The 72089-nt window shown below is 37.6% G+C and overlaps 1 long non-coding RNA gene across 2 annotated transcripts; it reads left to right on the top strand.

Annotated features, from left to right (window-relative positions):
* The first annotated feature begins 25898 nt into the window (after positions 1-25898).
* On the top strand, positions 25899-62251 carry LOC116420241. 2 transcript variants are annotated; one of them, XR_004230545.1, is made up of 4 exons: positions 25899-25977; positions 29639-29864; positions 34556-34687; positions 62167-62251. It is a non-coding gene; the product is annotated as an uncharacterized LOC116420241 (long non-coding RNA). The 2 variants fall into 2 exon arrangements; XR_004230546.1 differs by lacking the exon at positions 25899-25977 and adding an exon at positions 29177-29264.
* Positions 62252-72089: the final 9838 nt, after the last annotated feature.

Below are 72089 nucleotides of genomic sequence, written 5' to 3'. Positions count from 1 at the left end.
TGGGCTTGCAACTAAAAAAGCTAGAAAAAGAACAAATTAAAACCCCCCAATCAAATACAAAACTTGAAATTCTAAAAATAAAAGGAGAGATTAATAAAACTGAAAGTAAAAAAAAAAAAACTATTGAATTAATAAGTAAAACTAAGAGTTGGTCTTATGAAAAAAAACAACAAAATAGATAAACTTTTAGTTAATTTGATTAGAAAAAGGAAAGAGGAAAATCAAATTGTTAGTCTCAAAAAGGAAAAGGGAAAACTTTCCACCAATGAAGTGGAAATTAGAGCAATAATTAGAAGTTATTTTGCCCAACTTTATGCCAATAAATTTGATAACCTAAGCAAAATGGAGGAATACCTACAAAAATATAGATTGGCCAGATTAATGGAAGAGGAAATAAATTACTTAAGTAGTCCCATTTTAGAAAAAGAAATAGAACAAGCTATTAATCAACTCCCTAAGAAAAAATCCCAATCCTACCAAATATTTAAAGAACAATTAACTCTAATACTATATAAACTATTTGAAAAGATAGGGATTGAAGGAGTCCTACCAAATTCCTTTTATGACACAGACATGGTACCGATATTTAATACCTAAACCTAAATGAAAACAGAGAAAGAAAATTATACACCAACCTCCCTAATGGATATTGATGCAAAAATCTTAAATAAAATATTAGCAAAGAGATTACAGAAAATCATCCCCAGGATAATACACCACAACCAAATAGGATTTATACCAAGAATGCAGGGCTGGTTCAATATTAGGAAAACTAGCAGCATAATTGACTTTATCAATAACCAAAGAACAAAACCCATATGAGTATCTCAATAGATGCAGAAAAGCATTTGATATCCAACACCCATTCCTATTAAAAGACACTTGAGAGTATAGGAACAAATGGGCTTTTCCTTAAAATAGTCAGTAGCATCTACTTAAAACCGTCAGTAAGCACCATATGTAATAGTGATAAACTGGAACCATTCCCAATAAGATCAAGAGTGAAACAAGGTTGCCCACTATCACCATTACTATTCAAAATTGTATTAGAAATGTTAGCTTTGGCAATAAGAGAAGAAAAATAAATTAAAAGAATTAGAGTAGGTAATAAGGAAACCAAATTATTACTCTTTGCAGATGACATGATGATATACTTAGAGAACCCTAGAGAATCAACTAAAAAACTATTAGAAATAACTCACAACTTTAGCAGGTTGCAGGATACAAAATAAATCCACATAAATCATCAGCATTTTTGTACATCACTAACAAAACCCAAGAGCAATAGATACAAAGACAAATTCCATTTAAAATAACCGTCAATAGGATAAAATGTTTGGGAATCTATCTGCCAAGGGAAAGTCAGGAACTATATGAGCAAAACAACAAAACACTTCCCACACAAATAAAGTCAGATCTAAGCCATTGTAAAAATATCAAGTGCTCTTGGATAGGTTGAGCGATTATAATAAAGATGACAATACTATCTAAACTAATCTATTTATTTAGTGCTATACCAATTAGAATTACAAGAAACTATTTTAATGACCCAGAAAGAATAACAACAAAATGCATCTGGAAGAAGAAAAGGTCAACATACACACACATACATATATAAAATATACATGTATACATATATACATATGTGTTTGTATATGCATATACACATGCGTACATGTACATGTGTGTGAATCATATTTATCAGTCCCTTCCAGCACTAAATTTGTAATCATATATTCATTCAACATTTGTCATCCATTCACCCAACAAGCTACTTATAATTCTGTGTCCTGGACTCACATAGACCCAAGTCCATCCTGGGAGGGTCTGACCCCAAACAATTTCAGATTCTCTCTCTTGGGCTCTGTTTCCACCCCTGAGCAATCTCCTAGGGACATTTCCACTGTGAAACTTCATTGTTTCGTGCGTCCCTAAAAAGTGGCTAGCAGAATCCCTTCCTGTGAAAGCACTGGGTATATCATATGGATAGCAGATATAGGACAGCTGTTTATGGCTTTTACCACAGAAACTACATAGAACTTCAGCAATTCACTGGCACGCATGAACAAATAAATAAAAAGTAAAACACTTAAGTTTTATTATTAAGTTAAATAATATATTAATATTTAATATTAATAATATTTTAAATTAAATATTAAATTGATATTAATAATAAAACAATATTAATATTAATGTTTAATAAAATAATAATAATAAACTTAAGTTTAACACTTCAGTTAATTCACTATAGTTCTCCTGGAAGGTAAAGAAGATCTTTTGTGGTCCCACTAAATAGAAATGTTGTATTTGCCTCAAGCCTGCATTGTCCTAACAATTCCCAGAAATTATGGTGAAGCTGTGGCAAGTGTGCCTTTCACAGTGTGCCTCTATTTCATCCTTCAGAGAAAGGCTAATCCTAGGAGTGGTCTTCTTCTCTGAGAAGTGTGCTACTAAGGAAAAATTCCCCCCCCCGCAATGGGTGACAGCCTCTAACTCCAAAACTCAGGAGCTCTTAACTTAGGAGGAAATTAGGAAGTCTAGAAATATCCATTTCTCACTAGTCACTGGCCTGTGGCCATAAATGGAGTCAAGTAAGAGGAAGTGAGATAAGGTTCCAAGGGCCAGTCTTGTTCAAGGGCTCACCTAATGAAACAGGAGGAGTCTCCTTGCCATGTTTCTTCTGAAAGTTACCATTGTGCCCCATTCATGGGATTGGGATGTGGGAATGTGAGGGGAGAGGAAAGGAGAGAAATTCCTTTCTCCTATCCTTGCTGGAAGCCAAATGAAAACATTGGAGAAAAGTCAAAGGAAAACAGGCTTTGAAGAGAGTAGAGCCTTACTTATACGGGCTGCACAGACGGGGTGTCTTTCCTTGAACCAGAGTTCATTTTCCTGAGCCTCAGTTGGTTTCCAATGTAGCCCCAATCGGGTTTTACCTAAAAGATGTATGTGTCCCAGCAAGGGATCATGCATATATCTAGCTCCATATAAGGTGCCTCTTTCTGATCAGAATCTACCCCTTGTAAATAGAGTCAAGTGAATTGAGAAGAGTCATCCAATTGAATAGAGATTCTCCTGCTGTACTGTGTGTGTTTGGTATTTCACAAAAGACAGAATTTCCCAGTGCTACCTTTGGTGCTCAAAAGTAGGAGGGAGCCCCCTTGGAGCGGGCATTAAAGTGTAGCTGAAGGATGGGTCATCAAGGTGGGGCATGAAAATGATTTCAAGATTTAGGGCAGAAAGGGCCAGGGGAAATGAGCTTGTTATGTGGCCTTGACTCGGGATGCCTGAAGGGCATTTGGTCTGGTGAGTCATTCTCTTCTTTTGGAGGAAGGACTCACCCAAACAAGCACAGTTCATGGGCATCTCATTGCAGGCTTCTTCCTTGCACCATATAATAAAAGTTAAAGAGGAGAACAAAAACAACTTTGGGTTCGAGGGAAGTTAATGCTATTTCATTAACAAACTGTAAATAGTAACAGCATAAGCTAGATGGGAAGCTGCTTTCACAGGCCATAAATGCTTAATGTTTATTACCAATAAAAGTCAAAGGAGCATTTAGTAAAGCAGTTTACCAAACAAACATTAAATACTTTAATGCATTAGCTTCAGTGGACAGAATCAGGCTATTTAATTAGCAATGAGTAATCTGTTAGGCTTTGATTCACCACAAATGATCTGCAGCTTTAACACTGGAGGATAGGCAGTCAAGGCAAAAGGGAAGGAAAGTATCAAACTGGAGTTACTGTGTTGGCTTTATTTGGGGGTTAGGGGTTGGAGGGAAGGTATGTGAATCTTGAGAGAATCAGCAAGGGAGGAAAAAACTTTCCTACCTACCAATCATTGCCTCATTCAGAAAGGGCTTAGTCAGGCATCTTCTGAACTGGGCCGTAAGAACCTTTTGGCCTGCCGGGGAGGTAGTAGTACTAAAGTAACCTAAATTGTTATTACTCAATGGAAATTCCAAATTCACCTTACATATATGTATACAGATTTAACAATGCATTTTCTTTTGTTTTTGCAATGAATTTTTCCTTATTTTCACTTCTCATTTTTCTCTCTTATCTCCCCCTTGCTTATCCACTGAGAAGGCAAAAAAAACAACATATTACAAATGTACCTAGCCATACAAACCAAATATCTGTGTTAGCCAAGTTCCAAAGGGTCAAAAAATGAAGAAACAGAAGAAAATACGCTTCATTCTGCCTTCTTGAATTTATCGGTTCTCCATCAGAAGGTGAAAAACCCATTTCACCATGAGTCCACTAGAATTATGGTTAGTCTTTGTGTTTATCAGAGTTACTAAGTCTTTCAGAATTATCTTTGTAGTGTTGCTATTACTGTATCAATTGTTCTGGTTCTGCTCACTTCTCTTTGAACTTCTCGGTTCATGTGAATCTTTTCCAGTATTTTCTGAAACCATCCCCTCCATCATTTCTTATAGCACTACAGTATCCCATCTCATTCACAGGCGTTCCCCACTTGGTGGGTATCCCCTCAGTTTTCAGTTATTCAGCAATACATTTTCAGTAAAACTCTGTTAATGGGAGTTTGCCCAGATGGAAAATCTTAACTGCCAGAATCCAAATAATTAGCTCCAATAATTTGAGGTCTTTGTTTTTGGTCCCTTATAAGTGAAATTGCGTGCCTTCTATGCTGACTCTAAGCTAAGATAATACCCCACACTGCTTTTCTGAAATTGTAAAGAAAGATGCGATTAGATCTATCATGAATTAAATATTATTGAAGGTTAAATTTTCTTCAAAGAAAATCTGCAATCCAGGGGAAGTCTGCAGGCTCACTCTTAGAATATTCAATTTTCCTAAATGCTACATTACCTGACGTAGGAAAGTGAGTGTTAATGGCACCGGCTTCCCTGTGTGGAAGAAACAATTTAGGAAGCAAAGTGCAGGTATTCTTTTCACTGTTGCCTGGGAGTTGCCAGGGAGTCGTTAGCATTGACATTTAAGAGCTCAAGCATCCCTAAATGAGCAGTCCCAATGGGTGATCGCTGAGTGCCTTTTGAACATTGGGAGGTGGACTTGGCGTGACATGGGGTACAGAAGGAAAAGTGAAAGCTGGGTTGTAGCTTTGCTTTATAAACTCAGAGTTTGGGATTTTATTTCATGGACTTCTGTTTTATAGCAGTTTATGATCATAATAATCATGCAGCTAATGTTCTGTAATTCAATTACTGCGCTGTTGTGAGCATTAACAATCGTGTGGCAGATCTAAAGCTCGGTGGGACAAATGGGCAATATTCATATTTCAGTTACTTTCTGCCTGTTGCGTAATTACCAAAGATATGTTGCTGCATACATATACATATATGTGTACATATATAATCTATGTACCAAACGTTAGTAGTGAAATGCAACAATTAATTCCGTGACTAATGTAATCCCTCGTAAAGGGAAGGAGGCACTTAAGCAAATTTACGGAATAGCTGGAGATATATAGCTTGTCAGCAGTTGCTGTGATTCCAAAAATACTTGATTTTGGAACAGATCTAAATAGCATGATTTCTATTGTGTGACTGGGTAGTTAGAGCATTCAGTGTAACATTCTGCATGTGTCTGGGTGGTGTCCCAATAGACACCTGAGGTGCTACAACAGTAATAGCAGCCCATGTTTAGCTCATGTCTCGCTTTTGTTGCCTGCCTGCACACACACATACACACACAGAGAATCGCTTGAATTAAGTATTAGTCAACTAGAATTTATTAAGCACCTACTATGTAGCCAAGCACGGTGCTACTTAACTGACTAAACAACCTGTTGAATAAAGTATATAATTTGGACACCACATAGAGCTATGTGAAAGCCATCAGCCATATCATTTCTTCCCTATGTTCAGTACACCTATGCAAGACCCCCCCAGAAGCTATACCATCTCCACTGTTCTCTGGACCAGTCAGCACACAGACTTTCATCTTACTTTCTGCTCCCATTGTCTCAAGTTTTATAGCTTGTAGCAGCCGGTCTCGATTTAATATTGATCTTGGGGAGGGGAAAGTAAATATGGCTCTAAATTACCAGGAAAGAATAAGAAATTCTCAGTGACTCACCTCTACACTGTATCTGGGAAGCTTCTTTTGTTCTGACTGCCCCTCTTCACGTTACAGACAGGATGCACACCGTGGCTACATTGTTTATAAAAGCACAATTATGTAAAATTACCAAGCCACTGACCAAAGTTTCCCCTCTCTTAAAGTACTTGCCCAAGTAATCTCCCTACCTTTTGATCCCACTTCCTTCAGGCCTGTAGATCATAGAAAATTTAAAGGGAAGAACCTATACATTTGGAACCTACTAGGATCAACTCTATTTACATAATGGAGAAAGCATCAGGAGTTGGGGCTGGTCTTTTCATCCCTAGATCACCAGCTGCTGTATTTTCTTTCTTTTTTGTGAGCCAGTTGGGGTTGAATGACTTGCCAAGGGTGATATAGCCAGTGAGTGTTAAATGTCTTAGGCTGGATTTGAATTCAGGTCCTCCTAATTCCAGGGCTGGTGCTCATCCGCCGTACCATCTAGCTGCTCCCAGCTGCTGCTGCAGTTTCATGGAACCTTGTAGTACATTTCCATTCAGTCTCTGTCTCAGTTCATTGGTTTGTTTTAATACCACCACCTTAGTCTCATTTTTACTCTAAATTGACTTTTGCCATCCCACTTCTCAAGGAGCTTTCCCAGCTCCTCCTCCTTTTCTTCTACCACAGGCCCAGTGGCAATTGCTACCAGATGTGGCCCCTGTCCGGATGTGGCCATGTGACCCATCAACGGCTTTATATTCACCTTTTACTGATCTTAATCAAAGGGCAAGAATGAAGTGGCAGACTGCCAGCCTTTCCCCAAACCAGTAAGCGAATAAAGAAGAACACAATTATATATCTGCACCCCAAAATTTCACTCCTATATCCCAACCACTTTCATGACTTTATCCCCGCCTTGACTTTATGCACTGATACTACTGCTTTTAACAGCTCACTGACTCAATTTCCCTTGTGGAAGTCTTAAAGGAGGACCCTCCAAGCTTCTACACAGATGAGATGAATTGCCAGTATGTGCTGTAATCAAATCTGCACATTGTGTATCTCAGTAGTAGTTAGCATACGTGTGTGATGCACTTTGTCGTGAAACCCAGTGATCAAAATTATAGGCCTGCAAGATCAACTCTTAACACATTGTATGAAAATGAACGAGGCCATTTTTAATTTTGAATGAGCCTAAGATGCAAGCATTACCTATTTAAGGACGTCTGGTTGTGCTGTTAAAACTTGAAATATTTTTAAAACATAAGATTTCACAAATAGTTAGATCTGCATGGGATTGTTTGAAGAAATGGTATATGCTAAATGAACAAAATATTCAAATTTTCTGATCTTTCCCCCCCTCTAACAATGTCTTTTGAAATCCTGCATCCTAATTAGGTACTTTCAGGTAAGTAGTCTTTGGTTTCTGATAAATGATACTTATTTTATTTCCCTCCTTTTTTTGCTGGATACATATTTATTAGAGAGATGTAACCAGTGTGCATCAAACCATTACATTGTCTTAAATATTGCATGCCATTCCTTCCCTAATTACTAGATATATATTTCGATGAACATGGTGAATGGTTCCAAAAGCACTATAACGGCCTTTATCTGAGATAGTACACAGTTTATAACCTTCCATGAAAAATGGTTTGCTCTTGTTAGTTTAGAAGCCAAAGTGCTCCCCGTTGAGTCGTAGTTAAACTTTGGTGTAAAAGAAAATGGGCTACCAGGTACATAGGTACATGGTTTCCTACAACTGCCTCCCCATTACCACATGTTATATATTTTTTAAAAAGGCGTATGAATTTGTGTCCCCCAGAGCACAGGGCTAGGCACCTAGTAAACATGATCACTGAGAAATAAGAATATACGAGTTGCTATTTGTAGCATAGGGACAGATCACATCGGAAAATCATCTTTTTCTAACCTTTAATCTTTATGAGATATGGGGCCGTGGTGTTTTTCCATCGGGCCCCTGATAAATCACAGGAACACATTTCTCATATGACACAGTTTGGAGCCACTTCCTTAATCGTTCCATTAGTGAGCTTGTCTTGGCATTTCCATGGACTGTAAGTTATTACTAATGTTCCCCAAACTGTTTTTGGAAATATAACGTTATCCATTATGTCTCAGGTTTTACCGTCATATCTCATGCTCCAACAATAGGAAAAAGAAACTGAATTCTCTATGCAAACAAACCATCTAGTATCACATCACTGATTAAAAAGAAAACCCAGAAATAAAGAAACAAAACATGCCCCTTCCAAAGCCACCTTGGAGTCCTTACTTGCCTGAATGTCAGGGTAACCGAATGATTGATATGCTGGGCTGCTTATAAAGACGGTTGTCCAATTAACTTTTTAAAATCAATATTTAAGATTAAAATAAGCCAGGCTATTACATAGGGAGTGAGGAAGAATTTGCTGAGATGATAAAATCCCGTAAAGTGCTAAATAAAATCTCAACTGGAATTTTTGTGCAATGCAGTATCTATTTTTTAAGTTATTCAAAGCATCTTTTACTCAAGTCCTTCATAGATCATTCACTGTGACATGGAGGGTGATCTTGAGTTCTCAAAGTCTATGCAAGGAAGCTTTGGCAGGTCTAATGCTGCGGAAGGCTGTAAAGACAGATCTGAAGCTGCATGGTACAATGGCTTTGAAATCCAAGAATTGGGTCCAAAGTCTGTCTTTCTTATTCCTTGCTTGACCTCTGGCAAGTCATTTTACCTCTTCAGTCATCAGTTTTCTTCGTTATAAAATGCAACGGTCAGATAGGATAAGGTGGCTGTTTCTTTTTCAAGACGGTCCTTAACCATCTATTCATTTATGCTTCCTAGGATTTTGTCAGGGATCCAAATCAAATTCCTGGGCCTTCATTTTGTCAATTTACCTCTTTGTTCACATACAGATTTAGAAATACTGCAGTTCAAATAGCACTCTCCACCTTTCCCACAAATAAAGTCAGGTTTAAAAAAAACTGGAGAAACATTAATTGCTCAAGTGGAGGCTGAGCCAATGTAATAAAAATGATAAATCCACCTAAATTAATTTACATATTCAGTGCCATAACAATCAGACTACTAAAAATTATTTTATAGAGCTAGAAAAAATAATGGCATTCATCTGGAAGAACAAAAGGGCAAGAATATCACATAAATCAATGGAAAAATATGAAGGAAGATGGTCTAATCCTATCAGATCTCAAACTGTGTTACAAAGTGATAATCAACAAAACGATCTGGTACTAGCTCTGAAATAGAGTTGTGGAATAGATTAGGTACACAATACACAGTGGCAAATCACCGTAGTCATTTTTAGTGTTTGATAAATTCAAAGATCCTAGCTTTTGGGACAAGAGCTCACTTTGACAAAAGCTTCTGGGAAAACTGGAAAGTAGTTTGGTAGAAACTAGGTATAGCCCCTATCTCACACCATATATGAAAATAAAGTCAGAATGGGCATATGATTTAAACATAAAGGGTGACATTATAAGCAAATTAGGGGAATGTGTAAAATTTTTACCTGTAAGATGTATGAAGGGAAGCATTTATGCTTTATAAGCATATATATATTTATGTATATCTTAATAAGAAAAAGCATTATGTAAGATGGATAATTTTGATTGCATTAAATTAAAAAGCAAAGCAAAATCAGTGTAGCCAAGATTAGAAAGAAACCAGAAAATTGGGGAAATTTTTCACAGGAAGTTTCTCTGATAAAGGAAGGCCTCATTTCACAAATATTTAGAGAATGAATCAAATTTCTGAGACTACAAGCTACTCCCCAGTTGAAAACTGGTCAAATGATATATAAATAGGTGATTTGGGGGAGAAGAAATCAAAGTTATCTATAGTCATGTGAAAAAATGCTCCAAATCATTGGATTGATTAGAGAAGTGCAAACAGAATGACTAATCTGACAGAAAAGGAAAATGGCAAAAATTGAAGGGGATGTGGAAAAAATCGGGACACTAATACATTGTTGGTAGAACTGTGAACTGATACAACTATTCTGGAGAACTATGCCCCAAAGGCTATAAAACTATGCACGCTCTTTGACCTGGCAATACTAGTACTGCACCCCAAAGGATTCAAAGAGAAATGGAAAGCATCGTATGTACAAAAATAGTTATTGTCGCTCTTTAGTGATGGCAAAGAATTGGAAATTGAGCGGATGCCTATCAGTAGAGGAATAGCTGAACAAATTGTGGTGAAATATTATTGTGCTGTAAGATATAATGGTTTCAGCAAAAAAAAAAAAAAACAAAACCTGAGAAGATTTACATTAGCTGATACAAAGTAAAGTGATCGGAACTAGGAGAACATTGTACATTGTAACAGCAATAGTGTAGCAGGATTAACTCAGGTATTCTGATCAATGCGGTGATCCAAGGCAGTTCCAAAGGACTTTCAATGAAAACTATTATCCACCTCTAGAGAAAGAATTAATAGAGTCTGAATGCAGATTGAAGTATACTTTTGTTTTACCTTGGGATTTTGTTTTTTTGGTCTCTTGCAGTGCTGTAAATATGGAGATCTGTTTTGAATGACTGCACATGTATAACCTATCAAATTACTTTCCATCTTAGGAAGGGGTTAAGGGAGGGAAGAAGGTAGAGAATTTGGAATTCAGAATTTTAATAAAATGAATGTAAAAAAAATTTACATGTAAGTAAAAAATATTTAATTAAATAAATAAGAATATATTGGGGGGAAAGCCAAATGATTCTCTCATCAAATCACATTGGTCATTCACACTAAAACTCCAATCTAACAGCATCTTGAACTGGACCTCTCTTCATTCCCTTGTCTGCTCCAGATATCCCCTCTCCCTTCGCGGAAATGGATGTTGCTTTGGCAAGAGTTCCAAAATGAGCAGAAGCTACTGAAATTTCATCTTATTAAGGTCCTCTAGTCCTCAGACCAAGGAGGGCATATTAAATGTCCTTTCCAATGAATATTCAAGTGCTCAGCAGAGTCTCTCTCTTGTTCTGACTATCATAATGTGATTTTGAAGGAAGTGTAATGTTGTAAAGGCTCCATTATTGGCTTTTTACATTTCTTATTCAAGCCTGAATACTAAAAATGAAATGTCTTGACTTTTTGGTATGCTTACCACTACAAAATATCATTGTATATACAAATACTTGAGAACAAAAGGAGAGTCTCTTTGTCTAAGACCTAGTCTTTCCTTACATAGAGACAGTAAAATTTAATTTATTGATGATCTTTCGGTCCAGAAGCTCAGTTGGAAGAGTCTGAATACATCTATAATAAACTGAATTACTTTTCTACTTACTTTTACTTTTTTTTCTTTTTACTGATGCCCTTTTCTTTGTTTATATCACTGCTATTTCTCAACAACTCCCTCCCTCTTCCCACCACAATAAAACCTTCTCTTGGAACAAATAAGAATAGTCAGGCAAACAAGTCAACGTCTCGGCTGTGTCTAAAAATGTAGACCTTTTCCCACGCCTCTAGTCTACCGTCTCTTGGTCAAGAGGTGGCGTTCATATTTTACCAACAGTCCTCTGAAATAATGATTGCTTGGTGTATTCATTAACATTCTAAAATCTTTCAGTGTTGTTTGCCTTATAGTAGTTATAATGTAAAGTCTGTTTCTGGTTCTGCTTATTTTACATCAGGTTATATGAGTCTTCCCAAATTTCTCTGAATTCTTCATATTTGTCTTTTCTTATGGCACAATAATATCCATATGTCAATTTGATTGTCCATTTCCAAATTGATGAATACCTACTTTCCCTCTAGTTCTTTGCTACTACAAAAAGTTCTGATATATATATATATATATATATATATATATATATATATATATATATATATATATATATGTGTGTGTGTGTGTGTGTGTGTGTGTGTAACGTATGGGTCCTTTACTATGTCTTTTACTTTCTTTGGATAGATGGGATAGATGCCCCATTGTGGCATTAACAGATCAAAGAGCACCATTTAGTAATTTTTCTAACATAGTTTTAAATTGATTTCCAGAATGGTTGGATTAATATGCAGCTCTTCCCATAGTGTATTAGTGTGTCTGCTCTCCCACGTCTCCTCCAACAAATACCATTTTCATCATTTGTCAACTTTGCTAATATCCTGGGTATGAGATGAAACCTTAGGTTTGTTTTAACTTGTTTATTTGTGTCTCTTTCAAATGGTTACCGTAGCTTATATTTTTCCTTTGAAGAAATGCTACTTACTAGGGATTCTATTGCTTTTCCTGGGTAAAGTAGATGGTAGGCAACTTTTTTTTTTTCAGATTCCCTTTCCTTATTATTAAGTGGGAGTGTTTGCTGTCAGATGCATTAAAGCCAGCCTTCATCCTCAAGACCTTTGTTTCCATTACTTGACCCATTGCTTTGTCTGGATTAACCGTGTGGGCCTGAGCTCAATTGTAGGGAAGAGATGTCAGACATATGCTCCAGTGCAAGATGAGGTCCACAATACTCCCAAGTGCAGCTGAACCAAATTAAAATGCAACAAAATGTTTAACAAAATAGATTAAAAATATAGTAAGATATAGATAATATTACACTTTAAAATTAAATCAATAAAAACCCCTCCACCCCACCCCTGGGATTCTTATATATGGTTTACTGATCCCCGTTTCTCTTTTACTTTGACACAACGCCTCTGGGGTAAGTGAGGGATAAAAAGGCACATGAGATACACTTTATCCTCAAGGAATTTAAATCTAATTGCAGTCTAAGAAAAGCAAATAATATGACTGAGAATGCAATAAATACATTAATAAAGTTAGAAAAAAGTTCAATGAGAATTCAGAAGAAGGAAGGGATGACTTCTGAGTAGGAAGCTTTATAGAAGGTCACTTCTACCATGATTTGGATTGAATTTAGTTGGAGGTGGGGTGGAAGTCAGTGGAGGAAAGTCAGACTGAGAAAAGAAGAAAAAGTAGGGAAATGTGGGAGATTCTGGTGAATATTCAAAAACTTACTTTGATGACAACCTGTAGTATATGTACAGTGATGAGTCTGGAACTGTAGGTTGAAAGCAGCTCAGAAAGATTCCAAGTCTGACAAATGCTTTTTAATTATTTAAAATTACAGATGCTTAAAGGGTTTTTCAGTGATGGATAGATACGTCATCCAGCAATAAAATCCTTCAAATCTTACTAAATGTATAGAATGAGCATTTTTATCATACCTACTATGTGCCAGGCATGTGTGTTAAGTGCTTTTTCAAGATATTCTCTCATTTGATCCTCAACAATCCTGGGACGTAGGTGCTATTATTATCATCCTCATTTTGAAGTTGAGGAACGCAGAGGTAAATGACTTGCCCAGGATCGCAGGGCTAGTAATTGAGTCTGGATTTGAATTCAGGATTTCCTGACTCTAGGCCCAGTGAGTCACCTGACTGCCTAGATAATTCCAGAAAGTTATTTTAGCCTCCCAATTCATCCCTTGATGGTCTATCTTATGTTGCTGAGCTTCTCTACTCCTAGTCATGCTGGAAAAAATGTATCTCCCTGATGCCATTCTGATGATGAGTCTTCCTTTCAATTTAACTAGGTTGGTCTTCAGATGATAAACATATATTCCATAAATGGGTTTGCTCTCAAAGCCTTTCTGTTTGATGAAGCAACCAGAGCTCACTCTCCAATGGCATAATCTCAAGTCCCCACAACAAGAAAGACTTTACTGTAGAACATTAAAAGGGTACCTAACACTAGGGGTATTGTGGTCTGATTTACTCAGTAGCAGCATGAGAGATTATCTGGTAACAGGAAGTACACAGGTTTGTTTTGTTTTGTTTTGTTTTTGTATTTGACTCATAAATTGGCTTGGGAACGAAGTTATATCAAGGAGTCCCTATCCCTGGCCTAGAATCCTAGGCTAAGGTAATTCGGTAGCTGGCAAATAGCAGATTATCTGAATAATATGAAAAGAGAGGCTTTGGGAATTGAACTCTTCATTTGTGGGGAGTCTTTCAAAACCAACACAAAAGAGAAGGGCTCCCACTTTCTCATCCCATGTGATCCTCATCCGCGTTTGCCTCCGAAATCCTCCATAAGAGCTCCCACCAATACTCAGGAGGCCTTCTTCTTGTTGCTTTAATATCTTAGGGGTACAAATATACTACTCAGGGCTGAATCAGAGTCAGCCACAAATGGATAAAATTGAACTCTGTTGTAGAGTCTCTGCTTGAAAACCAAACACTCGATTGAAGATTTAGAATTCATTTGGAAGCCAGAGTCTGTTTTATATAATACATATTTTCATGTTTTCTTTCTTCAAAGATGCTTTGATTAAAAAAAAAGTCTTTACTTTGGCATGGGCATGCCGTTTGGGGTTTGCAAGTCCACTTGCAACAGAGCTTCAAGTTGGATCTTTTATTTTGAACAAAGCCTTTGAAAATACCATGAGACACTTGACCAGTTGTGTTTCACTGAAGGCTCTTTGAAGTGAAGTTTGAGTCTTGTTTGTACAACGGGCAGTTGGGAAACTTTGCAATTGGCAGTGCAGATCAAAACACCCTCAATTTGTGTTCTCCATGAAGCGGATCTAGCATCTACCACTGAGCGTTCGTTCTCTCCCAGTCGAAGGAAGACGGTGGGTCTTCAGAACTCTGAATTGTTTTCAGTGTTAAAAGTTACTGGGGGTAATGCGGTCTGGGCTCAGCACCTAGCTGCTTATTTAATGTCTTTGTAGAGCTTAGGCTGAACTAATCATTTCCCCATTTCTCTGTAGGAAGGCTCTTAATGAGCTAAACTATTCTACTGGATGTTTTGCTAATGCCGTAGAGAAATAAATGAAGTAAGTGGCTAGGAATTTGGTTAGGCTTCTAACCTTTTTATTTTATTTTTTTTACAAACAATGTGGGTGTATGCTATATAAATGATGTCTTTTTTTTTTTTTTTTTTTTTGTTAAAAGCGAGTCTTTGGTTAACTTGATTTTGATAATGCTTTCTGTAGCAATCTCCTGTCTGAAAAGTTGAAAGTGCTGTATTGTAAAGCTCAGATATAGATTTCTGTAATACTATTACCCTGAAATTATATATAGTGCACTGCAGTCTAAGAGCTCCAGGTGCTTCTGTATCATTGATCCTGGCTATTGGCCGAGACACTGTCTCTTAGCACAGAAAAATTTCAAAGGGCAGGTCTTGGAGAAGAGATATTGGAGGGTCATGTGAAGCTGAGAAGGAAGGTCCCTGGTAAGGACCTCAGCTCCCAGCGTGTGACTTGCACAGTGCTTGGCACAAAGTAAATATTAGCAAATGCTTTTTTATTCGTCATTCTTGGATGTTATACTGGCTAAATGCAGGGGTTCATCCTCAGAGTGGCAACCGTCTGGGCCTGGAATTTTATGGCCACAGAAACTCTCTAGCTGGCCACAGAAACACTGGATGCCTTGTGATCTGCATCTGGAGGGAAATCTGCATGCTAGTGAAACCGTGGCTAGCTGAGAGGCATGGAATAGTCAGATGAGCACTAGATTTGGGGTCAGAGAGTCTGTGTTTCAAACTCTCCTTGACTACTTTGTGATCTTTGTGAGCATAGCTGAGTTACTTAGAACTCAGTCTTTTCATCTGGAAAAGAAAGAGATTGGTCTTCAGCTCCAGATCTTATGGGTGACTTTGAACAAATCACTTCTCCATGGGCCTCAGTTTCCTCCTCTGTAAAATGATGGGATCAGATGACATGGCCTCTCAGGTACCTTACGGCTCCAGTTCAAGTATGTTATGCTCCTTTGTGGCATTGATGTACCTGAAAAGCATCTCTTGGACAGCAGTAAGGTCTAGATTTGAATCCCATTTTCACAGATGGGGAACCAGAAGTACAGAAAGGTTTAGCGACTTTTCGGTCCATGGTTACTTATCAACATATATACGATTAGAATTCTGCATGTTATAATAGATGGAGTACTAGACCTAGAGTCAGGCAGTCTTGGGTTCAAACCTCACCTCCAACACTTAATACTTATAAAACCCTGGGTAAATCACTTGAATTTTGCATGCCTCCATTTGTTCATCTGTAAAATCAGAGGGTTGTATTCATCGCTCTCGAAAATCAGTGATGTCTTTCTAATCTACGATCCTGTGACTGTTGGTGGGACAGCCAGTGGGCTAAGAATCCCTGCTCAGGAGTTCAAATATCCTTGAACTTCATTTTGAAACAGCTTTGTAACAGCCAATTTCCATCCTTTCTGTTTCCATTGTTGAGCTTTGCTTGATTAATGGTCTGATGTACAGACATTTTCATTAGAAATATATTTGCAATGCCTTCTGAGTGACAGATGAAAGCGTCTTTATTTTAATGTGATCCCCTGCCCCTCCTTGGCAATGGGAATCACAGAACATGTCTCTCATCCTTTTTAATAAGCCATGCTCTATATGGAACTGGTGGTGACTGAACATTGGATAAGGATTTTAAAATACGGTTCATTTATGTTGTCACCAGCATCGGTTTGGGAACAAGCTTCCAGTAGAAAAGAGGGAAAGTTCCCTTCTCCCCACTGTACTTCAAAAGGCCCCAGGCACCTGGCACACAGCATGGCACCTTTGTGCCATGTCATTGATGTTTTAAGAGGAAGCCATTCATTCACTGAACAGACATTTTCTGGACACCTCTTGCCTTCAAACATTGGGCTCTGCCTGTTACAGAAGCAGTGCTGGGCTTTGTCCTTGCCCTCCGGAAGCTTATGATCTTCTTGTGCAGGTGATATTGTCACGCTCTAACTGGGAAATAATGAGGAAGATGTTACTTGAGGAAATCATAAGGAATAAAGAGAGGGAGAAGGAAGCAGAGTCCACAAGTAGAGTCTCTTCTTTAACTTATCAGCAGTTTCAGTAAAACAAAGAGCTTTGGGCTTGGAGTGAGATAGTAAAAATGATAGCCGAATGAATGAATGAATGAATGAAAAGTATATAAGAGCTTACTATGTGCCAAGAATTGTGCTAAGTGTTGGAGATACAAATACAAAAAAAAAATATGATCCTTGCCCTTTGTTGTCATTTAATCATATGTGATGTTCTGTCACCTTATTTGGGGTTTTCTTGGCAGAGATCTTGGAGTGGAGATGAGGCAACTGAGGCAAACAGGGTGAGGTGACTTGCCAAAGGTCACACAACTAGGAAGTGTCTGAGTCACTCACATGTGAACACAGGACTTCCGTACTCCAGGCCTAGATCTCTATCCACTACAGCACCGCATGGTTGCCTTTTTAGGAGATTGCATCCTAGTGAGGGGAAACAACACATATTGGGGAGTTGTATCTAGGGCAGGGCTTATAGTCTTTGGACTCCAAGTCCTGTGCTGCATCTGCTGAGCCATGATGACTTTGGGTTCCAAGCTCCTACCAATTTGAAGGAAGGAAGGAAAGGGAGAAGGTGGGAGGGAGGGAGGGAGGGAGGGAAGGAGGGAAGGAGCAAGGGAAGGAAGGAAGGCAGGAAGGAAGGAAGGAAGGAAGGAAGGAAGGAAGGAAGAAAAGGGAAAGAAGGGAAAACAGAGAAGAAAAGAAGGGAGGAAGGAAGAAAGGAAGGAAGGAGGGAGGGAGGAAAAGAAATCCCCATTTTACAATTTAGGAAACTGAGACAGACAGAGGTTAAGTGACTTGCCCTGTATCATACAGCCAGTAAGTTTCTTTCCCCTTTTTTTATTTCAAAGGCAATCATGCTTAAATGACTTGCCCAGGATATACAGGATTATATTACTCAGGATTACTCAGCTAGTAAGTTTCTGAGATAGGATTTGAACTCACATTTTCCTAACTCCATGCCCCACCACACTATCCTCTGTTCCACCTAACTGCCTCATTATTATATGCTGAAATTCAAGACATCTCCTATAAGACATTCTGGGATTATATAGATTTGAGTCCTTTGGGGGGGGGTAAAGTCCCACCATCAGGAAACCCTTACTCGTGAAGGAAACAAGGAATTCCTTGTGTCATTCCAGCAAGGTGCATGTTCCTCAGCAAGTCACTTAACATCTCCCAGGCTCATCTGTAAAATGGGGATAATAGTTGTATTTATCTCACAGTACAGATGAGATAACATACAGTGATTTGCAGACCTTACAGCACTTTATCAATGCTAGCTGTTACATCAAGTCTCATTCCTTTTTCATAAACTCAAGCATTCTTCTGACAGTGTTTCCCACCCAACTTCGGCCAGAATTCTATTTCCCAGTTTTATTGCTGGCTGTTGCTCTCTAATACTGATTAGACTAATTGGTCGCAGATTCTAAGGAAAAGCCATTTTTTTCCACGTGGGATGAGGGAGAGAAGCCTGGAATGGGAGTCAGAGGATTTTGTTTTAATCCCTGGGTATGTAGTATAACATCTGTATGACTATAGCCAAAATGTGTCACCCCTATTGCCCTCAGTTTCCTTTTCTGTGAAATGAATGGTTTTGACAAGATGTCTGAAGTCTCTTCCATCTCCAAATCCATGACCCTCTGTGCGTCACTGGGTAAATTACATTGTCTCACTGGCCTCAGTTTCCTCCTCTGTAGGATGAAGGGGTTGGCTTGACATCTTCAGAGTTCCCTTCTAGCCCTAGCACAATGAACCTATGCTCAGATATCTTGTGCAGTGCGATGTCCCAAGGTCTAAAGTATATCTAGATAACTTTAATATATTGTTGTTTGTTTTTCATTTTTCCAAGAGAACTAATAACAATACAGGGTGATGACTTGTGGGTGAATTGGATTTAAGTGAGACAGAGTTGTCAACATAATTCTTCCATACTCATTTGAGTTCAGCAACAAGACAAAATTCACAACAACTGGAACTGACCCAGATGACCTTGACATCTCTGAAGTTGAGCAAGTTCTGAGCAATCCATAGCATGTATTTCACTTCCTTCATGGATCCTATGTATATTATATATGAAGAGATTATCTGAAAAGGGACCAGCTCTTGCTTGAGTTTTCCATTTGTTCTCAATAATCAATCCATAATATATCAGGGTTAGTTATGGGGCCTGGATCTGATCTCTTGTTTCTTTGGCATAGGGAACTCTTGGTGAGGACCTTCCCTTGCCATTGAAAGTTGACATGTTCTCTGTAACTGATAGTCTTAATGCAGGGGTTTCTAACTTGAGGTCTGTTGATTTGCATTTTAAAAAATATTTGGTAACTATATTTCAGTAGAACTGATTTCCTGGATATTCTAGTGCATTTTGTTTTATGCATTTCAAAACTTTATTCTGAAATGTACCTCATAGGCTTCCCCAGAATGCCAGAGGGAAAAACAATTAACAATCCCCATCTTAGAAAGTTTTCCAGGTTATTGAGAGGTTAAATGACTTGCCCAGAGTCACAGAGCCAGTAAATATCTTGCAAGACTTGAATCCTAGCTTGGAGGCTATTGTTTTCCATTCCGATATGGTATTTTTCTTACTTAATATTTTATTTTTCCTCAATTACATATAAAATAATTTTAACATTATTTTTAAAAGTTTGATTTTCCAAAACCTTTCCCTGTCATTGAGAAGACAGGCAATTTGACATAGATTAGACATGTGTATTCATGCAAAACAATCTCCATGTAAAGCATTTTGTGCAAGAAAACAGACAAAAAACCCCCAAGAAAAATAAAGCAAAAAGAAAAAAGTATCTTTGATCTGCATTCAGGTTGTACCAGTTCTCTCTCTGGAGATGGACAGCACCTTTAATCATAAGTCCCACAGAATTGTCTTAAATAATTGCATTGCTGAGAATAGCTGTTATTCAAAGTTGACCATCATACAATATTGCTGTTACTGGGTGCAATGATCTCTTGGTTCAGCTCATTTCACTTTGCATCAGTTCATGTAAGTTTTTCTAGGATTTTCTGAGAACATTTTGCTTTTCATTTCTTAAAATTCAGTAGTATTCTATCACAGTCATATTCAACTTATTCAGCCATTCCCCAATTGAGGGATATCCCTCAATTTCTAATTCTTTGCCACCACTGAAAGAGCTACTATAAATATTTTTATATAAATAGGTCTTTTTCCTTTTTTGTTTTTATCTCTTTGGGATATAGACCTAGTAGCAGTATTGCTTGATAAAAGGTTATGCTTTGCTTTATAGCTCTTTGGGTATAATTCAAAATTGCTCTCCAGAATAGTTGAATCAGAATAGTCCAGAAGGCCAATGGTACATTAGTGTCCCGATTTACCCACATCCCCTCCAAAGTTTGTCATTTTCTTTTTCTGTCATATTAGTCAATCTGACAGGGTTAGCTCAGAGTTGTTTTAATCTATATTGCTATAGTCATTAGTGATTTAGAGCATTTTTTCATATGATAGCTTTGATTCCTTCATCTGAAAACTGCCTGTTCATATCTTTTGACCATTTATCAATTGAAAAATGGCTCTTACTTATATGAATTTGACTCAGTTTTCTATGTTTGAGAAATGAAGTCTTTGATCATAAAAGGGAAAAAGGACCCACATGTGCAAAAATGTTTGTATTGGCCTTTTTTTGTAGTGGTAAGGAATTGGAAACTGAGTGGATGCTCATCAGTTGGAGAATGGTTGAATAAGTTGTGGTATATGAATGTTATGGAATATTATTATGATGATCAGGCTGATTTCAGAAAAGACTGGAAAGACACGAACTGATGCTGAGTGAAATGAGCAGAACCAGGAGAACATTGTACACAGTAAAAGCAAGATTAGGTGATGATCAACTGTAATGGACTTGGCTCTTCTCAACAATGCTGTGATTCAAGAGAATTTTAATAGATGGAGGTGCCTTCCACATTCAGAGAGAGAATTATGGATACTGAATGTGGATCAATGCAGAGTATTTTCATCTTTTTTTAAAAGTTTATCTTTTTTCCTTTGTTTTTTTCCCCTTTTGATGTGATTTTTCTAGTACAACATGACAAATATGGAAATATGGTGAAAAGGATTACACGTATTTAACCTATATCAGATTGCTTGCTGTCTTGGGGAGGGGGAATATGAGCGGGGGGGAAACAATTTGCAACACAAAGTCTTACAAAAATGGTTGTTGAGAAATCAAGTTTTTATCAGAGGAACTCACCATAAATTTTTTTTCACAGTAATGATTACCAACTATGTATTTCCCTCCATCCGATTTTCCATCTGTTTGTCCCACTCTCTCTCCTTTTACTGTTCATTCTCAAAATTGTTTTGCTTCTGACTTTTACTTCTCCCAAAATGCCCTCCCTTCTATATCACCATTCTCTACCTAATTTTCTGTATAGTAAGACACATTTTTGTGCCCGAATGTGTATATTATTTTTCTGTAAGTCAATTCCCATGAGAGTAAGGTTCATGTGCACCTCTTCCCATTTCTCCCATTTTCTCCAGCACTGTGAAATCCCTTTCAGGCCTCTTTTATGTCAGATAATCTATCCCATTCCACCTCTCCTTTGCCCCTTCTCCAAGTGCATTATTCTTTTTCATTCTTTAATCTTATTTTTAATATGCTTACTATCACATTCAACTCATACTTCTCTACTTTCTGTCTATGTATATGGATTCCTTCTGATTTTCCTAATAATAAAAAAAGGTTTTAGGGATTATAAATATCATTTTCTTTTGTAGGAATAGAAAGTTTAGTCTTAATGAATCTCTTATGATTTCTCTTTCTTGTTTACCTTTTCATGCTTCTTTTGCATCTTGTATTTAACAGTCATATTTTCTGTTCACCTCTGGGTTTTTCATCAGTAATGCTTGCAAGTCTTCTCTTTTTTTTTCCTGAAGGATTATATACTCCATTTTACTGGGTAGGTGATTCTTGGTTGTAATCTCATATCTTTTGTCCTTTGGAATTTATATTCCAAACCCCTCTGATACTTTAATGTAGAAGTTACTAAATCTTATGTTATCTTGACTGGCGCCCCAATATCTGTTTGTTTCTTTTTTTTTTGGCTGCTTGCAGTATTTTCTCCTTGATAGGAGAGGTCTGGAATGTTGGCTGTAATATTCCTGCGAGCTTTTATTTTGGGATCTCTTTCAGGGGGTGATGAGTGGCTTCTTTTCATTTCTATTTTACAGTCTGGTTCTAGAATATCAGTGGGGAGAGAGGTTTCAAAACTGCCATGACCACCACTGATTCAGTCTCACCACATAATATGGTATTTTTCTAGCATTAAATCCAACTTACAACTAAATGAAACTAGAAAAAAAATGAAAAAAAAAACCTGTGTCCTACTTCTCTTTCCCAATGTCTGAGATCCTTGCTGAGCCACAAACGGAAAGTCATTCTACCATTCCTATATTTATATGAAGAGTGAGTGCTGGGGGAGGGGGTGCCATTGATTGATCTACTAATTGGTGGCTACTTTCAAGATTCTGCTATATATGACTTCCCAGGGGGTAGGGAGGGTTCGGGGATAGAGGAGCCCCACTCTAGATGACAGGAGCAATTCCCCTTTGGTGTTACAAGGCTCAGCCCCAATGCTAACACTTGAACATTTCTCTGCTATGTTGCATTTAATGGCCTAACTTGATAAAAAGCCTGCTCGTCTACTTGCTTTCTGCAGTCCTCCTGGATCTTGCAGAAAGATAGGTTAGTTGTAATGTGGATATAAAGCCGGACAACAAAGCCTCATAGAGAATTTCTCTACTTGTGAATTTTTCTAAGGAAGTAGGTCACTCTCTAACAGCAAGACTTTCTTCCTATCAAATAGATATGTTAAATTGGGAAGAATTTTTGAAGGCAATGTTGCACTTTCATTGCTTTAAAAAAACATCATTTTGTCTTATCGTGTTGCTCAGTGGAGGGTTCACCAAAATGTTACTCAGAATCTCCCGGCATCTGAAGAGCAGCATCTTTTCTTCAGTTAGCCTTTGAACGAACAGTATAGCTGATAGGGTGGTACATTTCTTGATTTTGATCGAGTACAAAGTTATAGTTACCTATATAGCATTTCAGCTTGTCTCAGCATAAGTTAAATAAAGAAATATGCAATAATTTACCATTTGTAATATTTTATTTTCCCCAATCACATGTAAAAACAATTTTAATGTTCATTTTTAAAAATTGAGTTCCAAATACTCTCCCTTCCCCCAATGAGAAGATAAGTAATCTGATATGTCATACATGTGTAGTCATACGCAACATATTTTCACATTAGTCATGTTGTGGGAAAAAGAAACAGACCAAAATACCCTGAGGAAAAAAAGTAAAGAAAAAATATGCTTATATCTGCATTCAGATTCTATAAGTTGAAATATACAATATTTTAACACACAGCATACAATCAGTTGACTATGTGAACATAGTCATCCTTGTCATGAGATTTCTCAAATCTTTATATCATACATGTCTATTCTTAAGTCTATTGAACAATGGGATGTTGAACTCCCATGATTGGATTCCTTCCACTTCCCTCCACTTCTAGGATTTGCACCCCATCAGTGACTTAGTAATTTTAAAAATAATAAAAGTAGCTAACTGTCATGTCCGGGATAACTTTCTGGAGGGCCTTGGAACCAGCCTTGGTCTCAGCAGAATAATCACCATGAGAATAGTCAGGAATAAAGTCCAAAGTCTTATTGTCCCCTTCACAGTCTGTGTCTGTCATAGTCTGACCCAGTCTCATCTGCCAGTCCGACTTCTGAGTCTGATTTTGTCCCCAGTTTAAATACCCTATTACAATCACATCAACTGTAGAACTATCACATCACCATGCCAAGTACTAAGTATATGTAAAGTAGGGAACCATTATCTCATCAATTCCACTGAGTTAACACCTTGTTTCAAGTAGACTGCTCCAGAGTTCTGCCCTCTACAGCTAACACTGATAAAGTACTTTAAAGTTTGTAAAAGACCTTACATATGTTTTCTCATATGATCCTTAAAAGGTCCCTCAGAGGTCAGTGCTATTATTATCTCCATTTTATAGCTGAGGAAACTTAGGCTAGGAGAAGTTAAACGACTTGCCTAAGGTAACATAGCTAGTGAGTTAGGATTTGAATCTGAATCTTCCTGATTTATATCCAGTGTCAAGTTCACTAATTCCTAGTAAATGAATTTTGAGATGCAGGTAATTTAATGATTTGCTCAATCCTGCAGGTAATAGGTGTCAGATTCAAGGTTTCAGTCTATATGTGTGTGTACGTGTGTATATATAGACACACACAAATATCATATATGTTCATTATAACTATTATATATTATATGTACATATGTGTATATATGCATCTATGTATGTATATGTATGTCTATCTTCCTGATATTGTTAGCTTCATTATTTTTTTTTTACTCCAAGAGATTTGAAAGAAATAAAAGGCTCACACATGGAGCATACATACTGGGGTATTTCAAAGATCTTTGGGCTACAAGTCAGAAGATCTGAGTTCAGGATCGCCATTGTCAGTTTTCACCATGAGAAAACCTAAATCCCTCTCTATTAAAGGCACTGCTTGTTTTTCTCTATAAGAGATATGTAAGGCAATGTTCTCCTTAACCTCAGATCTGTTCAGAGACAATTTTGCCTAAGAGAGTGAGCGAAAAAGATTTAATGAGCACAGGCAAGCGCATGGACCTTGGGGAAAATTTTGAGCTCAGGAAAAACATATGCAAATTTCTCAGAAATGACTTGTCTAATCTTTGAATATAATCCTGTAAAGAATCAGGTATACGAGCAAAGATAGAACTGACTGACCAGTTGAGACTTATTTTGCTTAATACTTAGCTGGGCTGCCCCTAAAGGTCCAGAAAACCATGGGAACAGAAGATGAAGGCCAGGCAGGAAAGCCCTCTATAAACAATCAGCAGGCATTTATGAGGCGTGTGCTAGTTATGTGCCAGTCTCTGAAGTTGCCATCTCTGCTCTCAAAGGGCTGGTTCTGCTAGGGGGATGCGGTGTGGAGGGAGTATATGAGGTAGTGGGGGCCAGCCTAAGCAGCTTTGGTCTAGGCAAATGAGGGTGTTCTTTTAAGAAACAGTAGCAGCGTTGAGTTGATTATTATTCCCAGAGCAAGAAATGGAAAACAGAAAGGGAGATGGCAAGATGCCCGTGCTAGCTAGCTCCTGGTATCCTGAGGAGATGATAAAAAATATTAGCACTGAATGCTATGCTGTACTCCAGATTTAAAAAAAAAAAAGGAGAAAAGAGGGAATGAGAGAAAGAGCTCAGAGGATCTGGGGGGGTCTTCAAGACCAGCTCACTCCTTGGGCTTGTCCCATTTTCTCACTCCTTGGGGTTGTCAGAGTATATATAAATTTCTTCCTCCATATCACAGTCCAAGTACTCTCTATAACCCTCCCTGAAGGGTTAGTGATAACATCAGGATTAGAAGGAAGAAGACCGGAAATCAAATGTTGCCTTAAATGCTTACTAGTTGTGTGACCCTGCACAAGCCTCCTCAGTTTATTCAGTTCAAAAATGGGTATAACGAAAGCACCCACCAGTCCTCTGCCCTCCCACGGCCCCCTGCATTTGTAAGAATAAAATGTGATATTAGTACAGTGCTCTGTAAACTTTAATGCTGCTGTCATTATTATTTTAAAGCTTTCCAGCTCTGTGCCTTATATGAATTCTGATGGCTACGCCTCTCCTCCTTCCCCCTCCTTCAGCCACATACTCCTAAAAGGACAAATCAGTTCTAAATTTAGAGAGAAAACATGACCTCGGAGAGTGAAAGTATATCGTGAATTTATGGATGTGGGGCGCTGGATCGGGAAGATCTAGGTGAAAATCTTTCTTCATATATTTAGAGGTTATATGACCCTTAGCAAGTCATGTAGTCCTTTCTGCCTCAGTTTCCTAATCTATAAAATGAGGGTTGGTACTTGACGGCCTCTGAGGTCACCCCTGACCCTAAATTTATGGTACTATGATGAAATCAAGGAAGTCCTGTTATGTAAACAGCAACAGTAATTTTTCTTTCTCTCTGTAGATATAGCATCCGGTGAATTTCCCATTTCTATGGCTCACTGGCCTCTGCTCTGCTGAAACGGATTGTTCTTCTCAAAGCTCTAGGTACGAGTGGGGAGGGCCTCATTGTTATGCTGTCTATTCCCAACCCTCATTGGGTAAAAGCATCAATTAATGTTTATGTTGCTGCATCCCCTCCCAAATGGTTATGTAGGTAGTAACAATGAGGCTTCAGTTTCCCCATCCACAAAGTGAGGAGCTCAGACTAGAGCTCCTCCAAGGGCCCTGTCCAGGTCTGATGTTCTGTTATTCTGTGTCTTTCTATACTAACCATAGCTTTGCTTTGTTGTGGGTTTCCTTCGGTATAATAAGCACATTGTTTTCCTTGTGTGATTGTGCGTCTCTTAGGTGTTGCTAGAAAGTCACCTCCCTTTGAAGATTTCTTCAGCAAGCAGAGCATATAGGATGTATTGTTGTTCCCGGCATAGAGTGCCAAAGGGCCCGATAAATTGGAATCTAAAGAAAAAGGAGTCCAACCTCTCTCCGCCCTTTTCAAAGCAGACCTTGAAGTTCATGGCTAGACTTGTAGAGGTTCACTTTTAAATGCGTGATGAAGGGCGGCACTGGGGACAGCGTTGAGTCTGCCGCCGCTGGGACCATAGGCTCCGTAGGCAGCAGTTTCAGTTTGCCTTGACTCTCATAAAAAGAAAAAGGGCATTTATAAATAGCTAACTACCAAACCTTAAATCCCAGAAATACGTCTCAACCAACAATACATTGTTGTCCACTCAGATCCCTCTCCTATGCGAGATTCACCCTATTAAAAGATTATAGTTACTGCCTGGAGATCTCGACAGATACATCATCAAAGTTGAACCTTTTTATAACCCATAACCATTAAGGAATGAAACTGTTAAATAACCCCTGCCAGTCAGTCACAAGGAAAGACTATTAAACCTTTTATGTTGATGTGAACATTCCAGAAGTTAAAACACTTAATTCTATTAAAAGAGATAAATCTCTCTTAGGAACGCAGGCCACTCGGGGTCTACATGAAAGGGTGTTTCCATTGTCACCATTGCCAGACTAGTTAAAGCTTTTGGGTCACAAACCTAAACCCTAGGGTGCTACTGGATCCTATTCCCGACAGCTGCTTATAAGCACTGAGTGTATATTCTCCTAGGGAATCAATTCAAAAACAAGGTTCTGCTCTTTCTCTGCATCCCCCCCCCAATATTTCAACCTCACAGAATCTAATTCTAATTCAACTTCCATAAGAGAGCCTTCAGAAGCCTTCCACAGTTGGCGCAACCAGCCTTCTGAAGATCTGTTAGCTTGATTTCCAGCCCTTGCAATATAACATGGAACACTAGTTGGAATTGTCCAAAAATCTTCTAATCATGGAATTCCATGCTACCAATTAGATTGGACCCCCACTGGCCTGGTTGGTGAGGTGATAATGGAGGCCAGGGACACAAAAGAAGGGGGAACACAGGGGTAGGGGAGGAGCGAGCAGAGGAGCCATCAAAGGCAGATTGTCTGACGGATAACCATTGAGCTAAACCTTTGGGGAGATGATTTTGGGGAAGTAGATTTAGAAACATCCACTGGCAAATGCTAGACAAAACATGTCGTTAAGGAATCTTCAGGGTTAGTACAAATGAATGGTTCCTGATTATCAAAGGTTGCCTAAGAGGGGGAAGACAGGCTGAGGAAATCTAACGAGACAATGAAAGCAAATAAGTATCATTATTACTTTACTTTTATATCTGGCTGGCATGCTGTAATTTAATCTTGTTATGGCTTTGTTTCTTTATTTGTTTATTATAGAGGCTGGAAGTTATTGTTGGGAAGGTCATTTTCAAGTAACATGATAGCAGTGGAAGGTCCTAAAGAATTCTAGCTCCCCCGCTTTTTTTTAAAGCTAGCTTGGCTGGGATATTTAAAACTGTCCTAATCACTGAGTTCAGATAAGCTGATGATTTATATGGCCCTTCTACTTTTGCAATATTATTGTGTTGTGTTTAGAATTCTTATGTATTTTCTATGTCGAGAAGCTAGTCTTCTTAATAATTTATAGAATGAACTCTCTTGGGATTGTTGGGAGCCTGTCACCATTCAGTGATGGTTTTCCAAAGAGTTGACTGACTTTGACAGAAATTGATGTATAGTATGTGTAACGACATCCAGCTACTCCCTAAGTTGGATTCACAGTTCAACTTGCTGGCTGGAAACAAATTTCAGTGACTGATTACCAAATATATAGGTCTTTGGTAATTTTCAATAGATTCAAGTGAAATTGAATATGTTGATAGAAGGACAGGCATATGTGATTATATGAAATGAGATCTAAAATATATAGCCTTTGCAATGGCCTTCCCACATTTCTGGAATACTCTACCTACTCCCTTCTACTTCTTAGAATCCCTGATGTTGTTCAAAATGCAGAGGAAGCTTCACCTTTGGCACAAATCTTTTCACGATTTTCCTGGCCATTAGGGCCATTTGCTGCCAAGGTTACCTAGTATCTACTCTAACTTGTATCTTATATATACCCACAGTATTTATACACATGTTGTCTTACTAAAATGTAGTTCCTTGAGGGCAAGTCTGGTTTTTTGTTTTGTTTTGTTTTGTTTTTGCTTTTTCCTCACTTAACAACCTCTCTAGACTCACTCTCCTAACTTCTACTTGTAGTGGTGGGTTACGGTTAATTCTTCTCAGGGTTATAGGGATAATCTTGTGGGAGTTTAGCTTTTGTTACTGTTATCAATGAGCCCTTATCTGGAGTACTCCTTAATATTGATCCACCAGCTGTCACTGATTACTTTTTACAAAAAGGATATTTACTAAAAAAAAAAATTACATCAAGAGGGGTAGTTAGGTGGTACAGTAGATAGTGCACCAGCCCTGAAGTTAGAAGGACCTGAGTTCCAATCCAGCCTCAGACACTTGATACTTCCTAGCTGTGTGACCTGATTGCTTTGACAACCCCCCCCCAAAATACAACAAAACTTCTTGAAAATTGTATCAAGAGCAGTAGTTACAAGATGATTCTCTAACGCCAAGAGGAACACTCTTTCCTTATATATACACAAAGTTTTGGAAACAATCGGCTCAGTCTTAAAAAACAAAGGCAAGAAGGTCCACATGAGACAAAGACATGAGCTGTGTGTATGTGGAGGGGTGTTACTGTGTGACTTCTGGCCCTGAGAGTTGTTTTCTATCTTTGTGGTGTCCCTTTCAAATTTGGTTAAGGGTAAAAATAACAGTAACGGATGTATTATTTCACTTCCTCAGGTGGAATGGCTACTTGCAAAGGAGTCCATCTTGTCTGATAGGCCAGTTCACTATGGGATTTTTCTTGACTTAACAGTGATACTCACACAAAGGTATTGGACCAGGAGTCAGAAGCTCCCCAAAATAGGAAGGATAATGTCAACTACCCTACCTGACTCAATGTTTCTGTGCAAAGAAAGTAATATCACTGGGGTGAAGGTACATTGCTCAATTTCTTCCAAATCATATTTTGGATCTGCATTTATGTTTGACCTGGGATTCACTAGTATAGAGAATTCCTGGTGAAGAAATTCCCTCCACCAATGCAGATCTGTCCCTTCCTCTGGACATCCAGTCTTGGAGAGTTGCCTGGAGCGCCTAGAGTCTCAAAGTCAGTATTTATCAGAGGCAGGATTTGAATCCACACTTTCATGACTTGGAAGCCTAATTGCTGTCATTGTTGTTGTTCTTCATTCTGTTTTTAAAGAGGACCATTGACACTGCCGAGTGATATCTTCTTCAGAGGTGCACAAAGTCATCGGCTTCACCCTCTCTTCCAGGGTCATCGAAGTCCAGTGGCAAGACAAAGGTGAAGACATTAATGACATCAAAAAGTGTTCCTCATTCTCCCTGCTTCTCCTCAAAACTATGACACCTTTTAAAACAGTGAGACATCCATGACCGTGTCTGTTATCCTCCACCACAACAATTGGGTAAGGGTTTAGAGGTCACAGTTTGGGGTACAAAAAGCTGCAAGGTGTTGGAGGACCACCTAGATAGTCATTCACGCATTTCATCACAAAGAGGTATTTATGGAAATCTAAGGATGATAGATTGGGCAAGAGCTGAGAGCATTTTTGCGGAATGGGCCAAAATGTCATCTACATCATGGTTCCTTAAAAGTTAATGTGCCTGGATGCAAACTAATGCAATTATGGTATTAAATTTTGCTAAAGATCGAAGGTGTTTGAAATTAAGCCAGAGCTGGAGTGCTCTAGCTCCGGAAAGTGAGTGTCCCATCTTTGATAAAGAGAAGACATAAACTAATCCCCATTGTGTTAATGGATGTTGTAACCTACCTTTTCAGCCTTTTACTTTCTTTTTTTCCCTACCTTTTAAAATGTTCTATTGATGATTTTTGTGTTTTATGCTACTATCACTTCCTAGTGTTCCCTCCCCCATTCTACTTTCTGGATTCTCTTCTTGCTCTACTTTCTCCCATCTCTTTGTAGTTGTTCATGCTTCCTATCTCATCACAGTTTGCACAAAATAATTACATTTGGGAAGCTCCTCCCTTCCACATACACATAGGTACTTTTTTCAAAGTCTACCCTCATGTGTCACCTTTCAGGGATTCCCCTAAACAAAATCAACCCCTCGCTTCACAGCTAAAAGCAGCTAAACTGGATAGCATTGTGGACAGAGCACTGAGTCTGGAGTAGGAATAACTCAGTTCAAATCTGATCTCAAGCACTTGCTATCTGTATGACCCTGGAGAAGTTACTTAACTACTGTGTACCTCAGCTGACTCAGCTATCAAATAGGAATAATGGCAGTATCTATCTTCTAGGATTGTTGTGAGGATTGAATGAATTAATTTTTGTAAAGTGCTCATCATGGTGCCTGACACATATAAGATACAATATAAATGCTTCATCCTTCTCTCCTCCCTTCATTTCCTCCCTCCCTCCCTCCCTCCCTTCCTCCCTCCTTCCTTCCTTCCTTCCTTCCTTCCTTCCTTCCTTGCTTCCTTCCTTCCTTCCTCCCTTCCTTCCATCCATCCACAAGTTTCTTCTTTGAAAAAGAATCACGTTCTTCCTTGCCTTGGACTTATTTGAAACCATGTTTTTTTTTTCCCAGCAAGTCACGTTGTAAGCTTCGAAAACAGGGGCTGTTCTATGACTAATCTTGTCTACTCAGTGCCTAGCATAGTTCTGTGTATAAGATTGTAGTGTCAGACTAGGAAGAAGACTTTCATGGTCTTATAACCCTAGATCTATGGCTGATGCAGACTTAAAGGTCATACTCCAACCCCCATTTTACAGATGAGGAAACTGAGGCTCAGAGAACATAGCTGATATTTATTGTTTGTGGAATTGCATTAAACAAGTGGCTGTCACTTTTCAGAATGACTAGGTTTCTTGTCTTAGGTGGAGGGTTACTGGCTGATAGTACGAGAAGACAAATTTCATCCCTTCCACAGTTTTGCCACAGGATGGTCTTATAAGATGGTCCTAATTTATCTTGGTCTAGGTGGTCTGAGTAGGGGAATATACTAGATTGTCTCACAGTTCATTCTGTCAGACTGTGCTAATGTTGTCCAAAAACGCAGCATGAGTATTCTTTATCTTTTTGCTTCTCCATCCCTTTTAGTATTCATTAGTAAGAGAATCCATGTTTAATGTAGTACAGTTTACAGGGGACACATGGATAGTACACAATACATAGGATGCATGATTTGGTTTGGGGCTGCAACTTGCCTTGGGGCAGCTAGGTGGCAGTGCAGTGGATAGAGTGCTGAACTCATCTTCCTAAATTCAAATCTGGTCTCAGACACTGACTAATTATGTGAACCTGCTCAAGTCATTTCATCATCTGCAAAATGAGCTGGAAAAGGAAATGCCAAATCATTCCAGTACTTTCCCCAAGAAAACCCCAAAAGGGGTCATAAAGAATTGGACGTGACTTAAAAATGACACAACAACAACAACAACAACAAATTGCTTTCTCTTTTCAGTACTGTCACTCTCCTCTTCTCTCTGTCTTCTCCCCTATGAGCATGGAAATGAAATTCAGCGGGGAGACAGTCTTCCCTTATAAATATGTTTTTAACTCTCAAATGAATTCATTTTGAATCTGCAGGAGAAAAAAAGGACTTAAAAGTCTAGCTAGGAAAAACAAACAAATGAACAAATAAGCCAATCAAATCCAAGGGCAAAAAGTACCTAAGCACTTCCAGAATCAGGGTGAAAATAACCATGTAGAAGGCCATCTCTCTTTGTTTCCACTGCTGCATTTATCTTGGCTTTGTTTTCCGGGTAAGACAAGCTTTTTTGTGGATGTGTGTGGGATGGGGTTGGTGATTAATAACTGAATCTCTTCCCTTGGCTGGCTGGCTAAAGAAACAAAAGGTCCAGAAGTGACTTTGCAGTGGAGAAAGGTCTAGGTATGGAGGTTTTGGACAGTAATGGATACTTCTCATTGGGAAATCGTGATCATCCCCCAAGCTCTGGGCCTGCTGCTTGGCTTGGTATTTTATCAGTAACAAAGGGCAGAGAAATTGTACCGCTACTGAGAGCAGCTCATCTGTATTCAGGCAAGACTGGAAAGGAAATGAGGTGCTGGGAGAAATCCAAATCAAACGCTTGTCTGCTGGGATTCTGCCTTTGCTCTGCTCTCAGTCGGCCATGTGACCTTAGGAAAGTCATTTTCCATCTTTTGTTTTCCTGAAGTTTCCTATCGATTGTCTTGTCTGCTTGATCTTCCTCACATGGAAAGCACTATTGTGAATAAAAGGGATGTATCTGGCAAAGGAGAAAGCACAGTGCAAAGCGCTGTAATCTCTCTAGCCCTGTTCCAGTGGTCCATTTTGAAATGAAGTCACCTGGGTATGAGGATACCAGCTGTTTTTAGCTTCCCCTTTCTAATTCTCAGCTTTCTCATCTGTAAAATGGGGATAGCAATACTTATTTTACCTGTCTCGCGTTTTTTATGAAGAAAAAGCTTTGTAAATATCGAAGTACTATAGGAATGTTCTGCTCTGTAATAGAATAATGATAGCGAGCTCAGTACTTTCTTTGGCTTCTCTTGCCTATAAAATAATATATAAGTTGTTTATCCTGGTATTTAATACTCTCTGCATGTAGTTTCTCCTTACGCAATATTACTTCTCTTGACACCTTCAGTATTCTAGTCGTACTATACCATTAGCTGTTTCCTAACCTTGACTCTCTATCTTCTATCCTTTTACTTTTGTGCAGGCCATTCTGCAGACCTGGATTGTACTATCTCCTCCTCCCTTTTCTTTCTTTATTGGCCAGGGTTCCTGTTATGGCTTAGGGATCTCAACTTTCCTATTAATATTTAATCCATTACGACTCGTGACCTTGGAGTCATTCTCCACTCATCACTTTCCCTCACCCCACATATTCAATGAATTGCCAAGTGTTGTGAATTCCATCTCTATATCATCTTTTATATCTCTTGCTATCTTGCCACCCATAACCACCATCCAGCTTCATAACGCCATCACCTGAACAATTGTAACAAGCTCCTAATTGGTCTTCCTGCCTCCGGCCTCTTCCCCCTCTAATCCATCCTCTAATCCATACAGTTGCTGAAGTGATGTTCTTAAGAAAGATTTCTATGTCCCCCCCTTTGCTCCAGAAATTCCAGTGGCTACCTATGACCTAAAGGATCAAACACAAATTCTTTTGTTCACCATTCAAAGCTCTTCATAACATTTCTAGACTTTTCATATAACTTATTCCTTGTCCATTCTTTGGTTCAGTCAATCGGACCTCCTTGCCGTGGCACATGATCTCTAGTCTCCATGCCTTTTCATGGCTTCTCTCTCATACAAGGATTCCACTTCTCCTCTCATTCGTCTCTAAGAATCCTTATTTTTCTTCAAAGCTCAGATCTGAAACTATGTGTTATATTTACCTACCTATATATGGCCTTTCCTGATCCAGCCTCACTCCAATCTTCTAAATACAAATGTATGTATCTCTTCCATTAGAATAGAAGTTTCATAAAGGCAAATATGTTTTCTGTTTGCTTTTGTATCGCCAGTGAGTAAACAATGCCCGGCTTATAATAAGCCCTTAATAATTGATTGATTGAGATCCTCATTTTCAACTTCAGCTTTCAAAATCCAGGACTAGAAGTAGAGATGTGAAAGATAGTAATCAATTGTACTGAAATTGTTTTGACTCTTAGACATTTTTTATTGAGTTTTATGTTGTTTTTAGTTTTTCTTTTGGTTTGGTTTTTCATAATTTTAAGATCTTGGTTTAGTTTATTTTATTCTTAAAAAATTATTTGCCCCTATCTCCTTTAAGTCCGAAGCAGTTTTAAAAAAAGACCTGATTGCCCGATCCAGCTGAGAGTGCTGTGGTTAATAGAGGTTTTCATAGGAATGCTACCATATAGCATAGGTAAGTGATGGATCATGAATAAGAGTGATTATACTTTGTGAATCTAATATACTATTTAAGTGCTAACTCATTTCATGTTGCTTCCAGAGATATAATTAGAAAAACTTGTGTGTGTTTTCTCTTCATAGTTACTTTAATTATGCAAGCTATCTAATGTTTTCTGCTGCTCTGGTTCTTCCTAGATTATGTGACTAGAAGTAAAATGCATTTGCCTTCTCACCAAAAGATCTGACATTTCATTCCAGGACACTTGAAAAGATGTCCTCAGTGTCACCTTGGCCACCCCTGGAGCTTTGCCACAACAACGTTTCGCAAGCGATTTAGCTTTGGTGTATCAGAGATATGGAGATCCATTAGAAACTCCAGAGGAAAGTAAGGTAGGTAAAATGCATTACTAGAGTTGGATTCCATCCAACCACTAGACAAAACATCTTTATTCTTATCAGAAAGGTCAAAGGGTCTTCCATGAGCTCATTTTGGTATCTCAAATACTCAAACGGTCCCTCTCATTGTTGTTGGAGGTGAGGAATTGGACCGGTCCTTACAAAGGACTAAAGGATGTCAATTGCAGTATCGCTGTTTGTCTTCAGGTTGACATTAAAAATTTCTTTTTGAAAGTTGAGAGAGATTTTCTTCTCCTAATAGTTCTAACGGTGACATTAGCAGGGAGGTTGGAGTTATGATTTTCTAAATTGTATATGGTCATCTTGGAACAAGATGGAGGAAAGGGAAGGAGAGAGGGAGGAAGGAGGGAAGATATTGTTGAAGGGTAAATTTTTTTTTTGGTCACAATTAAATTGTAGAAGATGACCAGTGCACAGTTGGTATCAAGAACGAATTTGTGAATGTGCTTTGAAAGTCAGAAGGTGTGTCAATTGGGAGAAATATACTGGAAGAATAATTAAAAGGCTATTTGTATTATTAATAATCTGATTAAACAAAAATGAACACTCAAGTCGTTTTGCAATTCTAAGATTTATTGCACTGGGTTACTTAATCAGCTCCAATCCAACCAACCTTCTAAGCAAAACTGCTTTGTGAAAGTTGATCAAAAATAAATCTGACCAGAAAAAAATCTCATTAATAAAAATAATCATGCATCTCTTCAGAAAAACCACATAACAATGACACATGGTGACTATGGTGTTTCAAGAGTTCCTGATGCCAATTTTATTCTTACTGAGATAAGATACAGAGACTTCCAATTTTGTAGATATACTCTGTTTTTAGGGAGTGGATAACAGTAGATTAATAGCCTTTTTGTGTTGTATTAACTGGTCTGGGTTTTTGTCCCAGAATCCTTCTGATCTCCATGGCTAGGATACTTAACCTGACCTTTCAATGCAGCCCCACCTTCAGACTGTGGAACTAATTCAATCCCTTGGTGAATTAAGATGTTTCCTGAAATATAGGATTATATTTAGAAGAAAAGGAACCTTTGAAGTCCTCTAGTCCTATATTTACAACTGAGCATTCTGAAACCTAGAGAAGTGAGGTGACTTGTCCATGGCTGAACAAGTAGGAAATTGCAAATATGAACTCAGGTCCTCTGATTTTTAAAACCTGCACTTCTTTTGCTTCAAAGAGTTGACATTCTATCCAAGGAAATTAGGAATTCAGGAACATCAGGCTCATTTGCTGGCTCTTCTTTTGGTTTTGTGTACAAATTCCATGAACTTTCTCACTTAGACTAAAGACTTGTCTTGTGACCCATTTCTGGCAAATTGATTCTAGCTTTTTATCAATGTGTGTGGCATTTCTGCCTTGGCACTCCACCTTGGGCTTTAAATCCCAGACCTCATGGCTTAATCTATGTCATGTGTTGTGAAATCAATCTTTTTTAAAAAAATACATTTTATTGATATATTTTATATATCTTTTTATTGTTTTTTATTTGATTAAAAATAGAATAAAAAGAAAACTAGAAAAGAAAAACAAAACAAAACAGGACAAAACAGAACATTGTCATGTGCGCAGCAGACCATCGGGGAGGATTCAAAATATATAACATAAATCAATGGTTCCAGAGCATAAATATAGAAGAAATTGTATTCATGGATGTCCATCTTTTCTTTACTTCTTCTAAGTTGTTCTTTTGCTCTCTGCTGTGTACTTTTTTTTACTTTAATCTTTTTTTCCCCTCTTTCACCCTCCACCTCCCCCAAGCAGGCTATAGTTAAGCAAGGACATATTTATATATACATATATAGCTATATATATATATATATATATATATATATATATATATATATATATACACACATATACCTGCCTCCCCCCACATATATGCACGTATTTTCCTCTGCTAACTCTTTAATTCTGCTCCTTAATTTACCTTGCCATTACTTAACCTCCCCCCACCCATGGATTCCTTCCTCGTCTTCTTCCCTCACCCTTTGCTTTCCTATCTGCCCATCCCTCTTCCCTTTTTTTACAGATTTTGAAGGGTGCTATACCCTTCATAGTATATATGTAGTTTTGCCTATTTAACCCATTCCCTATGTGAGTAGATTTTCAGAACTATGAACCTTCCTACCCCCTTTAATTCTTCTGTGTCTCTTCTTCCTCTGTACCTCATTTATGTAACATAATTATTATTTTTACTTTTACTCTGCCCCAATCTTTCTTTTGAGCTACCCAATTGCTGATGTCCATGTTAAACACATGGTATTCATTTCAGTGTAAAAACATAAGCAATCTGTCCATGGTAAGTTCCTAGAAACTGATCTTTGAAATTGGCTCTTATATGTTAAATTTTCTTTTTTTCCCCTGAGGCAGTTGGAGTTAAGTGACTTGCCCAGGGTCACACAGCTAGTTATATGTTAAATTTTCAATTGAGTTCAGGTTTGGTTGAAAGTCCTAAAAATCTGCAAGTTCATTGAATATCCTTTTTTTTTCATTCAGTATAATAGAAAATTTTGCTGAATATATTTTTGACCACAGGCCTACTTTTTCTGATTGCCTGTAAATAACCCGTGGTTTTTTAATTGTGGCTGCTGATAAGTCCTGTACAATTCTAATTGTAGCTTCAGCATATTTGAGTTGGTTTTGTTTGTTTATTTCTTGCAAAAATTTTCTCTTTGATCTGGGCTTTTTGAAATTTGGCAAAAATATTCCTGTTTTCCACAAAGGATCTCTCTGAGGTGGTGATTGGTGGATTTTTCCTATTTCTACTTTGCCCACATGTTCTATCACTCTAGTACAATTTTCTTGGATTATTTCTTGTGTTAAGGTTCTTTTATTTTTTTATTGTAGTGATTTTATTTATTTTTAATATACTTTTTTATGAATCATATTGAGAAAAAAAATCAGAGCAAAAGGGAAAAACCATGGAAGCGATAAAAAACAGAAAAAAAAGAAGTGAACATAACATGTCTTGATTTACATTTAATCTCCTTAGTTCTTTTTCTGGATGCAGGTGGCATTCACCGAGCCACTGAGAAGAACCAAGTTTTTCATAGTTGATCATCACACATTGTTACTGTTATTGTGTACAATGTATTCCTGGTTATGCTTGTTTCTTTCAGCATCAGTTCATATAAGTTTTTCCAGGCTTTTTTCTATCATCAGTTTCTTCATCATTTTTAAAAGAACAATAATATTCCTTTACCTTCATACGTCACAATTTACCCAGCCATTCCCCAATTGATCCTCATTCACTCCTTTTCCAATTCTTTGCTACCACCAAAAGATGTGCTATAAATGTTTTTGCACATGTGGGTTCTTTCCCCTCCTTTATGATTTCCTTGGGACATAGACCCAGTAATGGCACTGCTAGGTCAAAGAGTATGCAGTTTTATAGTCCTTTGGGCATAGTTTCAGATTGCTCTCCAGAATAGTTTCACAACTCTACCAACAATGCATTATTGTCCCAGTTTTCCCATATTCCCTCCAAATTTATTGTTATCTTTTCCGGTCATCTTAGCTAATCTGACAGTTGTGAGGTGGTACCTGAAAGTTGTTTTAATTGCATTTCTCTAATCAATATTGATTTAGAGCATATTTTCATATAAGTATAAATGGCTTTAATTTAGTCATCTGAAAATTGTCTGTTCACATCCTTTGACCATTTATCAATTGTGAATGACTTGTATTCTTATAAAGGTAAGTCAGTTCTTTACATATTTTAGAAATGAGACCATTATCAGAAATATTGGCTATAAAGATTTTTTCCCAGCTTTGTGCTTCCCTTTTAATCTTGTTCCTATTGGTTTTGTTTGTGCAAAAACTTTTTCATTTACTGTAATCAAAGTTGTCCATTTTGCATTTTATAATGTTCTCTAGTTCTTCTGTGGTCATAAATTTCTCCCTTCTCCAAAGATCTCATAGGTAAATTATCCCTTGTTCCCTAATTTGTTCATGGTATCCTCCATTATGCCCAAATCATGTAAGCATTTTGACTTTGTTTTGGTATAGGTATGGGGTATGAGATGTAGGTTTATTCATTGATCTCCTCTTTCTTTATTTTATTGATGTAACTATTTAGATATATAAAATTTCCCCTAAGAATTGCTTTTGCTGCACCCCATAGGCTTTGGTATGTTGTTTCATTATTGTCATTTTCTTGAATGAAATTATGGATAGTTTCTGTGATTTGTCTATCATATCTAGGTTTTCTAGGACCTTGTTAACCTCCCTAGTTTCTTGTTTATTTTGTGGTGAGATTTGTCTGATTCTGAGGGGTGAAGGTTGAAGTCCCCCACTACACTAGAATAGTTTTACTATCTAGTTCTTCCTGTAAACTGGCTTAAAATCTTCTCTAGGAATCTGCCTTCTCTACAGCTTGGTGCATACACATTTAGTATTGTTACTACTTCACTATTTAAGGTAGCATTTATCAAGATGTGCTTTCCCTCCTTACCTCTTTTAATAAGATCTATTTTTCCTTTTGCTTTAATCTGAGATCAGAATTGTTACCTCTGCTTTTTAATTGAAATAAATAATAAATTTGAAATAAATAATAAATTCAGTTCCAGCTTTTACTCTATATGTTTTTTTTTCTTTGTCAAATGTCTTTCTTGTAAACAACATATTGTAGTATTCTATTTTTTAATTCACTCTGCTTGTTGCTTCCATTTTATGGGAGAGTTCATCCCTTTCACATTAACAGTTATGATTACCAGCTTTGTGTTTCCTTCCATGCCAAGTTCTTCCCTGTATATACTTGTGTTTTCTCTTTCTACCCTGTTCTTAGTCCTGTGGTTTTTTTATCTACCCCACCCAGTACCTTATCTCCTATGTCCTCTCTCCCCTTCTCTTACCTTGTTCCTTTCTCCTAGTATTTCTGCCCTCCCCTTTCTTTTCCTCTTTCTCCTCCTACTTCTTTGTAAGGTTAGATAAATTTCTATACATAATTGAATTATTAAATTATTCCCTCTTAAAGCCAAAATGGATGAGATCAAACTTCAGACAATGTTCATCCCCCTTCCTTCTTCCCCTCTCTTGTAATAGGTCTTTTGCATCTCTTCATGTGAACTAATTGTCCCATTATGCCTCCCCGTTTCTCTTTTTCCATTACAGGCTCATCCCTTAATGTGTTTTTCTTTGATATCATCACATCAGGGACCATTCACAACCACACCTTCAGTCCTTGTGATGTCCCCTTCTGTCTGCCCCAGTGACAGATATAGTTACAGATATTGTTTTCCTATCTAGGGCTACATATATATATATATATATATATATATATATATATATATATATATATATAATTTCCTCCTGTTTACCTTTCTGTGCTGCTCTTGCATCCTGTGTTTGTAGATTACATTTTCTGTTTAGTTCTTTTTTGTTCATTAGAAATGTTGAAAGTCTCTTACTTCATTGAAGCTCCATTTCCTTCTCTGAAAAATGATGCTAAGTCTTGCTGGGTAGTTAATTCTTGGTTGTAACCCCGGGTTCTTTGCTTTATGGGATATGGTATTCCAGGCCGGCAGATCTTTTATTGTAGAAGCTGCCAGATCTTGGGTGACTTGACATCTGACTATTGCTCCTTGATATTTGAATTGTTTTTGTCTGGCAGCTTGCAGTAGCTTTTCCTCAAGATTATAGTTTTGGAGTTTCACGACAATGTTTCTTGGGGTTTCCCTTCTGGGATCTTTTTCCAGAGGTGATCAATGGATTCTTTAAATGAGTATTTCCCCCCGTGTTTCTAGAACATTGGGACAGTTTTCCTTAATGACCTCTTGTAAAATGCTATCTAGGTTCTGTTTTTGGTCACAACCTTCAAGTGGGCCAATGAGATAATTCACATTTTCTTCCATTTTTTCATTCTTTTTAATTTGTTTGACTGATTCTTTCTGTCTTACAGAGTTATTAGCTTCCATTTGCCCTGTTCTAGTTTTTAATGTGTGATTTTCCTCAGTTATCTTTTGTATCTGTTTTCCATTTGATTTATTCTACTGTTAAGGGAGTTATTTTCTTCAGACATTTTTTTCTTCCTTTTCCAAACTGTTGACTCTCTCATGCATACCTCTCATTTCTTTTCTCATTTTTCCTTCTACCTCTCTTATTTGCCTTTTGAAGTCTTTTATGAGCATTTCCAAGAAGCAGTTTATTTCACTTTTTGAGATTTCTTCTGCGAACAGTCAGTCCTCTATTGAATTTGTGTTTTCATCTGCCCTGTCACCATAGTAGCTTTCTAGGGTCAAAGTTCTTTTCTGTTTCTTGTTTATTTACTTTCCTTTTCTCTTAGTATTTCCTCTTATTTTTAAGGTGGAACTCTGCTCCTGGGGTAAAGGTGGCACTGTCCCAATCTTCCTGTGCAGCTCTGAGCCTTGGCTTTGAGCACAGTATGTTTGTAAGTGGTAGCTTGGCTGCTCTTCCAAGGAAAGAGCCTGGTTTCCCGGAGTTTGTCTTCTGAGTCTTCTAAACTGGGGGCTACCCACCTGATTTGCTCAGCCAGGACTGAGAATCTTTGTTGCTGATTTTCTGTGGTTAAGACCCTCTCACTGACGTTCCCAGTTTCTGTTTTACCTGGGCTTAACACTCTTTTCACCCCAGTGAGACTGACCTTTTCTGAAGTTTTTTCCCATTTATTTTGAGCTGAAGAGTCAGTTCATTCCATTAGACTCTATTTAGAGGCTTGGTTTCATGTGGTTTTCAAGGGACATTGAGAAAACTCAAGCAGATTACTGACTTTACTCCATCATCAAGGCTCCGCCCATAGAACTTCTCAAGGTTCTTTTGTTAGTCAAAGCTTTCAGGTAGTCCAATTCTTATATTTTCTCTTTGATTTTGATTTTCTTTTGATATTCTGTTTTCTGATTTCTTGGTCTCTTATAGCTTCACTGGCTTGCCTTTGCCAAATTCTAATTTTTCAAAGAGTTATTTTCATCTTTGAGACTCTGTATTTCTGATTCTAATTGATTAACTCCCCCCCCCCATTTTATTGTTTTTCTTGGATAATTTTTACTTTTTTAAAATTTTTATGCAATATCTGTCATTTCATTTTTAATTTTTTTGAGTTTTCTATAAATTCTTTCTGGGCAGGAAGCCATTTAACTTTATTCTTTGGGGGTAGAAGATTTTTTTATTTCCGTGTTTTCTTCTAAAAGTTGAACTCTGATCCTCCCTGTTCCCAAAGTAGTTTTTATGTTTCGGTACTTTCCTCTTTGCCAGTTCATGGGTTTTTTGTTTGTTTGTTTGTTTTTAATGAGAAGTATTAGTGTAAGCACCTCTTCACTTCAGCTCTTCCCTCTGACCTGGAACCCTAAACCAAGGGTTCCTCTAAACCAAGAACACCCCACTCCTGCACATGCCCACAGCAAACAGTGTCACTGCTCTGTTTTCTCTGCACTTTTTTTGTGCCAGTTCCTTCTGGTTCAGGGCCACATCCCTGCAGTATAACTGGGCCCGGCTTTCCTAATCAGCCGAGATTCCCTCAGTCTTCAGAAACTTAGACCCCAACTCCTCAAGCTGTCTGTGGGATGAAAGTCTCTGTAGTTCCTGCTGAGGTTCCGGTCAAATCCAGTTTGCCCTAGGAGTCCCTGTGTTTCTGTGGAGCTCACCTGGAGATGCTTGCATTTCACATAGGTTAATTTCTACCCTGAGGTCTTTCTTGGGTCTTCTAGGGTTGTACCAATTGGAACCCTGTTCTGCCCCAAGGCTTCTTGATTTTTCATTGGTCTGTGCTTATCCTGAGGGACAAATTTGTTCTGTTTGTGGGGGAAATCTGGAGAGCTTGGAATTTACTGACCTAGTCCTCTGTTTTCCCAGAATCCTCCCTGACATCTTTTGTTTTTTTATAGCACCTGGATTTCCCACTATCCCTCACATTCCCCCCAGTCATCCCATATAACAAATATCTTTTAAAGAAAAATAATATTGAAAAGTTATAAAACTGGTCAGTACATAAAAACCTCAGCTGAAAATGTTTCGTGTGGCTAGATATTTCTAACATAATCCATTTAGATATATGGTAATCTATCTCTTGTCTTTTGCCCCAGTCCGTGGTCTCAAACTCCCTGTATGCTGACTAGTGGCCCTAATGGACTTATATCTTGCTTCATATCATAGAATTATGCCTCTAGGGATTCTCAATGAGGCCTTGTATGTTGCCTTCTGTGAATTTGCTGCATGCTGACTAAAAAGCCTCTTGTTTTCAGTTTTCCATGGATGCTGGATAGCCTCTTCTGTGGAAATTACAGTGGAATAGGACAGTCTCTATCCTTTTTCTCTTATTTCCCTTAAAGTGCTCATTTTATACAGTTCTTCACAGAAGTAGTTTATTTAAGGAAGTTTCTAGATTCTTTTGGTCTCCTTGTTGTGGCAACTGATTTACATCTATTAACCTTCCTTAAGAAATCAACAGCTGGGGCAGCTAGATTGTGCAGTGGATAGAGCACGAGTCCTGAAGTCAGGAGGACTTGAGTTCAAATGTGGCCTTGGACACTTAACACTTCCTAGCTGTGTGACCCTCGGCAAGTCACTTAATCCCAACTGCTTCAGCAAAAAAAAGACAACTCAATCAGCAAACATATATTATATCTCTAATACATGCTAAGCATGAGGTATGAAAGGACATAAATGATATTGCTCCTTCCCTCAACATCCTATCAGAGGAAACACGTACAAATATAAATAAATACAAAATGTATACAAAGTGAATACCAGTTAATTTGGGAAGACACACTGGTAGTTGAATATAGCACTTGAACTGAATGCTGCCAGAAATGTAGGTTTCATAGAGGTAGACATGAGAAGAACTTGCCTTCCTTCAATGCTTAGGGGCAACTTGTGAAAATGTAGATATATGAAATGGCATGTCATTTATGGATGATAACAAGTAGGCCAGTTTGTCTGGAATGTAGAATCCATAAAGGAGAGTAATTTGTCAGAAACCTGGGAAGATAGGTGTGATGGGTTTAAGCGCTAATACTCTGGATCAGTATGTTCTTATATCTAATTTCCATTTTTCAGTGTCAAGAACTTGGTTAAGTCAACCACTAATTTTCCTCATTTATATATCTTTTTTCTATTTTTAAAAATTTTTCTATCTTGGGGTACTAGTTTTATTTTTGCTTTAACAATTTGATGAGTTGACTATATACACAAATTATTCCTTTGTAAAGTATTCTAATGAATTTACACATCAATTGTTTACTGTCTATTGGAATATAATCAGTTTCATTTGGGGGGGGGTGTGATATTATTTGTTGCTCACCCGTCTAGAGCCTCTTAACTCTCTTCTTGAAGAAAGCTGTCACAGTATTTTCATATGAGGTATCTATGTGGCCTACAAGTTGTTGATATTTCATTTTTCATGTGTGAACCCATGTTTTATAACATTTATCATCTTTCCCTATGGCCATCACTGCACTGAAATGACAAAGAATTAACATTTTTATATTGATTTAATGCGAAGGATCTTAGCAAGTCTGGTGTACGATTTTCCTACCTCTGCAACATTTGTTATATCAATAAATCAGCAAGTATTTATCAAGCATCTACTGTGTTCCAGGGTCTATGCTAAGTCTATCTTTATGCATACAAGGACAGAAAATGAAGCAACTTGTGCTCTCAATAAACTTACGTTCAGATTGGGGATATTATTTTCATGCTAGTCCTCCCCCCCCCCCGCCATGTTGGTTACGAGTAGCATAATCCGAGAACTTTATTGGCTATTTTCTCTGGAAGTATAACAAGACAGCTGCCCTTTGGAAAGACAAATTAGGACCATGCAATTCAGTCAACCTTCTATTCAGCTATGACTTCATTTTACCTTTTGATGTGATAGATAGTAAGAATGTCAGAGTTGATGTGGATATAGAGTAGTATGTTCATTTATTAAGGATTGGGCTGGTAGCTCCCATTTAGTGGGGTCAACAGGTGAGTATGTCAAAGAGCTATGTGATTCTTTAGTCTTCTTCACCTTGACTCTGCCATCTTCATCTTAAAAGCAAGTATGTGATGCAGAACTGAGGATAATTCTGCATTTTTCTTGGTTCCATACATTTCCGTGGTAAAATAATTCATCGAATGGCCAACCTACTTAGGATAAGTCCCTCTATACTTATCAAGGCTCTAAAACATACAATTCTATAAATCAAAGGTATAACAGCGATAGGTTATTACATAGAGAAGGAGTATATAAATCATGATTAAGTCATCAGTCATGAGGGGGAGAGGGTATGGATGGCTCAGTGCCATCTATTCTCACTAACAGAAGGGGGTAAAACCCATTTCACCAAAATCTTTGGCCAAAAAAACCCCAAATTCAAAGCAGATATCTTATGAATTGATCATGATCATCTTTGGCTCCCAAGAATAAATCATCAGCTAGAATGCTAATGTCTCTCTAAACCATAAGATTCTTTGACTATCCATGATTCTAGAATGCCAACTTCTTGACGACAGAGACTGTCTGACTTTTGTCTTTGGCTCTCTAGAGCCTAGCATAATGCCTGGCACATAATACTTAATCAATGCTCGAGTCTCCTACTTCTCTATGCCCTAAAGTGGAACCAAGGAGTTGTCTGCCTCTGGACGTGAATTTGGTTATGTTAATGGACCATGTGAAAGTTTGATGGTCATAGTAATACTTAAATATGACTGAATTAAATAGCCTCCCTTTGATTTTTGTTTTCTTTTAAAGTAAACAAGGGATATAGCTTATGTTTGTGCCAGCAGATCAACCTAGACCTTTGTCTGTTCTGGTGTAGGATTAAAACGCACCCCCTCCCCACCACCCTTTAGCAGTGTATCTTGCTTTGTTGTTTGCAGCATTCTAAATATGGCACGAAGAGCTTTGTATGTTAAAAATAAGAACTTAAGACTGGTTCTTACCAGCCTAAGAATAACAATATTGAATTTGAGGTAAATAGGAAGCATCTATTTGATGGAGAAATATCTTGTGATTATCCTTGCAGCAAATAAACACACTTTATCCCCTTTTTAGAAAATCGGGACCCTATTGGAAGGAAAATGTGCCATGTTTTCCTTCTTGGAACAGTGTTATTTCTCTCATTACTTTGCATGTATATCATAGTTTACTTGATATTAAGTTACTTTTGTCCTTTTCATATCTCTAAGGAGAAGTACATTGTGAGAACGACAGACAGGACATTAATGAATATAAATTTGTTGCCACCCAATAAGCACTTGCGGTGAATTATAATGCTTTACTCGCAATATTAAGTTAGAGGTGACAAAATTACATTAGAGGAACTCACTGCTAATGTTTGAATTCAATAGCCAGAGACTGAGGGTGACGTGATGGCCGGCTGCAGGCGTTATCACAAACCATCACTCTGCAAAGGCGTGGTAGAAGAGGCTTTTAAGGAAAATGGTGTGAAGAAAATTCAATAAAAATGTAATTCTTGGGGAAATAGTAATTTCCCCGAGAAGTGCAACTATTTTGCAGGTGTGCATGTCAAGAGAACAAATGATGGGTACCAAAGGGGTAATTTCTCTCCCTTTTTAGGGAATATTGATTACCAGTAGGGAAAATGGATCAAGACAAAAGAACTGCAGAAACCAGCTCCTGATGTTTGAACCAAAGGAGTTTAGTGATGTCGGAGGGAGAAGGAGGATTACTGGGCTGGGGGAGGGTCCCATTCTACTTCCCTTCTCTAGAAAGACTTTTCCTTTGGTAAGGTGCTGGAGGGAGGGGAGAAATCTCAGGTAGAAGCATGCCCAAAGAAACCCGCAAAAAAGATCCTATGTTAAATTTGGGTTTTATTGGATCCTACGGTCACAAATCTAGAGCTGGAGGGCAATTTAAAGGCCACTGTAGTCCAACCCTCTGGTTTTACAGAGGACAAAACTGAAGTCCAGACAATGAAGTGACTTGCCTAAGGTCACAGGGCTATTATTGGAACTAAGGTCCTCTGAATCCAGCTCCAATGCACAAAGCAGATCATAGGTATGTTTTCATTAGTCTTCACAATCCCTGAGAATAATGCTTCAGTTAAATTCAACCAACATTTATTCAGTGCCTGTTAGGTACAGAGCACTGACTTGGGTACTGGGAATACAAAGAGAAAAATAAAACAGTTGGTGCAAAACAAATAATAAGTGCAAGATAATCCGTGGAAGGAGACCAATTGAGCCATTGAGGGGATCTCCATATGGAAGGGATCATGTATAATTTGCTTTGAAAGAAGCTGAGGATTCTAAGAGGCAGGAGAGAGGAAAGAGTGCATGGGTGATGATCTGTGCAAAGGCAAGAAGATGAGAAATGGAATGTCATGTTTAGGAAAGATTAGGCCAATTTGGCTGTCTCTTTATTTGAATAGGAAGAGACAATACATCGAGGAGGGTTCAGCTGCAGGTCAAATGCAAAGACCCAGTAGTCCTTAGGGATCCTTTATAAGGTTATTTCATTGGATAAAACTCTGTTTCTGATGCTAAACCAAAGACTTGGTGACAAGAACTTGATTTTCCTGCTTTTCGGTAGCTGTGGCTTCCTGAGGAGTCAGGGACTGCTACACATGCAGAAGAAGTTGTCAGGGCACATCTACATTGGAGTCACTCCCTTTAATGATGGATTTGGGGGCTAGGTTAGAAGTCAGGGCCATTGATTTGGTGTGGGTGCGACTCTTTCCAGTGTCTGTATCCTTGTCCGCCTATTGGTAGCAGTTGATTGGCAGTTGATATTGATGGTGTCAGAGGTGGTGGATCCTTTCAAGGGATGGTTGGGGGTGGGGGCTGACCTCAGTTCCAAAAGAACGTTCTTTTCTAGCACTTGTTATGTGCTATTCTGCTAGGCACTGGAATTATGGGATATGGTAAAGAGAAACTGCCCAAGGAAGTTGCTATGTAAGTCACCAGGATTGAATGAAGTAGAACTTCTACTTAAGCTGCCCAGCATTCCAACTCTATTGCAGAGAGCACAACTTGGTTGGGCTGGCCATATCGTTCGAATGTCAAATGCACACTTGCCAAAACAAATTATTTTCTGGAGAACTCACAGGGGGCACGGGCTCACAAGGTGGTCAGAAAAAAGCAATACAGGGACATTCTCCAGGTCTCTCTTAAGAACTTTAGAATTGATTTATGACACGGTAGACAGTGGCACAGGACCACCCAACATGGCGTGCCCTCATCAGAGAAGGTGCTGTGCTTGATGAGCAAAACAGAATTGAATTAGCCCAAAAGAAATGTGAGATGTTCAAAATTAGAAAATCACCTCAAATGTTCATAGGGACTATTTGTGTCTAAGCATTCCGAGCTCACATTGGTCTGATCAGCCGTAGTCAGACATTCTACACCTCGACTGACACAGCAATGTCATTTTGGTCCTCTTTGAAAACAAAGGACAACAATCAGCCTCTCCAGTTATCCTATTCCCTCTGGAGTCATTATGACATGGAGATTTTCCCGACACTTCCCATCCCACCCCCAACCCCGCCATGGTCTTGAATATACTCCTGGGATTTTTCTTATTCTCGTTTGCCCAGCTTCATTTGTCATCTTCTGATTCTGTACACAACAGTGTACAAGAGCAAGTAGAATTTTTCACTAGCATTTTAGAAAACATTTGTCAAGAGGCACATGCCGAAATATTTATGAAGGATTAGTTAAATTGGTAATTAAATATGACAAAAAATAAACATGGGCTGAGGACGAAAAGAATTTGGAGTAGCAGAAATGAGAACTTGCAAGTATTTAGCTTGGGATATAGTACCATTTAAATGAACAGGGACCCTCAGTTTAGGTGAATCTCTAGGGAAAAGATAGCATGGTATATTAACAAATCAATCAGTAAGAATTTATTAAAAGCCTAATTTGCACCAGGTACTCTACCAGGTGTGAATATATAGAGACAAAATATGACACAGTCTTTGTCCTCAGGAAGCTTACGTTCTGCTGGGGAAGGTCAAAATTAATTTCAATACAGAGGGCCTAGGTTTGAATCCTGCTTTGGCCACTAACTTTGGGATAATATACAAATTACTTTCTTTTTTTGAGCCTGTTTCATGATTTATTAAATGAAGAGGTTGGATTAGATTGTGTTTGAGGTTGCTTTCCAATTCTTAATCCTATGACCACAAAGAAAGAAAGTCACCGGAAGAAGTTGTCCAAAACAAACCAAAGACAACAAGCAAAAGCAAACAAGTAAGCAAGTAAGCAAACAAAATCAAGGCAACAAAACTTGCTCTGTGGAATTTCTTTGGTTAGGTGCAGATTCGGCCAAATTCCTGATAACGTTTACATGGTTATTCTTCTTCTGTATAAACAGAGAATGTAAATGAGAATTGATATTCAAACTGATGACTATGGGATCTTTAGTTCAAGTAATATCTGATTCTGTTCATTTCATCACAAGGAAAAGTAGGCTCATGAATTTTAGATTTTCAAAAATAATGGTGGAAACCAAAGGATTTTCTGGATTATCCTTCAGTTATAAACAGATAATTTAGTTTGCCCAAACTTCCCATTCCTCAAATCTTCCACGTTGGGTAAGGTCTTGAAGAGTTTTAAAATCATCATTACAAATGTGATGTTTGGCAATCTAGGCTAAATTTAAACTTTTGAGTCTCACCTTATATATACTAAGACATTTTTGCCCATGAGGCTATGGAATCTTCAATATGCAGAGATGAAATTAAATACATTTACTCTTGACGACTTGATTTAATCTAAATTGCAATTACCCAGTTTTGCAAATGGGGTTGAATTTTCAAATTCCCTACATCTTGTCTCTTTCATCTCCATGCTTATTTAGCATCCTCAAAAAAGTGTCAGAAGAAGAAAATGAATTCATAAACAAACATGCATACACATATTGGGCCTTTAGAGTATCACACCCTTGCTCTGAGACTGTGTTTGGATAACCAGTTGCAATTGTGATTCATTAATGACTTGGTGCATCTATTCTTGGGAAAAGGTGAAAACAAGGCAAAAGGATCACTTGCCTTGTAGGAATTATCTCAGTTAAGTAGACTCATTGATATATAGTATCGAGTCCAAATGATTTGTAAGAAAGAGGCCCTTGACCCTTCTCTAAATGGAGTATAAAAAGAAAGCAATAAAACAACCTTGGACAATACTAAAGAAAATGAGAAGATAGTGACCGATCGCTCAAATCAATACCCTTTTTTGGATAAAATTGATTTTGAATTCTATTCCAATAATTGAAAATGTTTTTATTTTCAAGCATTTTCTGTGACCTTCTCTATTATTTGGAATTATAACCATAAGTTCAAGAGTCTCATCATTTTACAATGAATTTACAATTAACAAAATGATAGAGGGAAGTATGAAAAGATCCATACCATCACTCCAGAGAGGATAAACCTCAAGAGTGTGCTATGTCCTACATGAATAAAAATGGTATAGCTGAATTACATTTAAAAATATATAATCAAATTCTAAGAGTAAAGAAATTTCAGCTGGGCAGAGAATATTTGCATCGGAGGGCCTCTAAGAGTACATGTGTTTTAATGAATCCCTGTATATCCCAAAGCCAAAGTTAGGTATCCTGCCCATACTTCCATTGTCTTAACAATAAAGGACCAGTAAGATGATATTGTGGATAGGGTGCTGTACCTAGAATCAGGAAGTCCTGAGTTCAAATCCAAACTCAGATACATACTACCTGTGTGATCTTGAACAAATCACTTGATCTATTTGCCTTAATTTTCTCATCTGTAAAATGGGGATAATAATAGCATCTATACCCCAAGATTACTGTGAATATCCAATGAGGTAATGCTTGTATAGCACTTAGCATAGTGCCTGGCATGTAGTAAGTCCTGTATTAATGTTGTTGTTATTATTATTACCACCGCTTCTCTAAATAAAAGAATTGTTTGTACTTGTTCTCTATTCAGATTGGCTGATCTCCTTTTTTCAATTCTTTGTATGTTTAATATAATTTAAGCATAACATCCCATTTAATATAAGTATGACAATATTTAATAAGGGATATTAGAGGAATATGTTCCCAACTCCCCCTTTTACAGAGGAGGAAACAGATCTAGAAAGATTATACAACTTTCCCAAAATCCCATAGTGCTGGGAATGAACCAGTGTCGGAGCTGGGATTTGAATCTGAATCGTCCCATGCCAAGTCTGACATTCTTTCTATTGCACTATATTTCTAAGGCTTCTTCCAGCCCAGAATCCTACAGTCCCAGGAATTAGGCTAAATGTGGGAGAGCTACAGGGAGAGACAGGTTTTGGCTCATTATAAAGAACATTGTTCTAATTAGGGATGTCTAAAAAGGAGTAAGATGAGGTAAGGAGTGTCCCATCAGTGAAAATGTTTAAATAGAGGCTAGATGTTTTTTGAAACCCTCTTCCCCATCTGTCAAGGAATATTGTGGAAGGAATTTCTTCACTGGAACCTCACAGTTCTCTAAGGCCCCATTTTGAAACTTGGAACTGAAAACCAAATAACACTTCAATTACTTTGATCTCATAGAGTTTGAAGCTCCTTGCAATCCCTATTTGGCAAGACCAAAATATAAATTTTTTTTCTAAATGTTTTAAAGTTTTCTTTCCTAAAATATAGATGGATGTCTAAGCGAGAACTTTTTTCCTTTGCTATTATGAACTCTGAGATAATATGATCCTTGTCTCCTGAGGCTCCTGTTTTAAGTTTTCCCTTGTGGGTCAAAATTAGGTTTGGAATTGATGTTCCATTTCAACAGATATGTAGATAGTTGAAGTCACCTAACATCACCCTATACTATGTCTGTACCACTTTTATTTTTCCTCTGTTAGATCTCTAGTATAATTCACAATAGTATCACTTCTGGTTTTTCTTCTTTGACTCTTATTCAGGTGTTCTTTACCCTTTTTTTCTGGAAAAAGGAAAAAAACAACAACTGAGGACAAACAGATAATTCAGCATCATTAACTATTCATAAAAAGGAACTCATGAAATGGTTAATAATCGGAGTCTGTGTGGTGCTCAGTAATATGTGATGGAACCAGTAGATGTGCAAAACAGCAATACCTAAATACTTGAATGGATTTATGACCTCCTGGATATGGTTATTCTCTCCATTGGGAAGCTAAGTGGCATAGTAGAATAGAGCACTGGTTTTGGAGTCAGGAAGACTCATCTTCCCGAGTTCAGATCTAAACTCAGACACATACTAGTTGCGTGACCCTGAGCAGGTCACTTACACCTGTTTGCTTCGTTTTACTCATCTATAAAATGAGCTGGAAAAGGAAATGACACATAACTCCAGTATCTTTGCCAAGAAAACCACAAATAGAGTCATAAAGAGTCAGACACAACAGCAACAACTGAAAAATAACAATTACCTCCACTGGTATAGATTACAATCCCTATACATCTTCTCATTCTGTATGTTTCTTGTCCATATTCTTCCATAAAACCCTCCATATTTCTTCCATATACTTTTTTATGTACCTTTTCGTTGATTTGGATATCCATCTGGGGACAGATGGCTTGTTTATCAAATATTCAGTTGACACCAAACTGCAAGGGATAGCTCATTGCATTGGTTAACAGAGTTGGTATTCTAGAAAGATCTTGACAGGCAAGAGAATTGGACTACATCTAATCAAATGGCATTTAATAGGGACAAATGTGGAATCTCAGATGTAGGCTTTAAAATATACTTTACCAATGCACGGTGGGAAGGCATTACTAGACAGCAGTTTAATCTTAAAAGATCTTGGGATTTTAGCTCAATATAACTCAATGATCTGGCAGTCAAGAAAGCTAGCGCAAATTCAGACCGGATTAAGAGAAACATAGAGTTGAGGACTAGAGAAGTTATAGTTTCACCATATTCTGCTTTGTTTAGACCATATGCAGAGTACTACGTTCAGTTCTGGGTACCACATTTTAGAAAAAAATCCATAAATTGGAGAATATCAAGAAAATAGTAATTAGAATCGTGAATGGCCTGGAGATTATATTTTAAGATGATCAGTTGAAGAAAGCGGGATGTATAAGTTAGAGAAAAATTATAGGATCATTGATTAAGAAATGACAGCATTTTTGTCATTTAGTCTAATTCCTTCAATTTTCAAGTGAGAAAACTGAGTCCAAGGGAAATTAAATAATTTGCCCAATGCCACACAGGTAGTAAAATACAGTCAGGATTTGAGCTCAGTTCCTTTGACCATACAACTAGAAAATTAGAATTCTCAGCAAATTATACTTAGTTTGGAGAGAATTTATTGATTTCCTCCAATCTCTTGGCTAAGGAAGTTTCGGGGTAAGGCAGCTTGTGGATTCTCTTGGTTTCTTCGCTATGGACAATTCAGCTGGATAAGCAACAAAAGGACTCTTAGATTTCCATGGATGTGCATATGTTCTCAAAATTCTATGCCATTACCCTTCTTCCTTAAAATCTTTTCTCATACATCATTTTTCTTCTTTCTAAAGACAGCTCTTCCTATAACCTGCCATAGCTATTGCTACCTGGTGAGCTTTTTCTTGCTGCTCCTGGGTAGTTAGTTCACATAGATTTTTAAAGATCTGTCCAAGCCCAGCAGCCTTCCATCCACCAGGCCCTGAAGTAAACACACCATCTTATTGCCATTACTTAAGACTCTCACTATTCAAGCTTTTAGGAAACTCTATAATGATTCGTCCCATTGTTATTTAGTGTTTTGCTTTGTGTCTCGTTAATCTTGATGGAAATGTTCATACTATTAATTTTAATTGGGTAGTGCAGCCAAGTAGCAAAATGGAAAGATGTATTTTCTAAATATTTAACAAGGCTTCTCTCCTCAATTATTTATGTCTCGATGAGTGCTTTCAAAAATGTTTTAAATACTCCATGGTGTCAGGAGGTGTATTGTAACAGCATTAATAGGTTTTCACATTGCCATTGGTAAAAGTAACCACAATCAGGGAAAAAAAAGAATTGCAAACAAACCTTCCAAGTTTGAAATCAAGGCATGTTGATGTGTTCAATGTGATTAAAAAGTACAGCAATAACTATTTACAAAAAGAAACATCTAATGTTTCATGACTTTCCCAGACTAATGATGGGGAGTTTTTCCCTGTGTCTAATTTTATTTGAAAGATGTTCATTGTTCTGGTCAGTTGCCTGTATGATTATGTCAGAGAATCTAATTAAGTTACTATCTTTCTGGGTTTTTCTTTTTCTTTTGTTTTTTTTTTTTTAAGGGTTGATGGTGATATCAGGATGTGTCTTCTCAGGATGATGGGTGTTACCAAATCCATCTTCCTATGTTTCTCATGGCAAAACTAGGCCAAACAGATAGTTAAATATCATTAACTCCTCCTAAAGTGCCATCATGAAATGATTAAGTCTTGAGAACCCATGTAATGCACATGGAGGCTGCTATACATGCGAAGCAACAAATAGTTGAATACACATTTATATACACGTCAGCTACCGGCAAATCTGCCACTGATGTTGGGGAAAAAAAAAAAAAAAAACAATCCACAGGGACAGTAGAGCCCACCAAAAAGACCGTGTTAATCCTGAGAGTTTTGTATTAATTACATGAATAAACAGATTCATTGGCTTTCCTTATTCAATTATGTACTATGAAGAATGGAGTTAGCATGTAGTAATGGGACCCTGTAGTATTACATGATTCATCAAATGAGTTCCTGAAATTCCTGGAAGAGACGATCACAGTTTAATAAAACACCGGGGCTTTTTTGTTCTTGAATTACTGCCCCCTCCCTTGAAAAACGATGCTTAATTGGGACAGATCTCCCGGGGCCCAGTTACTAAGACTGATTTTAATGCATTGACGAGAAGGCTATGGAAATGTGGAGTTCAAATGATGTGTGTGACCTTAGATGGTCATTGATATTCTTGCCTCTTCCTTGTAATCTGGGCCCTCAGAAAATGTCAGGGCTCTTGAGTTTTCCACCATTTGGTTCTCTGAAGTATCCCGAGAATAGCCCTAGCTGATTTGAAACTGTCTACAGGTGTACCTCCATTATCCAATTAATGCATTCCTGTAAGGGTCTGTGTAAATCAATCCCATTTCCCCACTGACTGACATTACTATTTTACAGCTGCTTTGTCTTTATTTCTGATTGATCTTCAATGGACAGGGGCTCCAAATACTTCAGAAACCTTTCTCTGCCCTCCTTCCCCTGCCCGGGCTCTATGTCAAGTAGTTAATGATCTGTAAACCAACATTCAAATGCACTGGGGAAGCTGCGATTTAAAGGAAACCTATGGTGAATTACCTTCTAAGATGAAGCCTTTGGTAAATCACGTGGGTTTTCTTAATGCTGGTAGTTAGATTCAGTGGTCCCTAAGGGTAGGCATTGAACTTGATTTTCATTCCTTTGCCTAGTTAATGAGATTTATATTGGGCTCCTCTTTGGGGTGAAACTTAAAGGAAATCTTGTGTTCTCAGATTCATTTTTTTTATTCCCTTGACATGGAGAACTTGCTTTCTTTGTCCTTCATTTATTAAGGGGATGTTGCTTTCTTCCTTAACATTTTTTTTTAATTTTCAGTTTCAAATTCTCTCTCTCCCTTCCATCCTTCCCCCATTCATTGAGAAGGCAAGCAATATGATATCCATTATACCCGGGAAGCCATCTAAAACATATTTCCATATTAGCTATGTTGCAAAAAAGTTTCCTTTAAAAAAAAGAATGTTAATTGATGCCCAAATAATTGCCTTTTTACCCTTCACTGTCTTCCTTATAATTGAACCCTTCTGGTAACAAGTAATAGTTAAGCAAAACAAATAAACTGATCATGTTTGACACCATTTGCCACTATCTGGACCTAGAGTTCACCTCTTGGGCAGGAGGGAGCTTATGTTTCATGAGCAAGAAAGAAAAGAATTATAGATAGCATTTGTATAGCACTACTATGTGCCAGGCACTGTGCTGAGTACTTTTTTTTTTTTTTTACAAATATTTTCTCATCTGATCTTCATTATAACCCTGGTAGTTAGGTGATATTATTAGCCCCATTTAACAAATGAGGAAACGGAGGCAAATGGAGCTTAAATTATTTGCCTAGAGTCAATCAGCTAGTAAGTGTTGGCTTTAAACTCAGATCCTTCTGACTCCAGGGTCAGTGTTCTCTCCACTGCATCGCTTAGGTCAGTTTCTGGAATGGAAACTAGTCATTGCATTATCAGGATTTTGAGTTCTTTTATCTTTCTGTTATTGCGGGTAATCATGTAAATCGTCCTCTTGATTTTGCTTGCTTTATTTTACCTCGTCGAATGCTAAACTTGGAATTACAGTTCAAGTCTTGATTCGGGTAACTTAATATCTTTGTGATCTTGGCCAAATCACTTAGCCTCTCTAACCTTCAGTGTCCTCTAGCTACAGTGATTTGTAGCTGTGGAAAAGGCTTTTAAAAATATGTAATTCAAAATGATTTATCTTTTATGAACGCCTCTATTTCTCATTTGTTTAAGAATCCCCCTCTGACTATAGATCTGAAACATGCCTTCTTCCAGCTCCTTCTATTTTTTAATGTTGCAATTATTTAAATTAAGATCACCTATCTATTTCAAATTTATTTTTATGAACATTTTATGAACAAATAATCAAAACATTAAAATACACACACACATATGGCAAAATGTTGCTCAAGTCAATTTCTACCAAGCTCCTTTTCAGTTTTCTCAGCAGTCTTTTCTGAGGAGTAGTTTATGCTCTTTAGAGAACACTAATCTGCTATGTTCAAGGGCCCTGGGTCTTACTTTCCTAATCTGACTCATTTTTTAACTTTAAAAAGTTTTAATCATTATAGTTATGATGCTTATTAGTCTATGATATAGCTTGATATCTGACACTAGACCTTCTTCATTGCTACTGTTTAGCCTGTTTCTTCTTAGATTCCTGACCTATAAAGTAAACCTCCTAGTAGTATAATATAGCAATGAATCTGCAAATTAATGGAGAGTTAATGCAGTTTTTATTATTTTGATGACAGTACTTCGTGTATATTGATAGGGCTCCTTCTTGATATATCTCAAACTTTTATCTTCCTTTATTTTGGGAAAAAAAGGCTGCCAGGTGGTGCTGCAGTACGTAGAATGCCAGGCCTGGAGTCAGAAAGACCTGAGTTCAAATTCAGCCTCAGCTACTAACTATGTGATCCTGGGTAAATCATTTCACTCTGCTTGCCTCAGTTTCCTCATCTATAAAGTGAGTTGGAGAAGTAAATGGCAAACTACTCCAGTATCTTTGCCAACAGAACTTTAGGAGTCACCAAGAGTCAAACGTGACTGGAAAAAAAATAACTGAACAACAATTTTGGTAAAGGGTGTTTTTACTTGTATTCATATGAAAGGCCCAATAGAAAGAAATAGATTTGGTTCAAGCTTTGACTCTGCTACTTCCTACCTATGTGACCTCTGGCCAGTTACTTCTCTGGGCTTAGTTTCTTCATCTGTGGAACAAGAATAATAATTACTTAAAATTGCAATACTCAAAGGAAATTATGTTTATTAAGCCTCTTGTCAAAACTAAGACCTCATATAGATATCAGTTATTAGGATTGGACTGCGAGAGTCAACCTTGAATCCAGGAAGACCAAGTTTCACTTCTGACACATACTGACTGTGCTATATATATATATATATATATATATATATATATATATATAATCTTTATTCAAGTAACTGGTAAATATATTAAATAGAAATAGAACAGGGCCAAACACAGATCCTTGAGAAACTCCATTCAAGACTTTCCAAACTGATGTTGAACCATTAACAAGTGTCCTATGAATCTGTCCATTTAATCATTTCTGAAATAACCTAATTGTATTTTTGTTAGTCACATCACTACTTCTTTTTTTTTAAAGAAGAGGAACAAGATACTCATTAAATACTCCGAAAATCTAAGTGAGATATATATGGAATGTTTATTAAACTTGCAGATGGAACACATCTTGGGGTAGGGAGAGTACGTGCTAAATACCAGATCAAAAGGTCATAATTTAAAATGATTTTAACAGGCTCTATCATTGGGTTGAATTTAATCAGATGCAATGGAACAAGAATACATATAAAATCTTACATTTGCGTTAAAAAATCAACTTTTCAAGTAGTAGAAGAAGAAGAAGGCATGTCTCTGTGGTAATTTATCTGAAAAAGATCTAGGGTTTTAGTAGACTGAAAGGTCAGTCCAAAAAGCTACTGTGAACTTAGACCATATTACAGGAATCTGGGTAAGATATTTTCGCTGTATTCTGCCTTAGTTAGATAACATATGGAATATTGTCCTGGACACCACAGTTTAGTAAGAACTTTGATAAGCTAGAGAATATCCAGAGGGGTTTAACCACAATGATGAAAAGCTTCATATCGTATGAAGCTCAGTTAAGGAACTGGGAATTCTTAACTAGAAGAAGAGAAGGCTCATGGGGAGTATGTTAGCTAGCTTCAAAAATTGGAAGAGCTGTCGTGGATTTGACCTCAGAGGACATGACCAGGAGTAGTGAATGGAAAATGGAAAAGAAGCAACTTTGCTTTTGATGTAAGGAGGAAAGGAAAAGGAAAACAAAGAAACAAAAACCAAATAATTTGAGCCAACCATAAAAGAATGAGTTACTTGCCTGACCCACTGCTATCTTTCCAGTCTTCTTAATTAAGGAATTAATCCATACAACGAACCCTTTGATCCGCTCCTGGCCATTTTGTGAACAAGACTTTCCATCTTTCAGTTGCAGGCATTTTCTCTGGCTGTCTCCCAAGCCTAGAACAATTTTCCCTCCTTCACTGTGACTGCTGACCTCTCTGGCTTCCTTAAGCCCCAGCTAAAATCCCACCTTTTATGGGAAACCTTCCCTAATTCCTCTTAATTCCAGTGCTTTCCCTTTCAAAAATGACTTCCTATATATGCTTTGTACATATTTGTTTGCCTGTCATCTCCACCCTTAGATTGTACCCTCCTTGAGGTCAGGGACTGTTTTCTTTGCTTTTTTCAATCTCCAGCACTTAGCACTAAACACAGCGCCTGATACCTAGTAGGTGCTTAATAAATGTTGACTGATTGAGAATGGGTTCTTCCTCATTGAAGGTCTTCTAAAATGAGCTGGATGATGATAATGATGACTTATTGAATATGTTGTAGTGGGGACTTGAAGACCATGAAGAGTTGAATATGACTGAAACAACTGAACAACAACAACAACAACACACACACACACACACACACACACATACTTTTTTTAAATCATATTTTTAGCTTGGCGTGTGATTAGGGGAGATTTGGGAGCATGGAGCAGTTCAGTTTTCACGGTACCTTAAAAACATCTGTCAATTCATTTTCATATTTCATAGTTATGCTGAGACATTAAATAGCAAATTTCAGTCACCATTCTGGGGTGACGGCTTTGACCTGTACCCAGAGGTTGACAGATGGGATATCTGTTCCTGACTACTCTTATTTACCGAAAAGTGGAAGAAATCCCACTGTCCACAAGACCTCCATGAAATCCCCAAAGAACCATGCATACAACCTGTGCTTGGTTGGAGGGTTTTGTTATCTGTGATTAAATTTTTTTTTTTAACAGCTGTAGCCTCTCTCTCTCCCACCCCAACCCCCTCCAATCCTTTCCTGGGGAGAGTGTGTCTGCAGAGAGGTCAGTGCTCCCGAGTGCTAGTGCTGAAGGTACTGGGTGTCCCCTTGGAATTTAAATGAGGAAGACAAAGTGTTCAGGGCAGGCTGCTAAGGCATTCTGGTAATGGATGCAGCCGGCACCTTAGCACAATGTCAGGCATTACAAATGCTGACAGACTGATTTACTACATATTGACAGTTTTGGGTACACACCATAATCAGCCTCAAGCCACTGCCAAACCTTGTCTGGAGGAAAATAGCACTGGGGGTGGGGGGGACGGGGAAGAAGAAAGGTGGAGGTATTTTATTAGCATTCAGAATGGCATCCATCACCCAAACTGGTCTGTGTAAAGGTTCTTATTGAAGAGGTTTGATCAAACAGGCAACATTTGGCTTCCTCTGACATTCTCAACCTTTCGTGCATTGTAATATTTGGAAAAAATAGCACTTTGCCCTGAGAATTGTTTTGAATACTCTTATAACCCTAACTTTTTGATAAGTTGATCAAATGGGAAACTGGCCAAGAGCTAGAGGGTGGGAGATGAGTGGGGGAATGGGTCCATCCTCAAATCCTGGTCCCCAAACAGGGAATAGACTTGGGGCCTTCCTTATCTTGGCACCTTCTCCCAAACATGGAGGCCTTCCCCTCTTTTTTTCTCTCCCACCCCAGCTCCGTGGGTTCTGACTTGGGGTACAGAACTGAACTGGCCCCAGGTCATTGTTGCATAAACAGATTGCAGGCTTCTTGTTTCTGGGAACAGACTCCATCAGGGGCTGAGCACCCATTTCATTTGCAGGCTAGACTCTGGGTGTACTCTAGCCATTGTGACTGAGTTTGGTTCACTAGGACCTGATTAGAGAGAGACAGCGTGGTATAAGGAATACAGTGCTGGATTTGCTCTGATGGAGAAATGACTCAAATTCTGCCTCCGAAAGTTGCCGGCTTCAGGATTATTAGGGAAATCCCTTCCCTCTGGGTCTCAGTTTCTTCTTCTGTAAAATGAGGAGCGGGGCTGGACTAGATGGCCTCTACACTCCCTTTCAGCTCTAAATCTATGCTCCTGTGAACCATACAGAAGCGTGTCCTGGTCTTCCTGTTATCTCAGCCCCTTCTTCTCTATTACTTAGAGACATAAAAGACTGACACATTTCCTTCCCCTATCTACACACACACACTTATACATATGCACACACATATTACACAGTATACACATCTACACATATTTCTTTATATTTACACACACATATATACATTTAGATATAAACACTTTAGAGAGTGGGATCCCAAACTAGTAAATATTTGTCTCATTCTTTGACTATTATAAACAGTTATTACATGCAAACTCTCTCAGGTGGTATGGTGGGATTTTTTAAAAATCATTTTAGACTGGATCTATTATTTCAATGACCTAGGGAACAATCGGTGAGATAATTCCTTCTACCAGTTCAGATCTGCACCCGCCTAAAGCATTAGGAGCCTTTGGGACTTGCCTAGGGTCACACAGTCAATATGTGACAGATAGATTTTTGAATCCCAGTCTTTCTGATTCAAGACTGTCTCTCTCCACACAATGTCATGTTGCTTCTTTCAGATGCTGAGGATGCAGAGACAAAAAATCAGAACAAAACAGTTCCTTCTCTTAAAAAACTGAGCTAGCCCCTCTTTGTAGTGGCCAGAAACTGGAAACTGAATGGATGCCCATCAGTTGGAGAATGGCTGAATAAATTGTGGTCTATGAATGTTATGGAATATTATTGTTCTGTAAGATGACCAGCAGGATGATTTCAGAGAGGCCTGGAAAGACTTACATGAACTGATGCTGAGTGAAATGAGCAGGGCCAGGAGATCATTATATACTCCAACAACAATATTATATGATGATCAATTCTGACAGATGTGGCCCTCTTCAGCGATGAGATGAACCAAAACAATTCCACCAGAGCAGTAATGAATTGAACCAGCTACACCCAGTGAAAGAACTCTGGGAGATGACTATGAACCATTACATAGCATTTCCAATCACTCGATTTTTATCTGCCTGCATTTTTGATTTCCTTCACAGGCTAATAGTACACTATCTCAAAGTCCGATTCTTTTTGTACAGCAAAATAACTGTATGGACACGTATACATATATTGTATTTAACTTATACTTTTAAAAATTTCATTTATTTATTTAATAATAGCTTTTTATTCACAAGTTATATGCATGGGTAATTTTACAGCATTGACAACTGCCAAACGTTTTGTTCCAATTTTTCCCTTCCTTCCCCTCACCCCCTCCCCTACATGGCAGGTTGACCAATACATGTTACATATGTTAAAGTATTAGTTAAATATACTCAGTTAAATATCCACTCAGTTTCCAGTTTCTGGCCACTACAAAGAGGGCTGCCACAAACGTTGTTGCACATACAGCTCCCTTTCCCTTCTTTAGTATCTCTTTGGGGTATAAGCCCAGTAATAACACTGCTGGATCAAAGGGTATGCATAGTTTGATAACTTTTTGAGCATAGTTCCAAATCGCTCTCCAGAATGTTTGGATGTATTCCCAATTCCACCAACAATGTATCAGTGTCCCTGTTTTCCCATATCCCCTCCAACATTCTGCATTATCTTTCCCTGTCATTCTAGTCAGTGTGACAGGTGTGTAGTGGTATTAACTTATACTTTAACATATTTAACGTGTATTGGTCAACCTGCCATCTGGGGGGAAGGAGGAAAAAAACTGGAACAAAAGGTTTGGCAATTGTCAATGCTGAAAAATTACCCATGCATATAACTTGCGAATAAAAAGCTAAAAACAAAACAAAACAAACAAAAAAAAACAAAAACAAAAACTGAGCTAGCAAACTCCTGTATCCTCATCGCCTTATTTCTATGACACAGGGTCTGCTGATATCGAAACTTCCTTCCCCTGATACCATTCCCATTTCTCCTACCACATACTGTGACTCTTACCCAAGAAGCAACTTCTCAGGTAAAATACAAACTTTTCTTTCTTTCATTTTTAAAAATTTGAGTTTCTTGTGTAAAAATGACTAATATGGAAATGTTTTACATTAAAATACCCCCAAACTAATCTGTCCCTTCCTCTTTAACCCCTAACCCCCATGGAACAACTTTTAAAGAACAACCAAACCCAAATCTCCCTGTAGTCATCTACATAATTCATTAAGGCAAATTGCCACATTGGCTATGTCTAAAAATGCATGCCATATTTATCACCTCTTTCTGCGTGTCAAGAGGTGAGTATTCAGTATTCAGTATTCTTCATTTATCTTCCTTCTTTTCGATTCCTAGTTATCATTGCATTGATGTGAGTTCTAAAGTCTTTCAAAATTGTTTTTTCTCCACTGTGTTATCATTGCACAAATTGTTCTAGTTCTCACTTCATTCTGAATCGGCTCATGGGGATCTTCCCAGTTTTTTTCTTAAAATGTCCATTTTGTCATTCCTTATGGCACAATAATATTCTCTTACATTCAGGTATCACAATTTGGTTTTAGCCATTCTCCAATAAGAGGACACCCTCTTACTTTCTCATTTTTGGCTACCATGAAAAGAACTGCTATAAATATTTTCTCCAATAGATCCTCTTCCTCTTTCTTTGATTTCTGTTGGGTATAAGGTTTAGTTAGTGATACAGCAGGGTCAAAAGGTTAACCCTTGGTTTGGTAATTTTCTAAGTACAGTTCCAAATTACCCTCCAGAATGGCTGGATCAATTCACAGCTCCAACAGTAGTGCACTAGTTAGGACTTGTTTTCTCACAGCTCCTCCAATCTTTGTTATTTTCCTTCTCTGTTATCAAAAAATACAACCTTTTCAATCTCTCATTACAAGGTCTTGACATGGTGAGGAGGAAAAAATTCTGGATTTGGCGTTAAAGAAGTTCAATTCCACTTCTTTCTATGACACTACATGTATGACCTTGAAAAAAATCATTTAACCGCTCTAAGACTATTTTCTTATCTATAAACCGAGAAGAGAAATGACAGTCAAAGTCCCTTCTACTTTAAAACTAATTTTTTCTTTTGCTGAAGCAATTGAGGGTAAGTGACTTGCCCAGGGTCACACGGCTAGGAAGTGTGTGAAGCCAGATTTGAACTCAGGTCCTCCTGACTTCAGAGCTGGTGCTCTATCCACTGCACCACCTTGCTGCCCTTTGACTAATTTTCTGTTCTTCTTAATGCATTATGCATTCAAGCCAGACAAAATCATTCCACAAGTTTGATCCTCCTCTTGTCTTTGGGGCTTTGTACTGACTTTTCTCTTTGCCTAGAAGGCATTCCTGTTTCATTCTCCCCCTTGAGAATTTTTAGGTTCTCTAAAAACTCTACTTAGGCATCATCTTCTGTGTGAAGTTGTCTCTGATATCTCACCTTATGGTGCTCTTCACCCTCATTGAATTATTTGGAAGTTACTTATGACCTTAGGATGTTGAATCTGGCATATGTCAGGCTTAGTTGATGTTAGGGCAGCTAGGTGGCGCTGCAGTGGATAGAGCGCCAGGCCTGGAGTCCGAAGACCCATCTTCAAGACTTGAAATCCAACCTTAGACACTTATCAACTGTTCAACTCTGGGCAAGTCACTTAATCCTATTTGCCTCAGTTTTCTCAACTGGAGAAAGAAATGGCAAGAAAATCCCAAATGGGATCACAAGCAGTTGGATGTGAACAAAAGATGATTGAACAACAATCTAAACAACAACAGGTTAGCTTGGTTTAACTCCTCTCCTTGTAAAATTGATGTTAGAGGAGATGGTTTGTTGAGTGGGAGTGGTGGGGATTATATTCAGAAATTAAATGATGCAAAAGCAGATGATATTAACAAGAACTTATAATACAGATTTTTGAATTGTATTGAATCAATGTTATCTTTCTTCTTAGGGAACTGGTTATTATAGATGACCTTTCTGGGTATCTCCCAATCCTACTATTGAATAAAACTGTATCACACTTATAGTGGACTAAGGTACTCCCAGGAGGGGAAATTACTGTGATCAGTTCAGGCTGAGGCAACTGATATTCTGCAGTTCTGCCTTGAAGAGCACTGAAAGGTTAGACAACTTACCCAGGATCTCTTAGGCAGTATGAGTGAGAGGCAGGGCATCAAAACAGGTCTGTCTAAATTCAAAATCAGCCCTCTGGCTCAATAACAGCACAATAACATTTCTTTAAAGTTTTGCTGATTTAGAACTTTGCTCAGAAGGCTAGAAAACTGTATATACCCTTTGATTTAGCATTGTTACTACTTGGTATATATGTCAAAAAACTCAAAGGGGAAAGGACCTACTTGTGCAAAAAAAAAAAGTTTGTAGCAGCTCTATTTATAGTGGCAAACAACTGGAAATTGAGTGGATACCCATCAGTTGGGGAATGGCTGAATAAGTTATGGTATATGAAGCTAATGAAATATAATTTTAATAAGAAATGATGAGCAGGATGATTTCAGAAAAGCCTGCAAAGATTGACATGAACTGATGATAAGTGAGCAGAACCAGGAGAACATTGTTGCACAATGACAACAAGATAATGTCATGATCAAGTATGATGGACTTGGCTCTTCTCAGCTATACAGTGATCCAAGAAAATTCCAATAGACTTGGAATGGAAAATGTCATTTGCATCCAGAGAGAGAACTATGGAGACTGAATGTGGATTGAAGCATACTATTTTCACCTTTTTTGTTTGCTTTTTCCTTCTTATGTTTTTTCCCTTTTGGTCTGATTTTTCTTGCACAATATGATAAATACAGAAGTATCTTTTAATTTTTTTTGCTGTTCTTTTATAGACAGCCTCAAACACAAAAGAGATTTATTAATTTACCCAAGAGGTTTAGTCACTTTATTCTAAGAGCCAGTTAATAATAGACCAAGGGTTATAATCCAGATCTTTCTACTTTTAACCCTGAACTCTTTCCTTGGTATCAATAATCTTAGGAGTCTGAACAACAGAAACAACTTACTCTGGTATCTTTAATTCCATCACTTCATCTATCATACTCATGAAGTAACGTATTTACTGTTCTACTCCTGAATCTGGAGATTAAAGATCAAGACTCTGATTTGGTTATCCTATTAAACCACAGTCTTAACTCTGATTCCTCTGGCCTGAGTTAGCTGATTGTTCATCCTCTCCCTTCTATGTATTTTCTTTCCTTTATTCTCATCTTACTGTATGTTGTGGGTGAGAAGTAGCACTGTTGCCTTTGGGGGCTGTTAAGCCAAGCCTAGTCATTTTTCAGTCTGATGTATTGGGAGATCTGCTTTCCTTCATCTCCATATATCATTGTCCCTTCTAGTAGAAGATAACACTCTTGGAGTTGCTACCACTTGTGTGGTAGAAAAGACTGATGTCGTCCCATCAGGCCCTTCTGCCCCAAGGACATATGAAGACTCTCCTTTGATACACAACTATAAGAGACAAAAACTGAGAAATTGCAAGGTGTCCTGCATTTGTCTTTTTGTTTCCTTTTTAAAGGGATCAGTCAGTGAACAAAGCATTTAGTGAATAACTGTTGGGTAGAAGACTTGGACGAGGTGCTACGTGAGAGATATTTTCAAGTAGCCGGGGTCTCTTCCAAATGACTAATCATTTATTTGCAGAAAATGAAAGCTCCCATGAAACTGTTTCCAAACAAGTGAGTACCAAGAAATGTGTCCAAAGGGTTTAGGGTATTGTAGAAGCTGAGTACGTGGCACTGAGAGGGACAGAAGAAGAAGCACACTCGGTGTGAGGTGAGGTCATTCGGGAAAAAGCTTTTTATACAATGTCATATCTGAATCCTCTTGAATCAACTAACAGCAAGAGCATTTCCAAGGTGTCATTACCAGCATAATAGACATGGTAGGGGACTCGCTACTAATTACCATTTATTGAGTACCTACTAGAAGACTCAGATCCCACATATTCTAGAAGAAGAACTCCTGGTAACGATGTCAATGGAAAACAGGCATTGGAATTCATGATCACGCTGAATTTCCCCATCAGTGAAAAGAGGCCAGCCAGCTTCTCTTGAAACCACATTAAGCAGTTTAAGAAAATGGCTATTTGATTGATAACCTACTTCCTTAACTAAACCCCAATGACTGATTACAAATTGCTCCTACTTTGCCCTGTCAAGTTTGAAAATTTATGTATGTTGAGTCAAAAACTGTCTGCAGGGAATCAATTAGATTTCCATTGACTTCGGGAAGGAATTTTGTAAGAATAAGTGCTATTATAAAATAATTTATGTGTTTCCCATGTAATATGATTACATGCTAATATCTGGAATCCATATAAAACCCGTTAAGACTGGAGGTAAAGTTTCATCGTTGTTAGAGAATACTATAGATGTTAAGAATTCTGCTTATTCTTTAGCCTGTTACAACTAGGTCCCTATTAGTGTGAATATTGAATCTCCTGAAGTGCTTGCATGTATTTGAATTTGGATTATTAAAAATTATAATTTTGTAAAATATGGTACTTGGTCCTAGCTCAATGGAAATATTCGGTGTAAATTTGAATAATGCAACTACTTCCAGGGGACACATTATTCAAGCTAATTGGGATCGAGCTATACCTCTTAGATTGAGACTCTGGAGGGAGGAAGGAAGTGGGACATTTTGGATGCTATTCTTGCTTACCGGCTCATAGCTTAGAAGACCAGATATCCACCATCAATGAGACATTTTCAGCATTCTTGTCTCTTTAGAATTTGCCCTTCAGATCGAAATTTTGAATTGGCTAGGGACTTGGGTCTGGATCCATTTTGAAAGATATCTTTCCCTTCCTTCTGTGGTTTTGTTATTAAATACAACTTAGCTATAAATGTGGTCAAACATGACTTCCTGCTTTTAAGAAAAAGACTTATTAACAGCCTCAGCGGCATTCTTGACATTGAATATATCTCTTTTAATGTAGTACATTTAAGATCTGACTAAGTAAACCCGCACATATCTCCCTAAAATGATAGAGGTTTAAATATGGAGTAGGATCAGTAACAGGAAATTGAATCAACATGAGTGGAATATTTTTTGAGAGGCATTTTCCAAATTCCAAAATTCAGCATCCTATGGCAAGTTTTATATCTCTTACCAGTGTAAGGCTGTTGTAAAATGCCCTTCCAACACAAATGAGTTTTTTTAAAGGTCATCGATCAGTCACCTCTTCCTTTTTAAATGATCAGTTTTATTAATTTCTTGGTCACATAGTTCCAGCATGACTAGGAGAAAAAAGTTCCTCAACTCATATTACAATGTCACTAGTATCGAGCGATATACACACATACAAGTAAACATGGATTTAAGTACATGTGCATACGCATATGTGTATCTATACATACATATAAATTTGAGTGTAAGAAAATAATGCTAGAAGTAAGGAATATATTTTTTAAATGGCTACTGTAGACTCATTTATGTAAGCCGCCCCAAATGATATGCTCATAAAATTGAAGTAACATAGCTAAAATATATCTTTTTTTTCTTTTTAAAATTATATACACTATATTGAGAATCTAAAAATATTGGCTGTGTAGACATGTGGAAGGGGATGTTGGGTTTTGTCTTATTGTTAGTGTTGCCACTTATTTGACCTTGGATATGCCAGATATTGGGACAGTATCCACACAAATTGAAGCAATAAGCTCCATATATTTCTATAATAAGCCATCTTGATCTGTAACCTACATAAAGCATACCCAAGGACTCTTGAATATCTATCCTGCTTGGATGCTATTTACTTCTGATTACTTGTAATATTATAGATTTATTGTGTACATGAACACAAGTTGCAAGACAAGATATTGATTCACAATACCTGGTAATAGAGCAGTAATTGCTTTGCTTTAAAATTAAGTGACCATACTCGTTTCAGAATCTGTAGTATTTCATCATTTCTAGTGGTATCTCAAGATAGGAAATAGAATTGAGTCGACACCCAATTACCCTCGCAGAAGCAACAGTTCATAATATATTTCACAAATACAATGACAATCAGGGAGCCTGTTCATACTCACCAGAAATGTGACCAAATAGGATAAACTCTAGTTTTCCAGACCACGAAATACTCAATAACTCATCTAGTTAAAATAGATGGCATTTAGATCAAAATATCCTTCCTTCCCCCATCCCTAAATCCTCCAAACTCCCTTTTGGCATCTCGGAATTCTTCATAACATTTCCAAACTGAAAAAGGGGGTGGGGGAGGTAGGATTCATATTTACAAGATTGAGTTTATGAATACAAATGGAATCCTAGAGCAATACTCTTTTATAAATAATCAGCTTCTCCTCTAGATTAGCATACTAAACAAGTTGGAGGGGGATTGGGTTGGGTGGGAGGACTGCCGAAAGTCTACTTACTGTGGTGCCCTGGAAATAGAATTTGATGTATTTTTCTCCTTCCAAAGATCTAACTCCCTGCAGAACACAAATGGCATATTTTCTCAATTGAGAAGTCATTTACATTCTTTAAAACATCTGTTTATGAATATCTTTGTGATAATAATTGCTATTTACAAAGGTTTTTTTTTTATCATCAATGTGAGATTTTTAAATGAAGAACACTGGAAGGAACAGATCTCTCCCTTCTGGTAATCACTGGAGTAAATCTTCTACAGATTTCCAGTTTACATTTGGTCAGGAGTAGAGTGGGATGCGAATGTAATCTCTAGTACAATATTTTTTGTCTTCTCTCTGATTCCTTGATCACTCAGCAGAGACCTGAAAGACTGAAAGACTACATTCTTCTTTTAAAAAATATAGCTGTCTGATAAATGCAGTGACCAATCAGGATAATTAAGATGATGCTATTCAAATTCTGACAATGAGGTGAGGGACTCAAGATGAAGAATGAGATGTACACTTTTGAACTTGACCAATGTGGAAATTTGTTTTCTTTGATTGTGCATTTTTGTGACAGTGACTTTTCTTTTCCTTTTTCAAGGGAGGCAGGAGAGAAGGGGGAAAAACAACAAAGTACTTATTAATGGAAAAAATGACTGGCAGTGTTTTTGAAACTCGTTATTTATCTATTTATTTGTTTTAAAATAATAATAGTTTTTTATTCTTCAAAATACAAAGATGGTTTTCAATATTCACCCTTGCAAAACCTTGTTTTCCAAATTTTTCTTCTTTCTCCTCACCTGCCTCCTCCCCTAGAAAGCAAGTAATTCAATATAGGCTAAGCATGTGCAATTCTTCTTTTTCTTTTAATTAATTTATTTTTTTAATACATATTGCTTCATGAATCATGTTGGGAGAGAAAAATCAAAGCAAAAGGGAGAAACCATGGGAAAGAAAAAAAACCAAAAAAAGTGAGCAAATCATGTGTTAATTTATATTCAATCTCTCTTGTTCTTTTTCGGGATGTAGATGGCATTTTCTATCCAAAGTCTATTGGGATTGCCATGGATCACTGAACCACTGAGAAGAACCAAATCTGTCATAGTTGATCATTACAATTCCTCCTGTTATTGTACACAATGTATTCCTGGTCTGTTTGTTTCACTTAGCATCAATTCATATAAATCTTTGCAGGCCTCTCAAAAAATTAGCTTGCTCATCATTTTTATAGAAGAATAATATTGCATTATCTTCATATACCACATCTTATTCAGCCATTCTCCAAATGTTGAACATCTACTCATTTTCCAATTCTTTATCATAAAAAAGAGCTGTTACATTTTTGCCATGTGCAGTTCTTCTAAACATATTTCCCATGCTGTGTAAGAAAAATCAGATCAAAAGGGGGAAAATGAGAAAGAAGAAAATCCAGATCAAACAAACAACAACAAAGTTGAAAATACTATGTTGTGATCCACGTTCAGTCTCCATAGTCCTTTCTTTGCATGAGAATGGCTCTTTCTATCACATGTCTATTGGAATTGCCTTGAATTATCTTATTGTTAAAAAGAACCAATTCCACCACAGTTGATCATCAAAAAATCTTGTTATTGCTGTGTACAATGTTCTCTTGGTTCTATTCACTTTATTTAGCATCAATTCATGTCTTTCCAGACTATTCTGAAATCAATCTGCTCATCATTTCTTTTTTTTCATCATTTCTTATAGAACAATAATATTCCATTACCTTCATATACCATAACTTATTCAGCCATACCCCAACTGATGATTATCCACTCAGTTTCCAGTTCCTTGCCACTACAAAAAGGGCTGCTACAAACATACTGGAAGGTGTGTTCTTTTCCCTTTTTATGATCTCTTTAGGATACAGACTCAGCAGTGATATGGTAGTGTTTTTTTAAAGAAGGGTAATGTTACCATTATTAAAATTTCTCGCATCATGATTTTTGTAAGAGGATCAATGCCATAGAACATCAGGACATCAAGAATTCTTCCTCGAATACACATAGGATATAAAGAGATCCGTAGTATCCTCACATTAAAGAAGAAAGCAAGTAAATCAGTACAAAAACTTCTTCTTAATAAGGATCAGGCTTAAAGCCCACCTTAACCCAGAGTTCCCAAAAATCACTGTCAAGTAGCCAACAGAAAAAGGTAATAGTCTCTGTGCCATGGATAATTTGCCTTTTCATGGAACAAGGAACAACATGAAACCACTTCCTATATTGAATTCTCTCTCTCCTTTGGTTCCAGCTTACCACCTAAGGAAAAAAAAAACATTCACAAATAATAGAGTCCCTAGATTGTGTTATACTAATAAACTTTAAAATCTGAAATCTTCACAGGAATTTCTTAAAATTAATGCAGTTACTTTTTCTTCCAACTTCAAGTTTGCTAAATGGCCTAGTATACCATATTTTAGTTTTATTTTGTTTTTTGCTATCGTACCATCTCACCACAGTTTTAACCTTGGTACTTCAGGAGGGGTAGAAATACTCCATATGCTGGATTTGGGGGTCAGGGGATCTGGGTTCAACTACTAACTATATTACTTACTGCTTGTGTGATCTTGGGTCAGCCACCTAATTTCTCTGAAATTTAGTTTCTTTCTTTGGTCTCAGTGGCCTCTGTGGTAGGTTTTAAATCTGTGATCTCATTGTCTCAGATTTCTTTCAAAGATTATGTTTTCATTTCACTTGGTATGTGTATGTGTTTATGTGCATTTATTAGGTACCCTTCTTCCAGTGTACCTTGCAATTTAGTCATTACAGTTATTAGCAAAAGAACCTGGTTTGGATTATTTTAATGATTATGCTAATTTCAAGAGCAATTGTGGCTGCATTGACTTTGAGATCCAGTGGGCAAACTCTTCTGAAATGGTGCTGGAATTTGTTTGGTTAAACAAATTAATACTGGTTTCTACTTGGTAGGTTATTATTATGCCTTCCAAACTATCAGTAAATATTTTAAACTAGGGTAGTTCCCTTTCCTCTGTTCATATCCTACTCAATTTTTAGGTCCTCAACTTCGTATTACTCTCTCAGAATCTATTCTATCAGAATCTATGCTATCTTAGCAGGTTCTCTGTCAGGACCTCAAGTAGCCAAGTTCTGGGAAAGAGGGTTTTTTCCCCTCTAATCCCTTAAATAAGAATTAGGGTACATATAATGCCTATATAGCATTACCCAGTGTAACACTCTTTGATTCCTCTTCTTTTTTTAAATAGTCACTTTTTATTTTCAAAACATATGCAAAGATAGCTTTCAACATTCACCCTTGGAAAACCTTTTCTTCCTTCCTTCCCCCCCACCCTCTCCTCTAGACAGCAAGTAACCCCATATATGTTAAACATGTGCAATTCTTCTATACATATTTCTACAGTTAATGTGCTGCACAAGAAAATCAGCTCAAAAAAGAAAAAAAAAGGAGAAAGAAAACAAAATGCAAGCAAACAACAA

The sequence above is a fragment of the Sarcophilus harrisii genome, chromosome X (genome assembly GCF_902635505.1).
Source record: "Sarcophilus harrisii chromosome X, mSarHar1.11, whole genome shotgun sequence".
NCBI lineage: Eukaryota > Metazoa > Chordata > Mammalia > Dasyuromorphia > Dasyuridae > Sarcophilus > Sarcophilus harrisii.
Note: the sequence above shows the minus strand (reverse complement) of the source record. Positions and strands in the feature narration are given on the sequence as shown.